Raw genomic sequence first — 71521 nt, forward strand, 5'->3', positions numbered from 1 at the left:
ATTGGCATCCTTTCACTTTGCAGCATTAAAAGGTGACAGTCCAGTGTTTAACAGTTAATGTCACTACACTCTCTACAAGTTTAACTTAGTTTAGCGTATCTGGTAGTGTCTGATTTGTAATGTCTTTATGATCTTAATAAGTAAAATTCTCATTCTCATTGCAGGCTATGAATGGAAGCACTCTGTAGGAGTACATCACTTAGTGTTTATGAGTCATAGGCAAAGGGTTGTATTTGAATTTAACAAAGACATAATTAGTAACACAAAACATAGAAAATAAATTGTGAATTGTAGATTAGATTTAAGAAATGCCAACAGTTTGTGTACATAAAGTCAAATTAGTTGTCTTATTTTGACCTTACTGCTGGTGGGTGGGTATAAAATTAAACTGAAAGTACGCAGCTAAAGCTAATTCCTAAACCCAGAATTTTGAAAGCACAACTGGGTTAACGTGCTAGTGCTGTCAGCCAACTAAAATGCCATTGCAGTTAGCAACTAAAGCTATTCGTGTGGCAGTCAAACAGGTTTTTCATTGTGTGCTGGAGTTTCTCCCTTCATAATAATTTTTACTCAAATAGAAAGTTTATTACAATCAACTTTGTTTTCTTTTATTTATAGGTACATTCATTCCGTGATGTGCCAAGTGTGTTCAGTTGGTGAACGGTGTAGACTGTATGCAGACCAGTTTAGCACCCAGACTCTTCAACTACAAACAATGATCAAATCACCTCAACTATACTTATCTAACTAACCTACTCTGAGTTAATGCTGATTTTGTTCTCATCTTTGGTAAGGAGAGGTCGGAGGAAGGATGACCACAACTGGATCAGAAGATGCACTTATCCCCATGTACTGTGTTGATTACAATCACAGAACAGGAAAGCAGCATCCCCTGGGCATTCAGTGAAAGTACAATGTAAATCTTTCTGAGTTAACCATCTAACATGGCAAAAATGAGCAGAGAGGACAATGAAAAACATGCAACCAATTTGCAGGTTCACAGGTCAGGCTGGGTCAGTCCGTCTAGTGTCTCTGCTGGAACTTTCAATGTCTTGAGTCCAAGCTTCAGAACTGCTGATTTCACAGAAGACAAACGGGAAGAGAAAGCTTTTTTCCACATACATGATTTAAAACAGAGTTTAAACCTTGAACTCTTCTCTTCCTTGAATCTTTCCCGTGGACCACTGGAACCCCTGGCTTTCCCCCCACCTATGTTCTGCACCTGGTGTTTTTGTGTAAATAAAAGAACTTTTAACTTGTGATTCTAGTCTGTGCCTGAGTCTGATCCACTTGCCGTAATAATTCAAGTAATAGACTGTATGTCATGGTTACATCATATCGTAAATATGTTAAAATAAATAAGAAGCCATACTGGCTCGGACGTCACCCGGATTAACAAGGTCCACGTCAGGTGTTGAGGAACCAAGGCACCCTGATCAGAAGTGGACTACTGGAACAAGATGGGGAAGAATTCCAGAAGACCTGGGACAACCAAACTGTCATGAAACACATCAAGGATAGCTTTGCTGAACCCATTCCAGAGGATGTCAAGCAAAATACTATTGTTTATTGATACTGTGTGTATTCGTGTAATGAGTGTTACAAAATGAAGAAGCGAAAGATATAAATCATTATTATTTAAAACATGAAATACACCAGTAGCGTTTTAAGATCTGTGATACACTGAACAGAAGAAGTCACGTTAAAGGTGACGACCCTGGCACAAGCAGTGATGAATAAAATGATACTGGCACCAAGTGGATTGCCAGGAGTGTTGGTAAAAGGTGAAGAGCAAAGCAAGGAAGTGATGGGAGCAGCATTTGTGATCAAGCCTACATGGCAAGAAGTGATTACATCCCTACCATGAGTGTTAATGATGAAGATTACTCTTCATATTTAACTCTAATGGCATCTCTTTCTGGCAGTTCTTCAGACGATAAGCATTTTAATCAAGCTATTATTGTGAGCTTGGAGAGTCACATGTGAGCAGCAAACCCACAGAATTTGAGTTTGATTATAGCTTTCCAGAAATGTCAAATCAACATAAAACTTTGGCTTTAAACCTCTGTGATGAGTATGACACATAAATTGCATTAACTGGTTATCCATGACCGGTTTCTCAAATTCTGTAACATGATTACGTGGCTGATGTATTTAATTTTGTGTTTTATTTTCCGTTTTTAGTGCAGAAAAAGTGCCAGTTCAACAGATACTGCTGGAGCAAAATTAGCAAAAAAACAGCAGTGCAAATTTAATATAAATCACTCTGCTGTGCAGAAGGAAGCCTTGCATGTCTCCAAAGGATATCTTATGATCACAACTTGATGATCTGTATACAATTCTCAGGTAAAATAGGCAAAAATGAGGAAGATGTTGATTTAGGTGGATGATCTTTTCATCTATCTCATCTAGCAACAGAAGAGCTGCTGAGCAAATGGTTGTTACCTTCTGGAGAGATTTTTTTCCAGGATGCAGAAAGTAATTGGCAATTTAGTTTACAATAAACACATTTCTGAAATTTTTATATTACATAACATACTTGTATAACAGTGACTACACAGCTTCCATTGCTCCTTAAGTATCCTCTCAGTTGTAATAACATTTTTACATAGTTCCTTGAGACTGTTGAAAGATGAAACGCACGAGTTACTAAAGTGAAAGGAAGAAGCAATTGTGTTGACGGGCATCTTTTGTAACTGGGAAGTTGAGGATCAGATGGCTTGAAGTTGCCTGCTACCACTAACGTTCTGAAGTTTCAATTGTCTTTATTTGCAAATCATTCACTATAAATAAACACAATGAACTTAGACATCGTGTCTGCATTTTGTGTCCATTCAGGAAAACAACTCAGACATGACACATTGGCAATTTATTTAGGCCAAGTGAGATAATATAAAGATACCTTAAAGCATATTGTTTTCATTTTCTGTTTTGCAGAATAAGAAGGACTTTCCAAATTACGGAAGATATTGGCCTTTGCAACAAGAGCAACTATGGTGCCACCTACTGACTTTTTCCCAGCACCCTCCATTGAGTTATTCATAGAGGAGATGACTGCTTTTCTACAGTAGTTTCCCTTTTGGTGACACGTTTGTTAACTGCATTAGGTTGCCAGCACTTTGTAACCTGAATACCCAGAGTGAACCTCTCATAAGTTATACTAAACGGGAGGTTTTGTAGCCAAGAGGAGTTACTCACACGTATAGGCATTAGTTCATTTTTATTCAAATTTATCCTATATCAAAAGAAGGATGGATTTTTCTTGACCATTCTCTCCAGACTGCAGTGATCCCTGATCCCTGTGACAGAAACTTTCTCAGAGTTTCTCTGCACACACAGTGTGTTGTACATCCTCCAAATTTTAGTTATTCTTTAAAGTAAAATACAAAGGAATGCTTTCAAATTCTGTCTTGCCAATGAACTGGAAAGGTGACCTTGAGTACAACAGAATCACTCATAATAACAAGTTCTGCCAGTAATATCTGACAGACAATTGATTTTCCCGATTTGAGGGACAGTATTCATGCACTTGGTATGCTTCATTCACTTTTCTTTGTCTATATAAGCAAGAAGCTTGCTTTACAGTTTTTGGTTACCAGGCTTGTCAGAGTGACCTGATAACTGATAACGCCTCTTACAAATCTGTGACAGATCAAATTTCCTGGTTTGAGATTTCTGTTATACTTTGCAAGTTGACACTCACACCAAGAGCACATTTCCAATTCTCACATTTATGTAAAATACAAGCAAAGGTGTGGAATTACAAAGCTGGTTGTAATTTAATCTTCTTTTTTACTCAGAAATTCTTTTCTTGACTTGTAAATTGATGGCTTGCTTTATTTCAAGATATGTGAAGAGGCAGTATGACAGTTCAGTCATACTGCTGCTTCACATTATGTTAAACCAAATACATCCTTGAATTGTTGTCTTTATTCAGTCACTTTTGACTTCTGTCCATACAAAGCTTTTATGGGCCAACTCTCACTTGTTGAATATTTGTCACAGAGAGACTGTGGGCTGTTCCATTCAGGATCTGGTTGCTAAAAAACTAAAAAGAGAGAAACATCTAAATATATACTTCAGTTTCAAAAGCAAGTTTAAATAATCCACAAAGAAAACAAATTTTAAATATATTATATGAATATAATAATATCATTTTATAGGCATACCTCTTCAATAAGTTTAATGATGGTTGCATTGCTGACCTCTCCGTAGGTAGTTATCCTCATCTTCATATGTGCCAGTGCTTGCAGGGCTTTAGAGTTTGAAAACATTGCATTTAGAAGTCAATAATAAAATAATATAAAGAATATACATTTTTTTAAATGCAATTCAGTCTCACTTTGTGACACACTTCTGGTTCTTTTAGGACAATATGATTAATTAATAACCTGAAAGTACTGATTTAATTTACAGCTAAAACCCATATATATTTTTGTATTTTAAGAAACAAATGTGTTGCCATTGGCAAAAGGACAATGTAAAGATAAAATATTTTTTGTAACAATTTCATTTTAAAAATCTCATTCAATCTGTTGCTGAAAACGGTAAAAACTTTATGTTACTTGCATAACCTCAGTTCTCAGAGTAGCATAAGTGAGACGTCTCACTATGGGATGCACCTCCCTGTGTTTTCCTCACAAACATTTGTCTCATTCCACCAATTCTAACTAGCTGGTGAGTGGAACGACCTTAGCAGAACAACACACCTTAAGTAGCTTGTGTACTGTAAGCCTGGTTACCAATATAACAGTAATACAACAGAAAAATAGACCTTGCAGAAAAAGAAGGTTGTCATCTCCAGTTCATGCAAATGCATATGTGCACTGGTGTTAATATCATCTTCACATAACAATGCAAATTATGGTGATTAAAAATATTTTAAATAAAGTTAAAATAGAAAAACAGCCCACTGGCTGAACTATTTTCCGTGTTTCTCTGTGACGTAAATATAGCGGATATTCTCCTTCTAACACCACTGAGCAGCTCAATGGCAACTGGAGTTTAACTTTATCTGCATACAGTCACTTTTTAACACCTGCTGCTGATTTTTTAAAAACACACCCATGTTACCTGGTGATATTCACAGTTTAATTGCCTGCTCAGTTATATGTATGATTTCCTCAGACAGCTGGCCTGCTTCTGTTTACCATAGAGCACTTGGAGATGATCAGTGACTTTAAATGGAGCTCCAGGTTGGGGAGGAGGGGGGGCAGCGGCTGCATTATAGTCACCAGTTTATTTCTTCAAAAGAAGAAAAAGGGGGCAGGGAGAATGCTTTTAAGGTAATAGATCAGATGATTCAAACACCTTAGGCACATAGGCTGGGTTGGGTTTTAGCAAAGTGAGTGCACAAGGGCATGATGTCAATTGATGACTATCAAGTTAATGATTTGTTTTTCACAGAAACCATCATTTGTAATTATTAGCAGGCAGCTACCTGTGCTAAACTGTGACTATCCTCCTGAGAGGATCTTTTCATGTATGTCCTCTGTGGTTGACACACAAATCACAAAAAATACCCCCCAAAAAGATACTTTTTTCCCTCCGTTCTCAGAAGTGTATCACCAGTTAATAATATAGGTGTGCTTTCTAAATTAGCAGCAGGTGTTAAACAGACAAAGTGACCAAGATGTATGCGGGAAAACCTTTACAGCTTTACCTGTTCGGTGTTGTTAGAAGAAAAAAAAGCCCGCTTGTTATTTATGTCACACAAATACGGGTATGAGTCCAGCCAGAGGGCTGTTTTACTATTTTAACTTTATTAAAAATATGTCTAATCAATATAATTTGCTATGTTTTCTGAATATAATATCAATACCTATGCAAGAATGAATATGCATGAACTGGAGATGGTGACAGTCTTTTTTGCAACGTCTTTCTTCTGGTCAAATCATGTGATATGCACACAGAAATTGATACATTTGGAACATGAAGACTGGAATATATGAGCAAAGCCAGTTAATGAATTAACCAGTTCAACTAGAACATCGTTTTCCTTTCTTTAAAGAGGCAGGAACTGTTTATTATTTTTCTTTGTCATAATTCTTTTGCTGTAAATGATTTGTTTTCTTCATGCTCTGTTGTGCAGCCCATGTTTTTTCATCAAAAGAGCTGTCTGCATGTCAGACAAGGCCTGGGCTAACCCCAGTGCTTTCTCTCTTTGAATGTGTGATGGCTGCAGATAACATTCACACACACAATATCGGATGGCAAGCCTGGCCCATCAGACTCAAACCGGAAGACTCTACAGCAACTGGATCAGGATCAGCAAACTGATATTGCTCATAAAAAGACACATAATCTATCTCTGATGGGTTTGATAGCAACACCATCATCCCCATAGATTTACCTATGGTTTGGACGGCACAGTGCTACGCATGGAGGCAAATATCAGTAAACTTGGTGATTTCTTCCCACAGATTCCAGTCAGGTTTGGATGCCATGTCCTTGGATAGCTCTGCTTGGTAAGCAGCGAACATGAAGTAAACACATTAATGCCCTTACCACTACAGCTGCCACTTCATAGTGACTTTCAGTTACGGCAGTCTGAAAGTGGTCTGCCTCTGACACGAGTGTGGTAGCTATAGATTGAGGTAGGCTGCAACTAACAGCTTTCTTTGGACATGTGAAGTAAGCAGTGCTTCTCCATGTTTCTCAGTCCCCCTCAAAATCCAGGGAAAAAGCTCCTTCTATTTGCCTACTGCCATAAGACTGTCCTTCCATGAGACCGTCACCTCTTAAAACAACTTCAGCAAAATTGGGATTAGCTGTTTTGCTGTCCTGGTGGCTTGGGGCATTTTTTTCCCCTCATAACATGATGTAGTGGATATGATGGCCCACAAAATATCAGTCTGGTTATTCTGAATATCCATTCTATGAGTAGGGGAGGCTACTTGATATGTTATCTCCACAAACGCACAGTCGAGAATCTCCATTTGCTATGTTGTGAGATAAGGTTGAATTTATATTCACTGACTGAAATGCTAACACTGAGAATAGTGTATGTTAATTGCATTGCTAACTACAGGGAGTGCAGAATTATTAGGCAAGTTGTATTTTTGAGGAATAATTTTATTATTGAACAACAACCATGTTCTCAATGAACCCAAAAAACTCATTAATATCAAAGCTGAATGTTTTTGGAAGTAGTTTTTAGTTTGTTTTTAGTTTTAGCTATTTTAGGGGGATATCTGTGTGTGCAGGTGACTATTACTGTGCACAATTATTAGGCAACTTAACAAAAAACAAATATATACCCATTTCAATTATTTATTTTTACCAGTGAAACCAATATAACATCTCCACATTCACAAATATACATTTCTGACATTCAAAAACAAAACAAAAACAAATCAGCGACCAATATAGCCACCTTTCTTTGCAAGGACACTCAAAAGCCTGCCATCCATGGATTCTGTCAGTGTTTTGATCTGTTCACCATCAACATTGCGTGCAGCAGCAACCACAGCCTCCCAGACACTGTTCAGAGAGGTGTACTGTTTTCCCTCCTTGTAAATCTCACATTTGATGATGGACCACAGGTTCTCAATGGGGTTCAGATCAGGTGAACAAGGTGGCCATGTCATTAGTTTTTCTTCTTTTATACCCTTTCTTGCCGGACGCGTGTGATGGAGCATTGTCCTGCATGAAAATCATGTTTTTCTTGAAGGATGCAGACTTCTTCCTGTACCACTGCTTGAAGAAGGTGTCTTCCAGAAACTGGCAGTAGGACTGGGAGTTGAGCTTGACTCCATCCTCAACCCGAAAAGGCCCCACAAGCTCATCTTTGATGATACCAGCCCAAACCAGTACTCCACCTCCACCTTGCTGGCGTCTGAGTCGGACTGGAGCTCTCTGCCCTTTACCAATCCAGCCACGGGCCCATCCATCTGGCCCATCAAGACTCACTCTCATTTCATCAGTCCATAAAACCTTAGAAAAATCAGTCTTGAGATATTTCTTGGCCCAGTCTTGACGTTTCAGCTTGTGTGTCTTGTTCAGTGGTGGTCGTCTTTCAGCCTTTCTTACCTTGGCCATGTCTCTGAGTATTACACACCTTGTGCTTTTGGGCACTCCAGTGATGTTGCAGCTCTGAAATATGGCCAAACTGGTGGCAAGTGGCATCTTGGCAGCTGCACGCTTGATTTTTCTCAGTTCATGGGCAGTTATTTTGTGCCTTGGTTTTTCCACACGCTTCTTGCGACCCTGTTGACTATTTTGAATGAAACGCTTGATTGTTCGATGATCACGCTTCAGAAGCTTTGCAATTTTGAGACTGCTGCATCCCTCTGCAAGATATCTCACTATTTTTGACTTTTCTGAGCCTGTCAAGTCCTTCTTTTGACCCATTTTGCCAAAGGAAAGGACGTTGCCTAATAATTATGCACACCTGATATAGGGTGTTGATGTCATTAGACCACACCCCTTCTCATTACAGAGATGCACATCACCTAATATGCTTAATTGGTAGTAGGCTTTCGAGCCTATACAGCTTGGAGTAAGACAACATGCATGAAGAGGATGATGTGGACAAAATACTCATTTGCCTAATAATTCTGCACTCCCTGTATACCCGAAAAGGACAACGTTGTTGGCTGGCCAGGGAGGCGCATCCCATTGTCATGTGCTGTGTGACGCAGGCAAAGTAAGGGCACAAAATGCAGACACACAGGAAAAAATAAACTTAAATGCAGCTTTATTGCTGAATTACCAAACATGTTAACCAAGGAATTCCCAAGGTAAATAAAGTTAGTGTTGAGATTTGAAATATATATTTTGAAGCTTATCTGCTGATTATATTGTTTTATATATAAGAGAGCTTTAAGTTTGTGTTAAAAGTACTGACAGGAAACTACATGCTTTTGCAAAACTAGGACCTGCAGCCAGAAAGTGAAACTAAGCAGAGTCTTTGATCAAAACTTAAAGTCAGACATCTAGAGGAAGTATATAAATGACTAAGCTTCCTGTTTTGCTTCAGACTTTGGCTGACGTGTCTGTGTGTCTGCTGTGTCTCCATATTCCGGAATATGTAAAATTAAAGATCATTTTTTGAGCTTTGACCACTTTGAGCCTTGTGTCTTTTTTGGCCGTAAAGAATACAAAGAACGGGATATAATATTAGCTATTCTGAGCTATACCGAGTTATACTAAGTAGATGGCAGATGTGCACACAGAACCGGCAGATGAGCTTAATTGTTTTACTTAGTGCACATCCTGAGATATCCACAGTTTATATTAAATAAAAGACTGTTTTCAAAACAGTTGGCTGTGAATAATAGCTCATAATAGATAATAGCGAAAATCAAGGTTTCTCAATCAAGAGACTGTTATTTAAAGTCCTTAGCATTTCAAATCATTGGGGAGAGTCTGCCTTCAAGTTATAAAACTGGTCTGCTTCAGACAGATGCCTTTTTTCTATAATGTGGAAGTCTTAAAAAAATACCCTAATCAAAAAGAAATGCTACTGTTACTAAAAAAAAAGAATTATCTGTGATGATGCTCCACTTGTCACACCAACTCTGTAAAATGTATTAAAAATTTGACCAAAACATTATGGATTGAAATTCTAATAATGATAATAATGTATACTTTATTGATCCCCGTGGGGAAATTCCTCTCTGCATTTAACCCATTCACTCTGTGTGGTATGTTAGACATTTATTTAACAAGCATGGTGTTAACACACTATAGGATCTATTCAGAAATATGGTATCTGTTTAAGTCTCGGTGTATTATCATATGCTATATAATTTTCCAAGAAATTAGACTCACCTTTCGCTGTTGTAATGGTGGGTGGTGGTGTTGTAGTGGTGGTTGGAGGTGCTGTTGTAGTGGTTGGTGGTGTTGTTGTAGTGGTGGTTGGAGGTGCTGTTGTAGTGGTTGGTTGTGTTGTTGTAGTGGTGGTTGGAGGTGCTGTTGTAGTGGTTAGTGTTGTCATCGTTGTGGTGGTTGGTGGTGGTGTTGTAGTGGTTGGAGGTGCTGTTGTAGTGGTGGTTGGAGGTGCTGTTGTAGTGGTTGGTGGTGTTGTTGTAGTGGTGGTTGGAGTTTCTGTTGTAGTAGTTGGTGATGGTGTTGTAGTTGTTGGTGGTGTTGTTGTAGTGGTGGTTGGTGGTGCTGTTGTAGTGGTTGGTGGTGTTGTTGTAATGGTTGGTGGTGTTGTTGTGGTGGTTGGAGGTGCTGTTGTAATGGTTGGTGGTGTTGTTGTGGTGGTTGGAGGTGCTGTTGTAGTGGTTGGTGGTGTTGTAGTGGTGGTTGGAATTTCTGTTGTAGTAGTTGGTGGTGTTGTTGTAGTGGTGGTTGGTGGTGTTGTTGTAGTGGTGGTTGGTGGTGTTGTTGTAGTGGTGGTTGGAGGTGCTGTTGTAGTGGTTGGTGGTTGTGTTGTAGTGGTTGGTGGTGGTGTTGTTGTAGTGGTGGTTGGAGGTGCTGTTGTAGTGGTTGGTGGTGGTGTTGTAGTGGTTGGTTGTGTTGTTGTAGTGGTGGTAGGAGGTGCTGTTGTAGTGGTTGGTGGTGGTGTTGTAGTTGGAGGTACTGTTGTAGTGGTTAGTGTTGTCGTCGTTGTGGTCGAAGGAGCTGTTGTAGTGGTTGGAGGTGCTGTTGTAGTGGTGGTCGAAGAAGCTGTTGTAGTGGTTGGTGTTGTTGTTGTAGTGGTGGTTGGAGGTGCTGTTGTAGTGGTTGGTGGTGGTGTTGTAGTGGTTAGTGTTGTCGTCGTTGTGGTCGAAGGAGCTGTTGTAGTGGTTGGTGGTGGTGTTGTAGTGGTTGGTGGTGTTGTTGTAGTGGTTGGTTGTGTTGTTGTAGTGGTGGTAGGAGGTGCTGTTGTAGTGGTTGGTGGTGGTGTTGTAGTTGGAGGTACTGTTGTAGTGGTTAGTGTTGTCGTCGTTGTGGTCGAAGGAGCTGTTGTAGTGGTTGGAGGTGCTGTTGTAGTGGTGGTCGAAGGAGCTGTTGTAGTGGTTGGTGGTGGTGTTGTAGTGGTTAGTGTTGTCGTCGTTGTGGTCGAAGGAGCTGTTGTAGTGGTTGGAGGTGCTGTTGTAGTGGTGGTCGAAGGAGCTGTTGTAGTGGTTGGTGGTGGTGTTGTAGTTGTTGGTGGTGGTGTTGTAGTGGTTGGTGGTGTTGTTGTAGTGGTGGTTGGAGGTGCTGTTGTAGTGGTTGGTGGTGGTGTTGTAGTGGTTGGAGGTGCTGTTGTAGTGGTGGTCGAAGGAGCTGTTGTAGTAGTTGGTGATGGTGTTGTAGTTGTTGTTGGTGGTGTTGTAGTGGTTGGTGGTGGTGTTGTAGTGGTCGGTGGTGTTGTAGTGGTTGGTGGTGTTGTTGTAGTGGTGGTTGGAGTTTCTGTTGTAGTAGTTGGTGATGGTGTTGTAGTTGTTGGTGCTGTTGTTGTAGTGGTGGTTGGTGGTGGTGGTGGTGGTGTTGTAGTGGTTGGTGGTGTTGTTGTAGTGGTGGTTGGAGGTACTGTTGTAGTGGTTAGTGTTGTCGTTGTTGTGGTCGAAGGAGCTGTTGTAGTGGTTGGTGTTGTTGTTGTAGTGGTCGAAGGAGCTGTTGTAGTGGTTGGTGTTGTTGTTGTAGTGGTGGTTGGAGGTGCTGTTGTAGTGGTTGGTGGTGGTGTTGTAGTGGTTGGTGTTGTCGTCGTTGTGGTTGAAGGAGCTGTTGTAGTGGTTGGTGGTGGTGTTGTAGTGGTTGGTGGTGGTGTTGTAGTGGTTGGAGGTGCTGTTGTAGTGGTGGTCGAAGGAGCTGTTGTAGCGGTTGGTGGTGGTGTTGTAGTGGTTGGTGGTGTTGTAGTGGTTGGTGGTGTTGTAGTGGTTGGTGCTGTTGTAGTGGTTGGTGGTGTTGTAGTGGTTGGTGGTGTTGTTGTGGTGGTGGTTGGAGTTGTTGTAGTGGTGGTTGGAGTTTCTGTTGTAGTAGTTGGTGATGGTGTTGTAGTGGTTGGTGGTGTTGTTGTAGTGGTGGTTGGAGGTGCTGTTGTAGTGGTTGGTGGTGGTGTTGTGGTTGGAGGTACTGTTGTAGTGGTTATTGTTGTCGTCGTTGTGGTCGAAGGAGCTGTTGTAGTGGTTGGTGGTGGTGTTGTAGTGGTTGGAGGTGCTGTTGTAGTGGTGGTTGGAGGTGTTGTTGTAGTGGTTATTGTTGTCGTCGTTGTGGTCGAAGGAGCTGTTGTAGTGGTTGGTGGTGGTGTTGTAGTGGTTGGAGGTGCTGTTGTAGTGGTGGTTGGAGGTGTTGTTGTAGTGGTGGGTGGTGGTGTTGTTGTGGTCGAAGGAGCTGTTGTAGTGGTTGGAGGTGCTGTTGTAGTGGTTGGTGGTGGTGTTGTAGTGGTTGGTGGTGTTGTTGTAGTGGTGGTTGGAGGTGCTGTTGTAGTGGTTGTTGGTGGTGCTGTTGTAGTGGTTGTTGGTGGTGTTGTAGTGGTTGGTGGTGGTGTTGTTGTGGTCGAAGGAGCTGTTGTAGTGGTCGAAGGAGCTGTTGTAGTGGTCGGAGGTGCTGTTGTAGTGGTTGGTGGTGGTGTTGTAGTGGTTGGTGGTGCTGTTGTAGTGGTTGGTGGTGCTGTTGTAGTGGTTGTTGGTGGTGTTGTTGTAGTGGTTTGTGGTGTTGTTGTAGTGATGGTTGGAGGTGCTGTTGTAGTGGTTGGTGGTGGTGTTGTAGTGGTTGGAGGTGGTGTTGTAGTGGTTGGTGGTGTTGTTGTAGTGCTTGGTTGTGTTGTTGTAGTGGTGGTAGGAGGTGCTGTTGTAGTGGTTGGTGGTGGTGTTGTGGTTGGTGGTGGTGTTGTAGTGGTTAGTGTTGTCGTCGTTGTGGTCGAAGGAGCTGTTGTAGTGGTTAGTGGTGGTGTTGTAGTGGTTGGAGGTGCTGTTGTAGTGGTGGTCGAAGGAGCTGTTGTAGTGGTTGGTGGTGGTGTTGTAGTGGTTGGTGGTGGTGTTGTTGTAGTGGTGGTTGGAGGTGCTGTTGTAGTGGTTGGTGGTGTTGTTGTAGTGGTGGTTGGAGTTTCTGTTGTAGTTGTTGTTGGTGTTGTTGTAGTGGTGGTTGGTGGTGGTGTTGTAGTGGTTGGTGGTGGTGTTGTAGTGGTGGTTGGAGGTGCTGTTGTAGTGGTTGATGGTGTTGTTGTAGTGGTGGTTGGAGTTTCTGTTGTAGTTGTTGTTGGTGTTGTTGTAGTGGTGGTTGGAGTTTCTGTTGTAGTTGTTGTTGGTGTTGTTGTAGTGGTGGTTGGTGGTGCTGTTGTAGTGGTTGGAGGTGCTGTTGTAGTGGTTGGTGGTGTTGTAGTGGTGGTTGGAGGTGCTGTTGTAGTTGTTGTTGGTGTTGTTGTAGTGGTGGTTGGTGGTTGTGTTGTAGTGGTTGGTGGTGGTGTTGTAGTGGTTGGTGGTGTTGTAGTGGTGCTTGGTTGTGTTGTTGTAGTGGTGGTAGGAGGTGCTGTTGTAGTGGTTGGTGGTGGTGTTGTGGTTGGTGGTGGTGTTGTAGTGGTTAGTGTTGTCGTCGTTGTGGTCGAAGGAGCTGTTGTAGTGGTTGGTGGTGGTGTTGTAGTGGTTGGAGGTGCTGTTGTAGTGGTGGTCGAAGGAGCTGTTGTAGTGGTTGGTGGTGGTGTTGTAGTGGTTGGTGGTGTTGTTGTAGTGGTGGTTGGAGGTGCTGTTGTAGTGGTTGGTGGTGTTGTTGTAGTGGTGGTTGGAGTTTCTGTTGTAGTTGTTGTTGGTGTTGTTGTAGTGGTGGTTGGTGGTGGTGTTGTAGTGGTTGGTGGTGGTGTTGTAGTGGTGGTTGGAGGTGCTGTTGTAGTGGTTGATGGTGTTGTTGTAGTGGTGGTTGGAGTTTCTGTTGTAGTTGTTGTTGGTGTTGTTGTAGTGGTGGTTGGTGGTGCTGTTGTAGTGGTTGGAGGTGCTGTTGTAGTGGTTGGTGGTGTTGTAGTGGTGGTTGGAGGTGCTGTTGTAGTTGTTGTTGGTGTTGTTGTAGTGGTGGTTGGTGGTTGTGTTGTAGTGGTTGGTTGTGGTGTTGTAGTGGTTGGTGGTGTTGTAGTGGTGGTTGGAGGTGCTGTTGTAGTGGTGGGTGGTGGTGTTGTAGTGGTTGGTGGTGGTGTTGTTGTGGTCGAAGGAGCTGTTGTAGTGGTTGGAGGTGCTGTTGTAGTGGTTGGTGGTGGTGTTGTAGTGGTTGGTGGTGTTGTTGTAGTGGTGGTTGGAGGTGCTGTTGTAGTGGTTGGTGCTGGTGTTGTGGTTGGAGGTACTGTTGTAGTGGTTATTGTTGTCGTTGTGGTCGGAGGTACTGTTGTAGTGGTTGGTGGTGGTGTTGTGGTTGGAGGTACTGTTGTAGTGGTTATTGTTGTCGTTGTGGTCGGAGGTACTGTTGTAGTGGTTATTGTTGTCGTCGTTGTGGTCGAAGGAGCTGTTGTAGTGGTTGGTGGTGGTGTTGTAGTGGTTGGAGGTGCTGTTGTAGTGGTGGTTGGAGGTGCTGTTGTAGTGGTTGGTGGTGTTGTAGTAGTGGTTGGTGGTGTTGTAGTGGCTGGTGGTGTTGTAGTGGTGGTTGGTGTTGTAGTGGTGGTTGGAGGTGCTGTTGTAGTGGTTGGTGGTGTTATTGTAGTGGTGGTTGGAGTTTCTGTTGTAGTAGTTGGTGATGGTGTTGTAGTTGTTGGTGGTGTTGTTGTAGTGGTGGTTGGTGGTGCTGTTGTAGTGGTTGGTGGTGCTGTTGTAGTGGTTGGTGGTGTTGTCGTTGTTGTGGTCGAAGGAGCTGTTGTAGTGGTTGGTGGTGTTGTTGTAGTGGTGGTTGGAGGAGCTGTTGCAGTGGTTGGTGGTGGTGTTGTAGTGGTTGGTGGTGTTGTTGTAGTGGTGGTTGGTGTTGTTGTAGTGGTGGTTGGAGGTGCTGTTGTAGTGGTGGTTGGAGTTGCTGTTGTAGTGGTCGGAGGTGCTGTTGTAGTGGTTGGTAGTTCTGTTGTCGTAGTTGGAGGTGTTGTTGTGGATGTTGGATGTCCACTTGCAGTTGTTGTTGGTGTCGTTGTGGTGGTTGCTGTCACCATGACTGTTGATGCAAAAGTTTATTCTTATGTTTTAAATAGTTTTGAAGAGCGCCATAAATTGGTTTGACTTCCCAGCCCTACCATAAACTTTTACTTCATCACTCTCAATTTTCCTACAGTTTTCATGTTGTGCTGTGCGTATTATAGTAGATTAAAGCAGTGGAACCGCTTTATTAATTAACCCTTTCATGCATGAATTCTGACAACCTCCGTATATGTATATTAAGGATTGTACACACATATAAAACATATTTTACTGTAAATCTGTGGTTGGAACCATACTGACTTTAACTAGATAAACATAAACACACACACACACACACACACACACACACACACACACACACACACACATATATATATATATATATATATATATATATATACATATATATATATATATATATATATATATATATATACACACACACACACATATTAGGGGTGCAACGATACTCGTATCGATATTGAACCGTTCGATACAGTGCTTTCGGTTCGGTACGCACATGTATCGAACAATACAAAATTTTTAATTTATTTTATCAACTTTCCTTCTGACGATGCTGTATGTGTTGAGCGCTCAGTGGATCTGCACTCGACAGTGCAGCCTAGTAGGAGTAGTCGAACACAGATTCACTGAGCGCAGGGCAAGCTAGTGAGACAGAAGTTAAGCTCTCCTTGCAACATGGCAAATTGAACCTCCCCCACCCTCATTCAGATGTGGCGTTTGGAACTATTTTGGTTTTCATGTGAAGCATGACCCTGATGGTAAGCGCGTCATGGACAAAAGTAAAACAGTATGTCGGATGTGCCACGCAATGCTCAATTACATTGGTGGGAACTAGTGCGTTAGCGCAGTTAGCTCGTTAACGTGTTGACGCCGTCCAGCCCCACGCACGGGGCGATCCGCGGTAACTCGTTAACGGAGATTTGCCGTGTTGTGGCGTTAACGACATTTCAACGAGATTAACGCTGACAGCACTAGTGGGAACACAACGAATATGACTGCACATTTACTCCGACATCATCCTAGTGCAAAGACAAGTGGAAGCAGACAAAAACAACAAGCACGCATGCTACAAACTTTACCCGAGTCATTTAGACAGCCGTTAGCACATGATTCTCCTTATGGGGACCTGATATGTTTAATATACTGCTGAGAATATACCCCAGAAGAAGCGTATAGTATAGCTTTTATTTTGGAAAGAGCCATTTCTCTGTAATAAACTCTTTTCCAAAGATGAGTGATTTCTCGATCAGATAGATTTTTTTTATTTTTTTTTTATTACTTTGTTGTTTTAGCAACATTAAATTTAAAAACTGTACTTTTGAGTTAAAATATATATTTATAATTTTGATATTTATAATTGAGTGATCTGTATATATTAATGCTATTTCTTAAATGTGTAAAATCTGTAACACAATGTATTGTTTAGAGTTTAGTCTGTTACTGTTACTACTTTTAGATTTTTTTCTTGGACCAACTGCAACCCACATAATTTCCTTAGGGATTAATAAAGTATTCTAAATATGATTCTGATTGTTTCAGGATACATGACCGGCCATTATCCAATGACACATCTGCTTTCTGGTATCTTATGCTCGTTTGTCCTCCTCTTCTTTTCTCTAAACTGAGCACCTGATGGCTTTGAACGTTTCTTGTTCATCTTCCATTGTTTTTAATTTTGCACTCCTGAACACCCATCCCCTAACATGGGTTCACCGCAACATTACCTAATAGACCTACACTTAGTTCACAGATTCGCTTTGTTTATTTCTGGGACTTCGCACAACCTAGGAACAAATCATGAATACATAATGGGCTTGGATTTACAACATTATGAATGAAATGTGCTCTATTTGGAAGAAGCCTGCCCCCCTCCTCTGTCGACAGGTTGTGTGTGAGACTTTAAATCAACAAACTGTAAATTATACATTTTAAATTTTTATTGATCCCCTTACCCCTAATCCTAAAGTGTATATTTATTTTCTTACTCTTCTTATATTTATTGTTTGTTTATGTAGCCGCTAAGACTGGTGGACCTAAAGCTTCACCTCCAAGTCCGTTCACATACAGAAGGAAGGGGAGTGAGTGGGTCAGCGCTCAGGGCAAAGAAACTAAGCTGGCTTTGAACACACACCATTTATTTCCATAAAAAAAACCACAGCCAGAATCACAAATACAAGTTAAAATCCCCCGTATATACAATAAAAAGAGTGTTCTCAATACGCTAAAAACCCTGCCGGCAGAAATAACTATACACTATTAAAACAAAGCTAAACAAATGTCTCCCATATGCTAAAATCCCCCCCACAGTCCCATAGTCCCACAGTCCAGCCACACGTGGGCAAATTTTCCTTATCTGAAACAGGAGAGGAATTTCTCTTCCGGGATGGAAACCACACCGGCCAGAAGACCAAGGAGGGGGCTCCTGTCGCAGCACAGTCACCGCACAGTCCCGCCTCACTCCACACCTGAACACGGCCTCCCTCGTAGCACCGCCAGATGCAGGCAGAGGGGCACCCCTGCCCTGCTGTGAATTGCGGCCATCGCCACCCACTGTTGCTGTTCCTGCCGTTGGGACTGTATCACCGAAGGCTCGTGGCACCCCATGGTCAGGCAGCAGTTCCTCCAACACATGTGTGGGCTTACACGCGTTTCTTTTTCTCCTGCTCACCTTTCGTGCGTCGTTCTTTTGTCTCTGCGCTCACTATCCCCTTTAACAGGTCAGCCTGGCGGCTGATAGGCCACCTCGGGGAACGCCCCCACCTCACAGGTGCCTACAGTTGTCTGCTTAGTCCACAGTGGATTAGAAGAATATTGTGCAACAACACTAAAATACATAATATAAATATGATGATAAAACCATGCAATATAAATATCAATAAACAAACATGCAATATAAATATCACAATCAAATCATGCAAATAAAATCAACACTACGTACCAATACACAGGTTGATAAAACATAAAAACACAAATTTCCACTGTGTGACATTTACTGGCACTGTTGTAACTGGAGCCTCGTCGTCTCGTCTCTCTTTATACTGTACTGTATATAGCGGAGATGACAATAAAGTTTACTTTGACTTCAGCACAGCAGCAAGCAGGCGCACCGAGGGCTCTCGCGCTCACTTTAAAGAATTTCGAAAAAACATCAGTAAGTCTGTATCATAATGTCTGGTGTTTTCGTGTTTGTTGGTTTGTTTTTATTTTGTTTTATTTTGCGAGTTGGTTATTAGATGCTGCTCCAGCCAGCCAGTAAATCCCCTGCCAACCCGCCCTCTCCTTCCTGTGCTGCAAGCAGCAGGCGCACCTCGCAAACAGAGGGCGCCCTTACTCCCAGCAAATAGACGGCAGGAAACCGATCGGTGCCTATGCCATCTCCAAAATGCGCTGGCTGATGTTGGGGCAGCATGAGTACGAGCAACTCTTTTGGTGGACATGCCCGTGATGCCGCCCCCACCACGATACCGCCCTGGGCAACCGCCCATGTCACCCTTATCAAAAACCGCTACTGGAGGTTGTCATAATTCATCCATGACAGGGTTAAATAACAATAATTGCAATGAAAATAACGTTGAAAGACCAGTGGGTGGCAGAGTATAGAGTGACACATGAGTGTCCAATGTAGTAGTTTATGTGCAAGTATACATTCAACACTGACACAAATACAAGGAAACAGTCTTTGAATAGCTGTTCACGGTAGTGACCACTATGCGCGAAAGGGTTAATAATACCCTCTATATTATAATTTGATCTGTTTGCTCCATGTATAATTTTAACTACTTCCTTTATTTTATTTTAATGTATAAATGCCACAAGAAATTGTCTACCAGTCATATTAAACAATGCTGATCAGTCTTTTTACCATTTTATTTATATGGAATCTTTTGGTTTTCTTTGCACTTCCCTTTCATCTCCATGGATATTGTCCAAAATGTATTATCCAGAATGCAATCTAGAGCATTCCATCTCCGACCCAATTTACTAAGGTACTGTATTATTTTATACATGTAACCTAAATGTGCTTTGGGTATGATACTTTCTTCTAGCTCTAGTGCATGTACTTACTCTGTCGTTACTCAGTACTTTGTAATGGCTAACAGCTAAACAACAATTCAGTCCAGGTTTGAACTTGTTTGTGGAAATATGGAATAAATATGGAAGTCGTCTGGACAGTTGACATTTTGTTTTTATGAGAATATTAATTATTTTTTGAGGATGCACTGAAAGCATGCAGCTATCCTGGGACATTTATTTACTTTAAAATGAATATAATTTAGTTCTTAGTATCCCACAAACAATGATACAGATATGACTTGTAATAACTACTTACTCTGGGCTGCATGAAAATGTCCAAGCAGTATTATCCAGCAAATAATTTTTCTTTCCATGATGGTTGTAGTTACTTCTCACTGCTCTCAGCACAGACTGTTTTTATGTCTGATTGTGCATTGTACTTAGATCATGAAATGCTCCTCCCTCCACTATTCAAAGGAATGTTTAAGGATTTGTGACAGAGACAACGTTCATAGAAACTGAAAAAAATAGGTATGTGCACGGGAAAATACATATCTGTGTAATGTAGGACAAATTCATTTTTACTTTTTAATTATTTATTAATATTATCACACACTTACACTATGGGCCTTACACTATGCAGCATCACAGGGTGACAGTCCAGTTTCAACAGTTAATGTCACTACAATCTCTACAAGTTTAACTTAGTTTGTCGTATCTGGTAGTGTCTGATTTGTGGCGTCTTCATGATCTTATTGAGTAAAATTCTCATTCTCATTGTAGGCTATGAATGGAAGCACTCTGTAGGAGTACATCACTTAGTGTTTATGAGTCATAAGCAAAGCATTTCATTTGATTTTAATAAAGAGACAATTAATAACACAAAACAACAAATATAAATTGTTAATTGTAGATTAGAATTGTTCTTGTTGTCCACTGCACATTTTTTAATACACTTAGCTGACATTTTTTTTCCTTTTAAGAAATATAAATAGCTCGTGTACATAAAGTGCCTTACATTGCATGTAGTAACTAAAACTTCATGAGGTAGGCAAACAGGTTTTTCATTATGTGTTGGACTTCCTCCTCAGAATGATTTTTACTGTGTGTGTGTGTGTGTGTGTGTGTGTGTGTGTGTGTGTAGTTGTTTTAGGGTTAGGGTTACAAGGTTATAGTTAGGTTTAAGGTAAGTATGAAGGTTAGGCAATAATTTCTGATGGTTATTGTTATTGTAAGGGGCTAGGGAAAGCATTATGCCCATTCAATGTCCTGACTAAGGTGTGAAAATGAGAGCTGGTATGTTTTTCCAATGTGGAGGTACGTAAAGACGACAGAAGAGGTCTCAGTGTCTCACTCCAACTTTATTACTGGATTCACCAGAACTCCACATCCAAAAAGCGCCCAAATCTGTGAGTTGAGTCACCTGGTGGTCCGCCACAATATATACTGGTCAAAAGTTTTAGAACACCCTAATCTTTCCAGTTATTTATTGCAATTTAAGTAATCCAAGTCCAATGAATAGCTTGAAATGGTACAAGGTTAAATAGTTAACTGCCAGAGATTAAAAAAATGTTAGGTTACCCAAAACTGAAAAATAATGTACATTTTAAAATTATACAAAAAGGCCTTTTCCAGGTAAAACAAAATGGGCTAACAATTTCAAGGTTTTATGCAGCAATGGAGGTTGAATAGTATTGTACTGCACAAAGTAGTGTGTCGCTACAAAAATGGTGGGAAAAGGGCAGTTAATAATGGAAGAGAGACAGACTATCATGACACTTAAAAATGTAGGTCTTTCCTACAGAGAAATTTCAAAGAAACTCAGGGTGTCAGTGAATACAGTTTCCTTCACCATCAAAAGGCACTCCGAAACTGGGGAAAACTCTGACAGGAAGAGGTCTGGAAGACCCAAAGCCACAACTGATTCGAGGACAATTTTCTGAGAGGTAACAGCTTGCATGATAGGCTGCTCACAGGACAACAGCTTCAGGCACAGCTTAATAGTGGTTGTAGTAAGCAAGTCTCAGTTTCAACTGTGAAGAGAGTGAAGACTTTGAGCTGCAGGTTTGATAGGGCGAGTTGCAGCAAGAAAGCCATTGCTAAGATGTCACAAGTAGTAATATACCTATACTTTTTTTGCCCCCTTTTTTTGTTAATTATGAAGCTCCACAGGCTTCTGTGCAAAGACCAGTTTTGTTTACATTATACGTGCTTTAGAAGGCATAGCATAGCATACATTTTCACTGCTATGCATATGATACCCACCTTTATTGGTTAAACTGCCGGGATGTCTTAGACACATAATGAGCTTTAATTTTCTGTTTCTAAGTTCAGATAGAACTGAGGTTATTGTAACGGGGCGTAAAAATCTTAGAAACACTGTGGCTAACAAGATCCTTACTCTGGATGGCATCGTCTTGAGCCGCCTGTTGTAGTGATTTGGTACATTATAAGTAAAATTGAAACATACAATCCCATAGCACAACATCAACATTTATTTATATACAAAAATAAAAATGCTTTTTCAGAAAAGAATTGTAACTTCACAATTCATCACCGATTACGTGGGTACATAGGGTAAGTCCTCATCATTATCCCATAGCGGTTCTGGTAATCTCTCAGGGTCTTGGAAGGGTGGCGATGCCCAGTCTACCTCATCAATGTCGGGAGAGTCGCCGAAATACAAAAAATCTTCCTCGTTGTCAGTGTCCATAGTCCACAGTTGTGGTGGTGAGGGGGGTGTGCTCCACTCTGACACTGGTGAATACGGTGCGTCTTCACTCCAATCTTCAAATGTAGGGTTCGTGGCTGGATCTTCTACCTCTGAGATGTAGAGATAAAAGAGCACGATGTAAGGAAGAAATGTGTAATCATTGAGTCTAACTGTTGCAGACTAGTAGATAATTATAAGACTAGTTGCATTAAAGCCGCATTGGGGTTGATACAGCGCTAGTGTGAGTATGTACTTTTAGAAGTATCACAGTTTATTTCTAAAGGGATACATGTTGTTTGCGGTGGTCTATTTAAAAACTATTAGCCTGTGAAACTTTTAGAAAAGTGAAATCTTCCTAAACTAGCTAAATTAAATGCTGTGTGGGAATACACTGCTTTTAGAAGTATCACTGTTTATTTCTAAAGGGATACCTGTTATTTGCGGCCCTCTGTTTGCTCCTAAATAGCACTGAAGAAAATGCAAAAGGCTCCTAACTAGTTAAAATACTCCTAAAGTAGTTAAATTAAATCATCTATGTCTAAATAACAGAACTCACTGACTGATGGGGGCTAACTGCAACCCCCTCTGTCTAACTGTTACAGAGTGTGGGAATTAACTGTTTGTGAAGAAACACCTTTGGGCTGGGATGCTCTTGATAAGGGAGCTTCTTTGTTGGGTCATACCTTTTTTACAGACTGTTGGGAGCCTAACTGCACCCCCTCTGTCTAACTGTTACAGAGTGTGACTATGTGTGAATATGTGTTTTTTAGAAGTATCACAGTTTATTTCTAAAAGAATACATGTTGTTTGTGGTGCTCTATTTAAAACTATTGGCCTGTGAAACTATTAGAAAAGTGAAATCTTCCTAAACTATCTAAATTAAATGCTGTGTGGGAATACACTGCTTTTAGAAGTATCACAGTTTATTTCTAAAGCGATACCTGTTATTTGATCTTCCTAAACTAGCTAAATTAAATGGTGTGTGGGAATACACGGTTTTTAGAAGTATCACTGTTTATTTCTAAAGGGATACCTGTTATTTGCGGCCCTCTGTTTGCTCCTAAATAGCACTGAAGAAAATGCAAAAGGCTCCTAACTAGTTAAAATACCCCTAAAGTAGTTAAATTAAATCATCTATGTCTAAATAACAGAACTCTGAGACCTATACAATCCTTTAAAAAGAGTTTAATTAAAACACATAATGGTTTCATTAAATAACACGCTATTAAACACATGTAAACTCATATGACCCCAGGACCCAGTATAGGTATATTACTACTGTCACAATAAGACAATGGCCATGAAACACCGCCACTGGACTACTGAAGGCTGGAAAAAGGTATTATGGATTGATGAATCAAAATTTGAAATTTTTGGTTCATCGTGCTGGATCTCTGTACGCCGCCAAGTAGGCGAAAGGATGATTCTACAATGTGTGGCATCAACTGTCAAACATAGAGGAGAGAGTGTGATGGTCTGTGGCTGTTTTGCTGGATCCAGGATCAGTTTACCAGTCACTGAGTACAGCTCAGTTTTCAATTTTACATTAGTCCATTTTAAATGACCTTTGAATGCAACAGAGAATGCATAGAATGCAGCAGCATTTCTGGATAATGTTAACCTGTTCTATTGTTTTGCACATGGTAGACATTTAACATACATTCACAGACATGGGGAACTGTGCTCACAGACAGGGATTTCTGAAAGTCTTTCATTCCTCAGGGGTCCTCTTATTCTCCAACATTCTGTTCAGCAATTCACAGCCCTACCTCTAAGACACCTCTGTTCCTATATATGTCATTGGGGAACACAGAAATTTTTCCATGCTGGGTATAGTTACTTTATTTATTTTGAAAACCCTGTATACACCAAACTCTTTAGAAGTGAAATTTAAAAAAATGGATTGGGCAATAAAATCAACCTTTGCTTGCTTGAGGTACACAAGGCTCACATTAAATCAGGGGTCAAATGAATTATTCTGCATAACAAATCAAAATGTCCATAAAAAAGAAAGCTGAATGTTCAAAGACTATTACAAATAGGGGCAAGATAAAATTTGCGTTAAGCGGTAAATATAAACACGAACTAAATAGCAGTTATCGCCATCGTTCCCATGTGGTTCTTGTTTCTCCCGACTGTTTCAGTGTGACACACACGGCGCATGCTCATTTGTCCACGACTCCTGGCTTACTAGTGAATTTTTTTTTCAGCATTAGCTAAACTTTGAATAGCTAAAACAACAATTTTCCTTGTGTTGCATGAACACCTTGTCCGTGTATGTGCAGTGCCGCAATATTGGGGCTTTTTATGAAGACAAACAAACTGCGGAAACAGTGTTAGTGCGGCTTTTTGCTGGTGGGTTTGCTAGCTAGCTAAACAACAGAGATTGGTTGTTATCTAACTTACATACATTAAAGTGGACTTCTCAGTCTTTTTTGCAAATAATTAAACGTTTTTTAAGTTTGGAAAAAATTGCAGTACTGTCTCAACCTCAAGGTAAGCTCTAAATTGTGCTGGCATGGGCATCGCTAAAAGAGTGCTCGGCCGCTTCGGTATTTTTTGACTCGTACAATAATGTGAGTTCAGTCCCGTAAAAGCAGAGAATGGACAGAGACTTGTTGAGGCAATGTCTGACGTATCATGGACAATCCCTGTTCAACACGCTGAAATGTGAGCAAACGGAAAATCCAGACTTCCAAGCGGTGGTGTCTGACCTCTGCAAAGCCACGTATGAAAGGTATGTCTGAGTTTATGAGCACCACGGCAGGCTGCTGCAGAATGCCAAAAGTCACAAGTACAGACAAAATGCTAGCGCATCATTATTTTCTCTTAAAGTGTTAGACAAAGATGATATTGCATATAGGTTGTGAATTAAACGCTCTGAAAACAAATTTGAGTGAATATCACAGTCTTATCGCCAGTATAATTTTACTGTTTAAATCTCCTATTGCTCGTCCAGCAGATTTTCAGTTCATAAGCTAACATCTGCCTAGAAATGGTGACGCTAATGAGGAATTTGCAACTTTTGCTTGAAAATTCTCTGAATTTAAAATGGCTTATAATTAAATTGCACAAGAAATATGCAGAAAAGGACTTCACCACACTTATCAGCTTTTGAATTGGGGTATTTTCAGTTCCATTGCCAGAGATGTCTAAAATCAAGCACCTAGACATGCAGTCTGACTTTACAGACATTTGTGAAAGAATGAGTCATTATAAGGAGCTCACTGAACACATGTGGGGTACTGCAAGACCATGCCACTCCTGCAGCAAATCAGTTTATAAAATGTCTTCACTCCCAGGTTAGGTAGGAAGCAGACCATATGAACTAGACAGGCAACAAACTTTGACAGGCAGCCATCGAGTCAAGTCACTTTGCAATTGCAATAAAAAACACACTATCAATATTTAGAACTATACATGCAATGTACACTAATAAAGAAATGCAGCCACAGATATAAAATTGCAAAAATACGTGCTATAAATGTAGCTGCACAAACTGATGAATGACCTCTTTTACATTTCAAATCAAAGTCTGACCTGCAGCAGCCCCTCCACTCTGTTTGCAGTTGTGCTGGGTACAGTGATTGATGCAGAAGAACTAAATTCATGTGAAACCATTAATTAAACTGGGCATGCAGTGCAGTAACACTTACCAGCGATGTGGAACTTTGTGGAAGTTTGTTAATAACAAATTGTATGACTTACTGAAACGTATATTTGAAGTATATCAGTATAATTCAGCTTAGGGGGCACAGGGACTTTACTGGATGAGCTGTGAGCCCCACACTACTCCTGAGTATTCTGTGATCAGCTGCTCATCAATTGCTGAGGCACACTGTGTCAAAAAAAAAAAAAAATCCCCAACACTCTGCTGACCTTATTACTGCAGGGTTCCAAGTCTCTGACATTAACATCAGTACATGAAAGGCACACCATGAGCTTCATGGCATGGGTTTCCATGGCCGAGCAACACCTGTAGGTGTAATGTGTCAGTGGCGCACTACTTTTGTCCATGTAAGCATATGTTGTTTCCACACGTTTCCCCCCCCCCCAATCATTTGTGAATGGTGTAGTTAAACTAAAATACCATTGTATGAAAAGAGATGCAAAAAGTACGCATCTGCTTGTGACTAGCTACTGCAGCTGTCATTGTACAATAAAAATCAGTAGTGTAATACAATAACTCTCAATGAAGGTCTGTGAACAAAGAGCAGGAGTGTGTATTAATTCAACCTTTTTCTGTTGCATTACTTCATTTTCCTTTGCACCATTATACAAGAATTAGTTTGTCATAGGTGAATTCAGTCCAGCTGATCTTACTGATCTTTCTTTTGTTGTTGTTCTGTGCAGTAGGTGTGAAGAGCAGAGCAACCCACTTGTGGAGCAGTTCATTGCCAGGAAGGCTGACATCCTGTTCAGTCCAGTATGGAGGACTGCTGGTCTTCGAGGAGAGGAACACGAGGAGGAGGAGGCTGTAGGTGTGTGTTGTTCATTCTTGTGCGTGTAAATGAAGATGAGTATGACTTGCACATAGGCCCTATCTGATGTTGAGAAAAGTGTCTGTATTTTGTGACACACTGCATCAGATCTGTCTTCGCTCTTCCAGAGCCCTATGCAGTCATGCCACCGATGGAGGTATTCATGGAGGTGTCGTATGAGGAGAGGCGATCCATGATTTACCGGGATTTGGAAAGAGGAGACATTGTGGTGGGGAGGATCAACAACATTAGAGAATACGGCTTCTTTCTCACTCTGTTTTGCACAGCAGGAGGTCTGAAAAGAGACATTGAGGACTTAGAGTTGTCGGTAGGTCAACAAGTTCAGCCTTTTGAATGTCATTGAGTTATGTCATAAATCATCACTGTAGAAGCTGAAAATTTGGGCCTGTTGGCCAGTTGTTGATGAAAAACCGGCTGTGTAGCTCTGGGAATACCCGAGTGATTGCCAGTTCTTTCTTTGCGTGGAGTTTACATAAGAATACAGTCATGCTTAAAATTCATGTTATGAGTCCATGTGATGATATCTGTGCTGTAATCGTCATTTAGTCTTGTGCTTTACGGGACGTACAGGAGTGGCAGTTCCAAAAGATTTCTGCTTTTCATCTTCGTGTCTGTTGTAAAAAAACACCTGCATATTTGTCATCAAGCCACCTCAACTGAGGTATTACAAGTGAAAAAATTCCTCAACAGAAAGCTTCTTGGAGAGTTTCTGTTGTCAGACTGTAAATGGTGCAGATGTTGTGTAATTAAATTTGCTGCTCTGTCCACCTGAACTAAATCTGCCATCCACCTTGCATTTTACTATTGTTTCATAAAGGCACATCTTTCTTCACCCTTCAGGCTCTGTGTCATGTCAGAGAAATTCCCTCCACTGGCAGCCATGATGATCCCCTGGCGTACTACCAGATTGGGGACTTCATCAGAGGTTTATGTCTAACACAACCAGAACACTGAGGTCCAGAATCATATACTGCAGTTCTTTTCAGGAGCCTTTAAAACATTTTCTAATAATAGATTTATTAGACAGACAAAACCTGCATAAAGTATATTAATCTAGCTGATACCTTCATTCCACGGAAAATTGGCCTATGATAGTGTCTTTTTCCATTTGAGGCTTTTTTGTGTCTCAACACAACCTATATCTTAAAGTTTTAGTCTTTTATCCTATTTTAATTTTCAGGTTTGCAGTGCAGTTATAATCATAGAAATGCTTGCTGCTTTTTGAATTCCATAGTGCTGCTTCGCAGTACTGTAATGGGATATGTAAAGAATGACGGTCTGATCTTTTCTTATTCTGTAGCTGGAGTGAAAGATATTGATCGCTACCAGGAGAAAATCACAGTGTCGCTCCATCAGGCCTGTCTTTCTTCGAGCTTGGAGCACATCAAACTTGGTGTCATTACCAAGGAGGAGCTGCCTGTTCATTACAGGTAAAGAAAAACAACACGGATTGCTGAAAGAAGAAAAACAAACCTGCTTAGCTAGTTCGAGTGAATACTGTTGCATAGCATTGCATTAAGAAATGTCACACAAGCATTTGAACTAGTGTTTCATATCAGGCTTCAGTTGATTGTAGCTGCAGCAGACCATCTGTATTCGCAGTCACTGCTCATGTAAAATGTAAAGTTTGGGGATTCAATTTTTCTTTTTTATATTCATGCTTTTTTCAAGAATATGATGTATTTTGTTACACAAATGAGTGGGCTGATATGTAGCCTGAGCTTTAATATAAAAGCTTAATCTGATATAAATATGTATTAATGCATTAACGTGTGGTTGCAGTGACTGCTCTCTCCTTAGTCGTAGTGTTCAGGCAGCCACTGACTCCAGTGAGACATATGAGCGTATACTGACAGGTTGCCATGGATACCACAACCCCTCTGTAGTGGACTACTTGCTGGAAAAGGTGGGAATTAGTGATACCCACCCACCGTCAATGATGCGAGGACTGCAGAGGTAAACTTTTAGTTGGTGCGATTACACAGTAATTCCCCTAATTTCATACAAATTTGCAAGCAGATTCATGCAATAATGGAAGTTTGGACATCTAGCAAGGCTGTTAAATAGTGTGGTGTCTATGGTTCTTTTCTCCACAGTAAACTTTTCCAAGCAGAGGATTTTGCTTCTGCAATCAGGAAGAAACAGTCTGCATCCTGGGCCTTAAAGTGGTAATGTACTAGCTATCAACTTTGACCACAGAAAATGGATGGGATGTTGCATCATTTTGTTTTTGGACCACTTATTCCCCCTGGCTTAGACTTCACAATAATACAAACCTGACTTGTATTTTGCTTGTGTGTTTTTCAAGTGTCCGTGCAGGGGTGGACCACTTCAAACATGGTCGCCATGTGGAAGCCATGAATGAATACAACAAAGCCTTGGAAATAGACATTAGTAATGTAGAAGCACTGGTGGCACGTGGAGCTCTGTGAGTCTGCTTTCAGTTCAAATGATGAGAACTGTTGTTGTATAACTCTGTCCTTGTTTGAGATATTCCCTCGTCTTTCATGACCCTGTAAACACCTAACTGGTTTAAATTACAAGAAATATATACAGTGTTTACAATAGTTTATTTATTGGATGCATCAAGACATTTTAAACGACTTTGGCAAGTTTCCTCATACCATTTCCCATACGAGAATGGAATGAGGAACAGTAATTAAGACACCACACCTGGTCCTGTACTACTGTCGTAGCTCTTTGGAATGAAAAGTTGCTTTTGGCTTAGTACCTCGTAAACACACATGACACTTGTTACCGAAACCTGGCATAGTCCTGAAAATGAGATCGATCTTATCGTCTTTTTTGTGCTTCTTTCACTTTGCACACAGGTATGCTAACAGGGGCAGCATCATGAAGGCAATAACAGATTTTGAACGAGCTCTGGAAAACTGTCCTGATCACCGCAACGCCAAGAAGTATCTGTGTCAGACACTAGTGGAGAGAGGAAAACAGTAAGCACTGCTTCACTTAGTAGGCAGATGTGAAATGAGAGCTTACAGTTCAGTAGTGATCTACTAGTTGAAAGACTCAGATCAGAGAGAAGTTTAAGAATGTTAATGAGAAGCTGCCAGCTCCACCACCTTTTTCTTGTTACAGTGCACAATGGGCCTGATATGTCAGTATGCAAATACTATTGATTTTAAATCCAGCTATGAAGAGCGATGTGCAAGGTAACTATAGACAGAACAACTTTGATTTTTCCCAAGGAGGAAACGAAGCTTTCTCTGGCCTGCTCCTTTTTCCCTGTTTAACCATTTCACAGCCTGATTATGGTGCACTGCTAGTGTTTATGAATAGAAGCTGCATAGAAGGACGAAGTTAGGAAAAGGTTCACAGGCTATTCTGAAATAGGTGAGCGAGCATCAGCTCAGCTGCTTTGTTCCCGTGAAAAAGGGAGTAACGTATAAATAACATGTATTATCATTTACTCAAAGGATGTTTGTTTGTGCTTGCAGGCTTGAGGAACAGGAAAAGCTAGTAACAGCTGAGGGATTGTACAGAAGAGCTCTAGCTTTAGATGGCTCAAACCCTGAGGCACAGGAAGCCCTGCACAAGATCACAGACACTATACAGGTGAGCGGACACAACACACACACACACACACGCATACACACACACACACGCACGCACGCGTGCCTGAGGGGTTCAAAAAAGTTGGCAGGTATGCAGTGTGTGTATTTTAGGCTTAACTATTAAAGCACATGCAGAAATAATGGTCCCATCAAAGTTTAATTTTAAAATGGTGTTATTTCTGTGTGACTTCAGAAAAATTAATAAAAAAGGTGGAAAAAATGAGCAGCTGCTTGTTGCTCTGACAACACAGAGAAAGGGATGGTATGAGGACAGATTAGTGTCTCGTAAAATTAGTTGACAAGTTCCCAGAACTGTATTTATGTGTGCTCTGCTTAAATATGTTTAACATGTTTTTTTAACAAATATGTGTGGCTCTGTGTACTGACCACGAGAAAACAGGCACACTAAAGTTAGCAGCTAACCGGTGACCACTGGGCACTAAGCAGCTACAGATCCAGATATTTCTGATAGCAGTAAGAATTTTTCCTTGCTCAAAAGAGGCCTTTTGGGGTGTTTACGCACATGATCACAGTAGAATTCAGTTAAAAAAAGAGTCAGTTTTAAGCCCTCGGTATACCTGCTGCTTTGGTTGCTTTGTCCTACGCTGGGAATGCCACTCACAGCCACATCCATTTCTGTTTGCTGTGGCAGTGCACGTAGCTGCTGTAGTATTAAACGATATCCTGAACAATAGGTGAAAAAACCTCTACATCCGCACTGACAAGGGAAGAGAAGAAGTGAAAACTGGAAGCAAAAGAATTGCTGAGGTTGTTTTTACACAAATAACTTTACATAAAAAAATGTGAGGGAAATCTGTTTGTTTTATGTAACTGAAAAAACAAAACTGTCCAATATACTAGATTTTTAAATCCCCAAATATTAGTCTGGAAAATCCTCTATCGGTTGGGCTGTGCTTTTCACTCCCATCAACTTTATGAAAATGTATTACATTCAAAGACTGAAGAAAGAACTGTGAATATTACAGCATTAGTGGAAACTTGACAGGTCAATTTGAAGTAGTTGATAAAAACGGGTGTTTGTAGTAATATTAATGAAGGCTGTGTTATATGCAGGTACTTCCCCTAATCATTGTTACTACCTGTGTCCTTGCTTTAGAATGGCTGCTGTGAAAAGACTGTTGTTGACAGATTATCATAAGATTGTCTTACATGAAGCAGTGGATTTTGTGGTTAATCTGAGGCTTGTTAATTAAACACTAAACATTTGCACAACTTTAGCAGCTCAATAAATAAGGAACACCTCCTGTACCAAGACAGTGTTAATTTTATACATGCAGGCCTTTGACACTCGTTCAATGTTGACCTCTGTAACTTTTAATATAGGACATGAATTTAAAAAGGTTTACTAGTTATTAACTTGATTATCAGCAGTTTTAACTTAAGCCTTTTGTATGTAAGGTGTAGTATGCCACAACACTGAAAGGGCTAAGGTAAGTCTTTGGTAAGAAATGCATTAATAAAGGTGATTTATTATAATAATAATAATAATGGATTGGATTTATATAGCGCTTTTCAAGGCACCCAAAGCGCTTTACAATGCCACTATTCATTCACTCTCGCATTCACACAGTGGAGGCAAGCTAGTGGAGGCGCCTCTGTCAGTCTGTCAGCCAGTGGAGGCGCCTCTGTCAGTCCACCAGCAGACTGACAGAGGCGAGGCTGCCATATCGCGCCATCGGCCCCTCTGGCCAACACCAGTAGGCGGTAGGGTAAAGTGTCTTGCCAAGGACACAACCAAGGACACAACGACCAGGACAGAGAGCCCGGGGATCGAACCGGTGACCTTCCGGTTACAGATACGCTTCCCAACCCCCTGAGCCATGGTCGCCCCAATAGATTGGGGCCCATAATAGATTGCCTTGTAAAATGTTTAACAGTGAAATGGCTCATTATAAAAGACTAACTTTTCAGTTTGTTGACAATCATAGCAAGTCATTTAATTTGCATAGCAAGACAATGCTATCAACTTTGATGGTAAAGGTAAAAATAACCTTAAATTTAGGGATAAAAATGAGGGTGAGGCATGTTGTGTGACTTTTGTTTTTTTTTTGTTTGGGGGGGGACTAAAGAATGGTAAATGGCCTGTATTTGTATAGCGCTTTACTTGGTCCTAAGGATCCCAAAGCGCTTTACACTAGGGGTGGGCGATATAAACCATATACGATAGATAAGATATAAATTTGGCCAACGATAGAGATTTTGACTATACCGCTCTATCGCGATAGCGTATGTTGATGACGTCATCAAGCTGCGCCTGTTTTGGTCGAAAGCATCACAGCGGCTACAACCATTATCATCTGCAAATTATGCTCGGCGACAGTCGTAGCAAAGAGATGAAGCACTCTTGAAATATGGGGAAAGCCAAAAACTGCGCTTCCTCCACTTCCGTAACATCGATTCATCAATGTTGAATTCTCTCGCAGCTGCTCTATTCCCATGTTGTTGCAGTATATTAATAACTAACCTTGTATATTGGATGAATAATCTCAGTTGTTCTCCTGACTGAAGTTTGGCCCGTGTATAGCATCCTGCTATGCGATTGCATTTGTCCCTAACCACCAGAAACCCTCACGTTAACTTTTATCGAGTGGAAAAAAGTTGGCGTTCATCCTCCAGCTTCACTGTGCTAATGTTATGCTAACATAGCTGTGTCGCTAGCAATCAGGTAGCACAACATTATATACCAGGTAGTCCAACTTCAGTAACCCTGCAAACGCCACTGCTGTTTAGTTTTCTGTCTTCATTTATGTTGGAAGTGGTAGCAGAGCTGTACGTTTTAATTAGTTTCAAAAATCTCTGTCAGAACATGGTATGTCATGTTTAGGTGGAGACTAGCGAGCTAACTTCCTGTTAACTTGTAACTCCGTTAAATTTAATAAATTCTGTTTTCATGGATGCCTGGATGTTAAACTTAATTGTTACACCTGGTAAAGCAGCAATGCTGATGATTTTATTAAAGATGAAAGAATTTAGACCGTTTTTAACTCTGAGCGTTCGTTTGACTTTGGGACCTGAAGCGGACGGAGTTTTGGACCCAGATTACTCCGCGAAGCTCCTAACTACGGCAGCCGTAATGCTCTGACAATCCATCAAGCAGTGCGGCTTACCAAAGTTGTACTAAAACATTTTTTTAGCAGATTTCTGCACACCAAAATCGGTTCGAGGTCAGTAAGCACAACCAGAATTCATACATAAGGCACACTGTCGATTTTTGAGAAAATTAAAGGATTTTAAGTGTGCCTTATAGTGTGGAAAATACGTTATACAGAAGAAAAGAATATATCGCGATATATATCATTACCGCACGTGCTTCAAATTATACCGCGATATGGATTTTAGGCCATATCGCCCAGCCCTACTTTACACTATACACAGTCATCCACCCATTCACACACACATTCGCACACAGAAGGAGAGAGTGAGACAGCAAAGAGTATAACAATAAACAGTAAATGTGTGTGGGTATGCCTGGGTGCTGAAGAAAGACATGAGCTGCTGTCCATGGTGTTGAAACCAGTTTGAGCACATTTCTAAAGTGCATATTATTCATGTAGGAATGTTTTCTTTAAAAACAAACAAACACTGTATTTAAAAAAGAAAAAATGCTTTTCTACTTTGCTCCGAGCACTGTGGTTTGTAATACTGATGAACTGTTTTGGTGTGTATGTGTGTGTTCGCAACCCTTGGACTCTGACCCTCTGCCCTCTGACCTTCTGACTGCTGCGTTCTTGTCACCTGCCTCGTGGGGGGGGGGAAATAATCTGCACAATGGCAACAATGACTCCTCTTCTCCTGGATACTTGTGTTCCGTGTCCCGGGTTCAAATACGGTAATGTTGAAACCTTCTCCACCTAATTCTGGGACAAATACCGTTTCTTTGCACATCTCTGCTTGCACCTCTGTCCTTCCATCAATCTAAAAAAATTTTTTAAATCTACCCCTGCTCTGGGATCATACCACATCATTCTCTATGGTAAATCTGTAACTCATCACACATTTCTCTTCCTGCGATCTGTTTGGTTTGTGACGTTATGTATGCTCTACAAACCTCTTGATTTTTTTCTTTCCCTCTCCATACATACTTGCTCTGATGTAAATGGCTGAATAAATGAATGAATGAATGATTGTTGTTTCGGGATTTTTGCGTGGTTTTGGGTCATGGCGTGTATGTCTTTGAATATGTTTCTGTGGACTTTTGGCTGCCTGCCATTGTCATGTCTCGTCTTGCCTCGCCTCACCCGGCGACTAAAGAAATCGATTCGCCTGCGAGAGGAAGCACTGGCTAAGGAACAGGTCAAAACTAAGAGTGGCCAGAGCAGTGCTGAAAAATTACGTAAGATCTTAAAAGAGGAGAAGAGGTAAGCTGACCGATTGATTTATTTACTTAAAGCTAAAAGAAAAGCCACTTCTGTTAAGGACAGCCTCATAATACCCCGTCTGTTTTACCATAAAAATATTATCAGTACATGTGTTCTATTTTTCAGGATGAAGAAAAAACGGAAGAGATCATCCTCCTCCTCATCCTCCACTTCTTCAAGTACATCCTCCTCCTCCACATCATCATCGTCCTCTCGCAGGCAGTCTAAAAAGAAGAAAAAGAAAAGGAGGAAATCAGAGCGTGGAAGCAAGCGCCATCGCAGGATCTCCTCAAAGGAGAGCAGGAGAAGCAACGAGGGTAAGAAAGATAGGAAGGAGAAAGAGGAGGATGATGAAGTGGAGTGGTATCCCGCACCTTCCAATACCTCAGCTACTTTTCTCAACCAGGTGGGGGGCCTGGGGTTTGGAGTGAGGGACGAGGAGCAGGTAGAAGGGAAGGATGCAGATGATAGAAAGAGTTTCAAGCTGTACTCGCTGTCAGCAGCTTCAGAAGAGGAAGAGTCTGACTCCTCACAGAGAGAAAGAAAGGGAAGAGACAGGGAGGAGAGCAGGACGAAGAAAACAAAGAGCAGCCTGAGCAGAAGCCCAGATAGAGAGAAGATTAGGAGCAGGAGTAGAGAAAGGAGGAATAGAAGTAGGGATGGTGACAGGAAGAAAGACAGAAGAAGCAGTGACTCCAAAAGGAGAAGTAGTTTAGATGAAAATTCCAAGCGGAAATTATCCTGCTCGTCAGGAGAGTTGGAGTATTCGGGTCGTAAATCTAGTTACCGACCTGAGCATTCAGGAAATTCCGCTTCCAAACACGCAGAGAACAGGAATGACTCATCATCCAGGAACCTCTTTGAAGAGAATAGAGGGAGGCTGGAAGTTCACGGAGCAGATCAGGTGAAAAGAGAGAAGGAAAGTCGAATGGAAGAAGGTACCATGCCAGATCAAGGACACAGTAAAAAAGGAAGTGCTGGAAATCAAAATGAACAGTGCAGCATGGGGGCCAAAAAGGACCTCCCTGCAAACCTGTTGGATATTTTTAACCAGATTGCTCAGTTTGAGAAGGAAAAAGGAGTGAAACCAAAAAAATAACAAGAGGGTATGATATCCATACAGGTGTTCGGAAAAGAGGTGAAAGTAACATTTGTACCATGAAACTACTCTCTGGACTGCATCAATACTCCTGATCTATGGCCAAATCTGTTGCTGATTGAATGTCACCAGCTATTTTTTTTTTTTTTTTTTTTTTTAAAGTTTGTCTTTTTGCAGAAAATGAGCCATTTTACTTTGAAAGGTTGTTATTCTCTATGTCAGACTGGAGTCCTATAATAATTTCCTAGTAACTGTTTGTCAAAATGTCCTGAAATGTTCACCTTGATGGGTTCAAACAGGTTTAACACTTTAAAATAATGCTACAGTAAATTCATATTTTTAAACTGGCAAACAGTACATGTCATATCTAAGCATGAGAATATCAGATTCAGTCCATATTATTACATTATCTTCAGAAGCATCGCCTTTAGAGAATAGTGAACATTTTGACAAGCTGTTGCATAACTTTGCTCTGTAAGCTTGATCATCTGTTCTGTGACGCTCTTTTTGCTGTCAAAGAAGTTGACTGCCTTATATTTACTGCTGTGTGCCATGTTGTACATTCTTTCTGTGGCTTGTTAAACCTCTGTCCAAACAATCCTTAAGACTATACTTAGTGCAGAAGTTCCAGCTGTATTCTGACTAATTGTTTCCTGTAATAAAACAAAGTCAGTTGAGTCAGTAAAGCATTTCAAATATCAAACCTGCAAGTCATTAAAGTCCTTTTTTTTTTTCTTCTTCTTTTTTTTTTATAGCTGTCATCCAATACACGTCTGCATGTTATCTACAGTGATGAGCACTGTGTTACAGAAATGAGATCAGGTGCAGATATAATCAATTAGATGCAGTGTTGTGGAAAAGTATTTGCCCCCTTCATGTTTTTTCCCTTCTACATTTATTGCACTGAAATGTTTCAGATCACCAAACAAATTTTAGTATTGGACAAAGATGACCCAGGCCCATTGAATTAAGAAATCACTCAAATAGAACCTCTGACATAGGCTTAAAAAAAATCTCAGAAAATGCAACACATCACACCACTATCTAAAGTCATTCAAGAGCATTTACGAATCAAAGTCACTGACATTTAAAGGATTGCAGACCATTGCTAAGACTTTGTTACTCAAGTGGTGAACAGTAGTGAATCTTTCCAGGAGTGGCCAGCCTACCAAAATTACCGAGCATCAACAGCCTACCCAGAGCAACATCTAAAGAGATGCAGATGTCACTTGCCTCAATTAAGGTCAGAGTTCATGATTAAACTATAAAAAAGAGCCTGGACAAAAGCCGAAGACTAAAATCACTGCTGAACAAACAGAGCACAAAGGTTGATCTCACATTTGCCAGAAGACATCAAGACCTATAGGAAAACATTCTGTGGACTGATGAGACAAAAGCTGAACCTTTTAGAAGGTCTGAGTCCCGTTACAGCTGGCTCGAAAAATATGTTGGTGGTAGTGTGATGGTCTGGGGTTGCTTTGCTTCTTCAGGGTCTGGATGACTTGCTGCAATTCTGCTCTCTACCAGAAAATCTTGAAGGAGAATCTCCTACCATGAGTATGTGCCCTGGGCCTCAGGCTCACTTGGGTTAAGCAGCTGGATAATGATCTGAAACACAACAGCAAGTCCAGCAATTTAAAAAAATAAGAAAAAATAGTCCTTCCAAAAAATTTGGCTTAGTCCAAGTTTAGTATGATTGATATGCTTTGTGACATTAAACAGCCCATTCATGCTGGAAAACCCTCCAGTGTCGCTGAATTAAAACAATTTCCAATTATCACAAACATTTGATTGCATTTCTTCCTGCCAGTGGCAGCACAACCAGTTTATTAGGTCTTGGAGGAATTAATTTTTTGCATAGGGTCAAATAGATTTGGAAAGAAAAATTTTGCGTTTGCTCAGGATATCTTTGTCTTATATTTTACTTTCATGATCTGAAACATCAGATCAACAAATAAGTGTGAAAAACAAAGGAAAAAAGTAAGAAATTCTGTAGGGGGAAATACTTTTTCAGAGCACTGTAAATGTATAAGCATCACCTGATCTCAAGGTGAACACATTGTTAGATGAAACCTTGAAAGGTCTCATCCTCACAGTGATGAGACATCATAGCTTGTGTCTGGGCTCTCAATGAGCAGCTAGGCCATCCTTCGTAGAGCCAAAGTAAACTATGCCAAACAAAAAAAAAAGTCAGTGACTTTCAAAATGTTCCACTGGGCTTTGTCTTCCACAGGACTCCCAAAACATTGAGAACTCATCAATTCAATACAATGATTTTAAATCGAGGACAAATCAGACTTGGGGAGGCTGTGTTTGGGGATAGATTTAAAAAGCCACTTTATAATCACACAGTCAAGGGTATCCATATCACTGTAATGTTAGAACTGTTGATATATTGAGAGTATCAAAGAGCTTATTAAAATCTGAATCAGCTTTATTGACCAGGTATGTATATACATACATTACTATTGCTTTGCTTTTTCTGCCTATTTTCATGATGTAAATGCAGCGGTGCAGAAAACCTTTAAACTTGGTGAAAATATTCAGCTGTGGGGTTCTTTCAAGTGAGTTGCACTTCTCTCTTCCACAGAGAGAAATACCACTGTATTTGCAGACACATTGCTAACCTCTCCTGGCTCCATAATATGTGTGGAAGAGGATTCATTTTCCACCAACGTATTGATCCTCTACATGCATGGAGGCTACTGTATATGGGCCTGTTTGAAGTTCTGGGAAAGTGTCAGCACTGCAGGCCTGTGTAGCTTTCCATCGACATTCGTGAAACCTCAACTTCATTCAAAAGAATCAGGATAAATCCAAAGGTTGGGAACACATGGCAACATCACAAGAAGCTGATTTAGGATAGAGTCAGAGGGTTTGTTCACCCAAAATCCAAGAGTACAAACTGACTTTATTCTTACAATCTTAGTAATATCAAAGACCTTCCTCATGGTCATAACACATTGTATTCATCGGCATTTAAAGTTTGTGCGTTAAACCAAAGTGATCAAAGTCATGGAAAGCTTCCTAATAAGTAATTAAGTGGGCCTTGAGTGGAGATTTATGTGGAATCACATTTTTAATGATTTGGGCAATGTTCATACTAAGCTAGAATACCATTGAAAGCATGATAAAGACATGCAAGATCTCAAATATTAAAACACTTTAACTTATAGGTTTTAAAACAGTAAGATGTTCCATGTAATATTTTACAGTTTTCATCAAGCATTAACAGTAAAGCAACAAATTTTTGGCTGGTTTTGGCTCCATAATTTTCCTCTGGTCATTGAGTGGATCAATAGCCCACACCTTGAGAACGACTAACATGTACTAAAACATCTGATGTGTTCTAGTTATTGTTGTTTGTTTTGTTTTTGTTTTTTTTACTTAACACATTATTACTTCTGTGGTTTTGTCATACAATCTTTAAATTGAGGCAACACTTCCCTAAAAGTCATGCCATGTAACTCACATGAGATTTCATCCTTGAACAAATTAAAGCCAAAGTGGCCTTGTGGCTTATTGGTGCTTTAAGCTACTTGGTGTCACATATTTGATTTAATAACTGGACACACACGCACACTCTTTGGTGGCTGTGGGACCAGCCGTGCGTCACCCCGTGCCAAAGTAGCTTACTTCGGGCTTAGCTGCCAGCCTCCTGCTTCCCTCCTCCATCATTACTGGTCCCATCATCAGTGATGCAGTGGAGAATGCTGTACACCCCAGTCTATCTTGTTAGGGCAGATTAGCCACTAATATACAGGCAGAAAAGAAGCCTCTTCATCTAATGCTGTTCACCACACACTCCTGATCCTGTCCTTCCTCCCCTCAGATGCCTGACATCTTAATATTATAAATACTGAATACGGGAGATCTTGCTAAGTGCTCACTCGGTGGGTCATTAGTCCCGTAAAGAGCCACTGGAGAGGAGTTTTTGGTCTCCGCCAAGACGCCTCACTGAACACATGGATTATTCCATCCTAAAAAATTGTGATAAATGGATTCTCTGGCAGATTATGCTCTTCACTTTCAAATATAACACTGAATGAGGGAGAGCAGATGTCTTTTCAGAACAGCAAAAACATTTAGATTATTTTATTTATTTATTTATTGTTTGGCCAATGAATCCCCTCAATCGTTTCCTTCATCTTGCACACCTTCACTTAATAACATGAATATTTAACACGAGCAAATGGGAAGAGAAAACCTTGTTTATCTTTAGTAAAGACACACTATGTACATGTCTTTCCTCTGCTTTTTACAGCATCAAGGGAAAAGAGTAAAACAGATGGTAAAATATTATTAAAATGTCTTTACTACCAGATAGAATGTGACCCTACTTTTCTCATTTTTTATTTATTTATTCTATTTATTTCAAGGATTCAAGGAGCTTTATTGTCATTCGCATCACATGTTAACATGAGGTGGAACGTAATTATGTACACACGGTCCCGGAGTGAAAAGAAACTAAATAATGAAGAAACAGAATTTTTAAAGTAATAAATAAATAGTTGTTTTTTTCTTTTTTGTTTGTTTGTTTTTTAACAAACAGGAATGACAAGTAATAAAAAATACAATAAATAATACTATAAGTAGAGTGCAACAACCTGAGTACCAGTATGGAGTATGGGTTTAGAGTGTAGGTATAAATATAGGTGTAAATACTTTAGCAGCAAAGGGCATGATGACCAGCACTGATAAAGTGACAGTGTCATTAAGTGTCAGTAGTTAAGGGGCTACAATAGCAGTTCTTGTCCATTTATGTATTGCGAGTCTCACAGCTTCTGGAATGAAGCTGTTTCTCAGTCTGGTGGTTTTGCATTTGATGTTCCCCAACCTCTTGCCTGAGGGGAGCGGGACAAAGAGTGGGTGTGCTGGGTGAGTGGGGCCCTTCATGATGCAGGTGGCCCTCTTCCTGCATCTGGAGGTGTATATGTCTGTGACGGTTGGGAGGCTGCCTCCGACAACTCTCTGTGCAGCCTTCACCACCCTCTGTAGAGCTTTCTCTCTGCCACAGTTATTTATTTTCAACATAAGTAAACAACATATTGCATGTCTTTAAAAAATTTTTCAACAATTCCTGGCTGGTTAATGCATCCTAAGATGGCAAATTATCCACCAGTCAAAATGCACATGAGATTACTTTCAATTATAATCTCAGTTCTTAATAAAAAATACTTAAAGAAGGCATCGACCTACTGATTCCTCCTGGAATGTCTCTCTTTTAAAAGGGGACTTGTTTTTTTTACTCTTTAACTCTTAAAGCCTACTTTGAGTAAAGACTGTGTGCATCAGAAGTTAGTGAGGGTGGTCTCTGCCTACGCAGCTACCCTCGGATAAGCCCAGAAACTATTTTAATGGTCTGATTATGTCGTTAATGGTATATACTAAGGTGTCAAAAGTCATTATTAAGAGTACCGGGATATCGTCTTTATGGTTAGTCATTAGATTTACATTTTGAATAGAAAAAAAAAGTTCTTAATTCATACTTTAAACATTAAACAGTTTAATTGCAGTTCTGCATGTTTCCACTGGAGGGCAGTGGAACACCGCATTTGTCCACACCAGAGGTCGAATTTTTGGAAAGTGCAGGCCGCTGAGCTCTCCATCCATACCGCTGGAAATGCCTGACTTTGTTTGAGTCAAGAATGGCATTTCAAGTAGGACGAATGTGATTTTTGTCTCTTGATGTGAGCAAACCTGAAACAAACATTTGCACTTTATAAACAATGTTTCACTTGTTTTTAAAAAACAAACAAACATGTTTTGATTGACATTCATGAATACCACAAAATATCTAGGTCTTTAAGACATATTTCAGTTGAGGTTTTCTGTTTATTTGAATTGTTCCTCTCTACTTAATTTGATTTTTATGAATTGTAATCCATTTTTAAGAACACTCGCATTAAATAGATAAATACATAGATTTCTGTTTAAAAGAAAACTTATTTTATTGTTATCTAAGGCTAAAAAAGAGTGAAAATTTGGTGTTTGTGAAGCCACAGAATGGCTCAGTTCAGGTATTTAGCAATAAAATGTCTCAATAATGTATTATTTGGTGCTCTGTTTAGGAAATGTGCTTTCCATCCATCCGACTCCATCATCCGTCAGCCATCAGTAAAGGGAACAGATTCACAGCTGATTCTGTGAGACAAACACATGGAGGTCTGCTGTGTTTCAGGCCCAGAGACACCACATCACTGTACTTTTTTTTTCCTTTTGCAGACCTGAAGGACTTTGTTTCTCCAGGTCATGTCCTGAGCCTGCAGTGTTGCAATAAGAGAAAAAGTGTGAAAGAAAAAGAATAGCAGTGGGAGGGGGAGAGAGAGGAAGGCTGCTAGAGGGAAAAGAAAAAGAAGACCTTTAGTCCTTGAAGGTGCGGGTCTCTCACTAGTTCGTGAGGTCAACGGCAGCAGCTGTCCTGCTTGACCGACTCTGATGAAGCTGCAGATTTCTCGCCTTCATGAATCATCCCACTCCCCATTCTCCTCCTCCTCTTCCTCCTGCTCTGCTCCCACCTGGACTTCTTTTCACAAAGAGGGGATTCCTCCTCTTAGGCCTCTTTCTTCAGCACTGAGGCAATCAGACTGTTGAACACGCGGAGGGAGATGAGACATTTTAAATTAGTGTTAGGAGAGGGGGAGACAGAGAGAGGGAGAAGAAGAAAATGACATTTTTCATTTTCTACAATAAAAGGTACTACATTGAATTCTCGGAGCATGACAATACAGAGGAGTAAGTAATGGAATAGGAGCAGACGTGGTGCCTGTGTGTTAGTGGATAATGAGGAATTTAAAGATGTATAGTCCTCTGCTGCCATTCAATCACACTCTCACCCCGCTGCTGTCACTGGCCCTCGTCTCAGTGCTGTCACAATACTCCACAGGGACTCAAACTTCTTCTGCTGGAAGACACATTTGTAAAATAATTTCTGGGGCCATTCAACACTGGTCTTTAGGGGGTTTGGGTTATCAGCTAATCAAGAAAATTGGACCCTTGTACTACACTTCTAATGTCCTCCAAGCACTGTATTTATCTGCAGTTTTGACTTTTACAGGAACCGCAGTGGCAGAGTAGACCAGTGCCCTGCAGCCTCCTAACGGGGAGGGTCCTTAAAGAAACTACAAATAAGGGTCATTAAAGGACTGCATGGAAATCAAAAACCACCACTGAAAATCTTTCTCACGGCTCCCCCGTGACAGAAGAGTGTTTGAATGAGACAGATGATGAGGACTTGGTTCTCCTGTTAGTGATAATATCTTGTGGAATCTTGGAGAAAAGATACAGAAGTATTTTACCATCAAAGAAAGTAGTGAAAGGGGGCAGTCCTTTACTTGGGATTCTCCAAAAACATTATGCAAAATATATCAAGTTGGGACTGTCTATCTCTTGAGTTATTGCTGCCTAAGACAAAATAGCCAGCTGACATGATAAATATAATCCCCTTTTAAGTAATCAGTGATCTAAAATCAAACAAAATGTCTTTCAGAGGCACGTAATATATGACTTCATGATTCAAAGTGCTTCACAGATATGCATGAAAATAGATAGTAAGCAAACCAACCATATTTTCTTTCATTTACATATATGCAATTTAAATGGAAACTCTTTTAGGGAAGAGGTTTAAGAGTATTTCATCAAGTCCAGGTCTGTTAAAGTGTAACCAAGGTATTAAAAAATAAATATTAAGATACAAAACTCTCAAGTTATCCTCAAAAAATATGAAGGAAAAGCATAAACCTCGTTATTTTTGATTGGATTGGTGCAAAAACAGACAGATGTTCTGCTTGGCTAAATTGATAGTATATTATTTTTAAGTGTAAAACAGTTTAAAGTTCACTTCTCTTTTCATATAGAATATATTACATTATTTCTATACCATACACATCATAACCAGGCGATAAGGCAAATAGTGGCCACACATTGGCCCATTACAGACTATAATATACATATGTTTGATTGTTTGTTTGATTGTTTGTTTGATTGTTTGTTGGTTTGTTTTTGTGCCCTTTTTTGTCCACTTGAATCCAGCTTCTTTGCTATTTATCATTCTTATTGTTTTTCATTTGTAGTGTACGTAACACATTCAGTTAATATAAATTTCAAATCAGCTTTTTTTTCCCACACAGAGCTACACATCTCAAGGAACTAAAACATGATTAAGAAAAGAATGTGCCGTACAGTATTGTCATACTAAGTGAACACTTGGTTATATTTTGCCAACTTGCAGGAAATTTTTGCACAGTTTGTACCATTTTTGCATTAATGCACTTGAACACTTTATATTAACACTTGTGTTTTTATGGTATTTTACCGTAATTTTTGTGACTGCAAAGTTGTTTTCATATTTCCAGCGGTTGTGTAATCCAGAACTGTGTTAGGGTTTTGGCTAGCAAAGGGCTTCCATTGTGATCCATGTATTTAAGAGGCACAAAGCCACTGTTCATCTGTAGGGGAATTTATAAAAAACTGTGAATATGTTTTAAAAGTTGTCATTCAAAGAATAGAGGAAATGCAAGAAAGCGAGCAGGAGCAAGGACATGCAGTTATATTTTGGAGTAATAAACTCTTCTTGGAGATAACAGTATAACCAAGAGCTAAGAATAATATTGTGTCGTGTATTCTTTACAGCACTGCAACACTTTGTTTATTTTTTACAGTAGATTACAGCTGTAAAAAAAAGCAGCTTAATCTAGCTGTCAGTACTTTAGTGTGATGCAAGAGGGGAAAAAATCTTGGTGTACACCCCAAATTTGAATTTTGTAACCCTTTAATATTATTTCCAAGAGCTGGTGTGACCCTTCACCTTCCCCCACCCTACTACTCTCTCCACCCTCGCCCTCCTTAAAAACATATATTTAGTGTTTGCGGTCAAAAGAAAGACTTTCCACAAATTTGATCCAGCTGTGATGCTTTTGCTTGCTGTAGAGCAAAATACAGCCCTTAGCACAACACTGCGCACGATAATTACATTATAACAACATTATTTATATTCTTAAATAACGTGTTGCAGACATCACATGCTCAAGTGTGTCAACACAATCACGTGCATTCAGGCTTTCACTTTCTGTGCTCACACTGACAATAATAACCATAGCATTTGCAAACTATAGGTTAGCGCATTATAAAGTGACATAACCACACAGTAATTTCAACTTCAGAAATCCTGTCAAGAACCAAAGGGCCCGTCTACAGAGGGCAGAAAAATTCTTTACTGTTACAACCATAAACACTGTTTTGACATAATTGCTGCCCTGAGAGTGCATGAAGTGGAGAGTGAACCTCATTTATTAGATTCTTAACGTCCCCAAGGGGCTGTTTTCCCTCACAGCGAGCAGTCATTAGAAAGCTCATACACACAGCAGGAAGCCTCAAGACAAAATGCAAACATGTTAGCGCATCATTATTCTGTGTACCTTTCAAGTTGTCCCTAATGGCACATTGTTTCCTTTATTTCCTCCTTTGCATTTTGGCAGAGATATTAATGTTCAACTATTTTTTGCTCTGTAGATACAGTACAAACTTCTTTTTTAAAAAATATAAAATGCACAAAGCTTGTTACATTCTTCTTGTTATCCAGTTTTAGCAGCTCTGTTGTCAAACAATGTTAGGATGTAACCTTCAAATGTTCAGTTCACTTCCAATTTGGATTTTTTTCACCTAATGAGTTTGTGTGTTGTTTTTCTTTTCTTTTTTTCACCCTCTAGCTGATTATTGAATCACAGCCACAAAGAAGGCAAAGGGTTCAGAGTAGAGAGAGGCTGTGCAGCCAGTCATCAGAACATCCTTCAACTCATGTGGATGAAAAGGATGAATGTTCTGGAAGTGTTCAAGGCCAAAGTGAGAGATGAGAGGAATGTGTTGATTTGCTAATGGAGCAGAGGTGACAGAGAGCATACAGCAACCTTTGAACAAAAACACTTCCGCCATGACCTCTTTTTTCCTTTTTTTTAATAGAAGATTTTTCTTACACTTTGCTTCTGTTCCCTCTTGCCTTTCCCAATTGTCATCTTTCCATCTGCATTCCTCCATGCATACATAAATATTTGAGTCACCACTTATGGCTGATATTTTCTAAGTCTTCAGCATTCTATTGTTATAGCCTCAGTTACTCTGAAGATGCAGGGACGAGCACATTGTGCACCCAAAGGAAATTTCCTTCCAACAACAAAATTACATTCGGATACAAAAACAGGCGTGCAAGCCCAAGAGTACAAATGTACGCTCTAACACACACACAAACTCTCCCATCGGTATATAAGTGCATATTAGCATGCACGCAGACAGACACTTGTGAAAATAGATGTTCTCACAAAGCTTGCAAAATTCCATTACACTGAAAAACTCCCGACTCAAAAAAATAAAAAAGGGATTTGGGTTAATTTAGTAAATACAGGGTCAGAGCTTGCCACAAGAGCTGAGAGGAGGTGAGGTGCATCTGCTCGGGCTCCTGTGTTTGCACATGTGTGTGCGTGTGGAAGAATCGCTGACTGTGTGAAGCAGGGAGTCCTGGCGGCAGCAGCTACCAGCAGCGGCAGTCTAAAACCCAGCCACGCTCTCCAGAGATAGCGCTTCTTTCTCATTTGCTCTGGCCCTATTTTAATAATAGCTGTGCATAAGTAATTTCTAAGAGGCCAGGCAGGCACATGGGCACGAGTGGAGGGGAGGAGGGGGGGAAATTAAACTCATTTTATCTGTGAGCAGGTGGATTCCTATTTATCATTAACATGCATAGAATTTGCACAATGTTATTTCTTGCTGCTTCCACTGATGGCACGTCATCCAAATAATGTCAGAGGAGGGTCTGCCCCCCCCCTTTTTTTTTCTTTTTTTTTTTTTTTTGCTTATGCTGGAGTGAAATTCATAGATAAAGGTACTAGGGAGCTTTTTTTTCTTGCAATTTTCTGCAAACGGAAACTAATTCTGGGAAGCTTCTTATTACAGTGCAGGCTCATTTGGTTTGCATTAAAAGAGGGACAGGAGTGACATTAGGATTTCTGCCAGATTTCCAGGAGATGCTCCAACATTCACTCTTATATCATTAGTAACGCTCCTCCCCCCTGCCTTTTTTTTTTTTAAACAGAAGCCCCCTTTCCACTTTTAACTGGCATTAAACAATCTCAAGTCATTATTGAGCCAATAATAAAACTGGAATATATTTGACTTCCTGATTTAGATCCTATCAAAATATTGGAATGTAAATGTGTAATTCTGAACGCATGATATGAAGGTTAATAATTGCTGTATATTCTCAGGGTGCTTTAAGCATAATTCAGCAGCAGGATTATTTGTCATTTATTTAAAATTAGCATTGGTCTTTCTTCATCTGTTTGCATTATTGATCTTTTTTTTCTTTTTCTTTTTCTTTGTTTTTTTTTTTTTTTTTTTGCACCACATCCAGAGCTATTTCTAGTTTATCTAAATTTAACGTGCTGCCCTTCAGATGCAATGAGGGCTTTGTCAATGAGTCAACATGTTCAGATTGACAGATTCTGCCCAATCGTTAAGCTTACCAAACATTTATGATGCAGGAAACAGACGATTGATGATCAAAACAACTTAAACGGTCAACTGATTATTATTATTTTTTTATTCTTTAATTTTGTAATTTTAAGCATCAAACTTCATGTTTCAGTTTCATGTTCCCCCAAAGACTTTGTAAATCAATCAAATCAATATCTAAAAAATAAAAAAACAAACATGAAACTTCAGATCAAAGCGCATTTATAACTGAGCCCTCTTCAATCACCCTTCCTGTCACCTCAGCATCCCATGCTGTTGTCATGTAGAGGAACAACATCACGCGCCCACTTTGCCGAGGGGGATCATGGGAGACGCATCTGCAGGCGGGATTATACTCTCTGTGACCAGTCATTCACACCAGTGTTTACGGCGATGAGTAGCGAGATGATGATGTGTGTCTCTGTCTCCTTTTCTCTTTCCCCCCCCTGACAAATAACAGCATGGCAGCTCATGGCAGCTTCCAGGGCTCCTCCTGACAGCCAGCCAAGCAGCCAAGCAGGCAGGCAGTCAGCCATTGTTTTGTAATGTGTTTCACTCTGCCAGCGCTGATCCTTGCTAAGGTACTTACCACGCCATTGTTGTCTAAGTATGCTATTTTCTGGCTGGGCACCTCCACTATAGAATAGGGCGCTTTCTCCCCCTTTTTTCTTTCTTTCTTTCTTTCTTTTTTTTTTTTCAAAAGAGAGGTTTGTTACAGTCACCGTCATACTAATCCCGGTGTGTGATATGTATATGTGTCAACACAGAGAAAGGGAGCGAGAGGGAGAGAGGGGAGTCTTAACCCATGAGAGAAGTGGTGTGAATGGCAGAGAGGCAAATAGACAGACAAGTCCCATTCAATCCTTACTGTCCTCCATGACATCAAATTACTGTTTATCAAAATAAGACGAGCAGTATAATAAGGATACTTTAGGAGTGTATCGACTAATGCGTCTCAAACGTGTACGGGCCTTATGGTATTTTCTGCAGAAACATTCACCAGCAGATTAAAGGAGCAGGGTCAGGGGAGGGCTATGAGCTGCCGCAGGGATTGATTATTAATTTGTGAGGTAAAGAGTCTTGTTAAAGCAGCTACGGCTACATCGTCTAATCCTAGAACTTTTAATTAGACATTATGCTAAGTGTTTATTTGCTTTCTTACTGGGAACTGGATGAGAAAGTTGATGTCAACCTTCCAGTGAAATATGAACTTAGCTTAGCGTAGCTAACCCAAAAAAGTAGAAGTGAAAGGGAAGAAGCTGGCATGACCCAAGCTGGACGTCGCTTCTAAATCAATTCTAAACAAGAGTCACTAACCATGAACTATTTTCTGATTCGCCATAGCTTTCTATTTTAGATTACATAGGACATATGAGAACAGGAAATCATCTGACCACATAGGTTCAAAGCTGAGTAGGAACCATTAGGTATAACCTTCCTAGCAAATATACATCAACTTTTTAGCAATTTTTCATTTCTCCAAATAAACATCCAAAACAATTGAGAATAATAGCTCCCACAAGGCCCTAAATTCTCAGAGACAATCCTTAAGATACACCTAATGTTTGCGAATGTAGCACCATAAGCTACATTTTAAGAATGGCATTTCTCTCGGCCGTGTGACAAATTAATGCACAATCTCCACTTTGATTAATCACCACTCAGGGGGACTTTTTATTTTCCCATTTCTGGTTAACTGTGCATATTTCACTCTGCCATTCTGATAGTGGAACAGGAAATCTGTGAGGAGCATTAATAAGCTTAATATAGAAACATATTTGAACCCTGGTCTTCCACTAAGTAGATTATAAACATTTATTATTGCATGTTATCATAATATCCTGCACAGCATATTGCAAAACTTCTGTGGGCCAGTTTTCCTCCCGGTGCAGTGGAAGATCATAGTTAATTCAGCAGCGTTATGGTAATGTAGAGGTCCCTATCGGTCCCGGCATCGCACATACTAACAAGCTTAGGATAAGCCCAGCCTGGAATGGTATGAGGTTTGAATTTCTGGAACCAACGCGGTCTCTGCAGCCAAATCTCGCTTCAGCAGAAACCAGTGGGGTGATTCCTCTGCTTAAAAAAATTAGTGCTAGTGCATATATTTTTTTTTGCAAGGAAAGGAGGTTTGATACCTTGCGAGGGGGGAAAAATGCACTGTATGTAAAAAAAAAAAAAAAAAAAATTTAAGGATGGCAAAAATCGTCTTGAGAGGGCTAATCAGCTGGCAACTCTGAAAAGCCTGTAAGGTGCATTAAGAGATTTATACACAGCGCAGGGGTAAAGCCTCACAACATTGTTGACTCATTTAAAGATGCCAACATCTCAACTTTGTGCACCGCTAACAAATGCACACATGTTAAGTTGGTGTACTCTGCACTTCTCCTGTCTCTGTAAATCGCAGTGTATCTGCCATAAGCATGTTATGCCCCGGGGCTCATCAGAACCATGTGATCCAGTGGCAGAGCTGCCACTATGAGACAACATGCTAAATCCTGTTTGTGAGACTTGACTGCTCTCAGCTCTTAGACTAATCTAACCACCCTCAACCTCCAACACCGGAGAGGAGCGTCTGTCGATCTGAGCGGAGGTGGGGGGAAGCCGGAGTGGAAAAAAGGTGCTGAGGAGTTGGGAAAAGGATACATTTGGGGGGGGGGGGGGGTCCTTCCATCAGTTAAGGGGAAATGAAGAGTGCAGAGGAAGTTCCTATGAACTTCCTGTTCATAAAAGACTATTAATGAAACTGATTATGCCTAGCACAAAACTAAAAGGGACTTCAATTCATAGCAATTCATATTATTTAAGTAGCAAAACTTGCTTCACCCTGCAGCCAGTTTTACAATGTCAGAATCGTAAATTTGTCAAACTGGACGCGATGTATGCCCATCACTGAAGCTACGATGCATTTCTATTCATACAATGCTATCAAACTATAACAAATTACCAGTGAAAAAGTGCAATCTTACAACAAGGCACAGGAAGAATTCCTGTGGCCGCAGTTTGACTTTACAGTGAATCATCAAAACCATAAGGTAGCTGTAATTTTGCTCCTCGCTCTATAGGTTCCCTGTCCTCCACAAAGTGTGCATTTTAAAACAAAACCATACATCAGCTGTCTGATCAAGCCTGACATGTCGTCAATGGCAGATGAATAAAGTTAGTATTTGACTCGCTTTGATTCTTCCTCGCTGTTTTCAGTTAACTGTCTTCTTCTGTGCCCGTCTCTCCGTCCGCATCTGTCTGTCTTCCATTTCTCTCTAAATGATAATTCAGAGCATCACAGATTTGGCACTTGTAGCAGGTCTCGCAGAAAAATTAATTAATGCAAACTCCAAGTGCTATCAAAATTATACATTTGGAGCGAGCGCAGATACAGAGAAAGAGAGCGAGGGGGAGAGAGAGAGAGAGATGTGAGGACGTTCTGGTCTCATTAAGAGAGCAGGCAGAGTGGAATTAGTCTGAATATAATGACAGGCCACACTATCTCATGTAAAAACAGCCCTGTTTTCCTCTCTCATTCATTGGCACTAGTAATTAGTTTTGGCCCTAAAACTGTCACCCTTTACTCTAGAAAAGGCAGATGTGATTTGAGGTGCAATTTAATCTTGCTTTAATGAAGAACTAATGGACGCATTGCAAATTACTTTTTCTCCCCCCTTCTCTTCCAACCCTCTGTGTGATTGAAGGGGGGGGGGGAGTGAAAAAAATCTATTTCCTGCTTTTGAAAAGATCAAGAGTATCTTTGATAATGGTGAGAGCGTCACCGGCAGCTTCATTGCATCGAGCCAACAAGCTCTTTTAGCCGAATCACAATTCAGTGGAGAGGAGGCCACAATTAGTGACAAAGCACAGAGAGCGCTGTGGGGCCCGGGCAAGCAGAAAGCCTCCCGGTGCTCCAGGCTCCTTGTTAGAAACAGGCCCTGGAGGTGTCACACAGGAACAATGAGGCCTGATAAATTACCCCTCAAAAAAAAAAAAAAAAAAAGATGTACTGCTAATTTTCAATTACACCTATAATGCATTCCCAATTGGAAAGCGAAATTGGACATGTGTGGAGGAGAACAAACAGCCATAGGCTCAACACTCGTCCCTCTGTTTGTGACACTGTCGCTCACTAAGGGCTTATGACATCCAGAGTCTATTAGCAATAAATGACACAGTGTTTAATGTGGCAGCTCGTTGGTGATTTGGCTCCACAGATACAGAAAGAGAAACATAGACAGAAGGGAGCAAATATTGGTCCCCAATAATATCTTGTCAATACATTAGATTTTTGTCAAAGGATAATCATTGGCAAAAGAGACAAAATTGCATTCTTATCTAATTTAGCCCAATTTCTAAAATGATGATGTTGTTTGGAAAATGAACATTTGTACATGCCTCTTTCAGAAGAGAGAAAAGAGAGGAGGAGATGTGTGTGTGTGTGTGAGAGAGAGAACTGCCTGTCTGCAGCTCTCTAAACCACTTAAGGGCCACTGTGTTTCAAACTGGCATCGCTAACGGATGATGTTGTAGAGAATATATCAAGGCCAAATAATAGTCCTTGAAATGGGTGAAAAGGGGATGTGAGAACTGAGGAGGGTCAGACATGTGGAACATGTGTATCTGTCTTTTTGTATGTGTGTGTGTGTCTGTGTGTTCGTGTATTTGACTACAGCCAGAGCTAGAAGGCAGAAAGCCTAATGGGAGTGGGCTTAACTCCTGCACACAGCCTCACTACATATCTGATTACTGGGACCAGTAATTTTCTTTCCTTAAATAAGGAAGAAATTGGATAGGATGAATGAAATTTGGCTGTCATATTGCAATGATGGTGCAGCAGGGAGATTATGTGTTTCACATAATCGTTCATCATTTCCCAACCAGTGTTCGGGCTTAGCATAATGGAATTGGTAAACTGGTTTAAATCAGAACGTGAGGACAGACTATCAGGCAGACTGTGAGGGTCTGTGGTAATGTCTTCAGACCAAACAGAATATTTTCACCACAGAGCTGCACGCGAGCTGAATTACACACAGTGCGAATACTACAGGAACACGGCGTTTTCATCTCCGCCTCATCACAGCGACAGAACACGTCGAAAGATACCTCAGCACATCCTGAAAGATGTACCTTTTTATTTTTTGCTATGTAAGAAAAATAAATAAATATTTAGATTCATGCACCTGGTTTTACATTTTTTTATACATGCATTTAAAGCTAAACAGTGTACATCATTAGTCATTTCACCTAATACCAAAGTGTACTGTCTTATTCTGAAAGAATTTATCCTTGGATCAAAGCTCACTAGAACAAAACATAAAACTGCAATTAAGAAAAAAACAGATTATTATAAATCCTTATGGGGTGTATTGATTTAAATTCAGCCTGTGATTATTATGTTCCACATAACACATTAAACCACTGTGCTTTTAGGGTAAATCCATATACTGTATGTTTATTTTTTACGACTTCACATTATTCTTTATTGAATTGTATTTGGACACAGTGGACGTTTTGAAGAAATAAATGTCATAATTAATTCAATTATATTATTTTTTGTTTTGTTTTGTTTTTGTTTTTCAGGCATGTGTTGACATAGCCCTTTGAAAGGTCATTTTGGAAAAAAGACCATTTCAAATAAATCTTTGGTGTTTAAAGTGTAGTGAATTATATGATGAAATAATTGCTGTCTGATAAATAAATACTGTGATTTTAATATTAAACTTAACCTTAAGATTTAAAAAATATACATTGTCAGCACCTGTTGAAGTGTTAAGCAACACTTACATGGTTCCGAGTACATTTCTGTGTCTACAGTCAGTATATCTTTACATAATTCACACACAGTTACACACAATGATATAAGAAGACAAATGTTCACTTTCTATGTGTTTCAGTTCTTTCTTCTTAAAAAAAAAAAAAGATCATTGTCATATGCGTCATTCTGTGAATTTTTACTGAAATTCTGTTCATCTGGGAGTAAAAAAATCTTTCCAGGTATTTTAGTTGAATTTTGATGTTGGGGCTTTCCTCTTTATTTGCAACCGTGCAAACAGATATGACCACCAATTTGTTGCAAGTGATCCTTTGGGGTTTTTAATAACTAAACAAATATCCAACTGACATTTCCGAACTGACACAAAATGAATCTGTTCTCCATCCAACTTGACGTGTATCGATGAACAAAAATACTAGCTTGCAAATATCAGTGTACACTGTGTACACACTGATGTTATATTGCTGAGGATGATTTATAGTTTATCTCTGGTGCAGTCTGATGGTCTTATCAGAAATAATACAGAATCTGCTGCACAGTGATAGCAGACCTCAAGAGAATAACTAATCGCCACTAGGTGTCACAGTGGCTGTTTGTAAAAGATGAGCCAGCACCTGCTCTCTGTTTGTCTGTCTGCCACATTCAGTGTAGAGTCTTATGTGTTACATGTTCCTCTAACAAATCTACAGAGTAACCCTGCCAGGGAGCTTTTAGAAAACTATACCTAGATAAATAAATGATCAAAAGATACACTCAAATTAGGCGTATTTTTCCTGTGAAAACGGGGATAAAATAACATTGGATTCAAGCACCATTAGCTGGAAGCAAATGTCACCTGCACTGGATGTGAAGGTATTCTCAGTACTTGAGATATTTTGACAATTCTGAACATTTTTTGGTCAGCTGTTTTGTATTACACGGCTTTTATACACTTTTCTCTGTGCAGGAGAAATGAAGATCTCTTAAAAGGTAATGTGAACTTGGCTACCTGTGATAAATCATTATACAAATGAGCCAAACTTACTAATGTGAACACAAGGAAATAGGCCATTGCATCGGAAAAAGAATAATGAATACTGCATTACTCCTCAGAATGCACACTAGGGGAGAGATGTGCTAAAGAGTTCTCTTCTTCCCATATCTTTTTAGCACAACAAAATGATAAAAATACAGAAACTCTGAATTTTAGAGAACTGTAGCTTTTGCTGTTAATACAGCAGTTTACTGATTACTCATTATGTTGTACTACACACCAATGTATGTCAGTTGGCTGATAACAGAAACACTGAAAATAAGTTTGTCAGTAAGGCATTGCACCACAGGTTTCTGGAACACTATGCAAAATAAACCCCATCTGTTGTGTTTTCCAAAATATTTTGGTAATATTATAATTAACATTACAAAACCTGTGCATGTGCCCGGTGGCTAGAATATCTATTTGGGGTCTTTTTTTTTGGAAGCGCACCAATTATTTTAGTAACTACTGTCATCATTCTGGAAGAATGAACTTTCATCAGGACCATAAATGCTTCACTGTAGGACAAATGTCATCACTCTGTATGACTTTGAAGTGACTTGTGCGTACAATGGCAATGCAGGGATTGAAAAGGGAATCACTGGACCAAATCCCCACCTGTAAAAAAAGAGGCGAACAGTCAGAACTCTTTGCAAAAATGAGGTGAGGTCCCTGTATTCTTCTTTTTTTCCCTTCTTCCAAGGCACCACAAGTTTGCCTTTTCAGAGCTATTCATCATACTGTTTAATTTTTCCCTGCTGCTCAGTACACTGCTACATTTTGTTATACCTGAGAAGATGTAGTTTCATAGGCAAGTAAAGCTGGATTTTTTTAAATGGGTTTAAACACTGGAAATTAAAAAACTAAAAACTGGAGCATGTATCTCTTAAGTTTGAATCTCGCACCACAGAGATATGCACAGCAAATGTCTTTTTTTTTTTTTATCATAGTCTAACCACAGGTGAACAAAGCATTTGACCCTTTTTCTACAACTCTCATTACTAATAATGTTTACTATTAGAGCAGCGTTTCAAGCTGTATCCCAAAAAAAGAGACCTACATTTATATTCTGATAGTGCACTTTTTAATTTTTTTTTTTACAATTTCATACAAATTTAGAACTGTTGACAGTAGAGTCCAGGAAAGCAATTCTGAAGTAGCAGCAGATAGTTGCCCTTCCTTAAGGCGGGTACTTCCTGTTAAGATGGTGTTTTTCTGTTCCACCCTCACCTAGTGCCTGCTCAAAGGGATACGTTTGATTGTTGGGCTTTTCATTCTAGTGCTTTAAGCTCTTTACCTTGCAGGGTGAAGTGCCGTGAGGTAACATTTGCTATGATTTGGCAGTATGTAAATAAAATGAACCTTAATTGAATTCCATCAGAAATTGACTGTCTAAGTTTGTGTTTTTTGGTTTTTTTTTTCGGTACTCCACTACATTTCCAGAGTAAATATTGCTCCTAAATATTACATAATCAGACCAAACGTTTTGTGTTACAATCCTTCCACCGTAGTTCTGCAAGGAAACACTGCTCCGGAAACTGAAATGGGGATTTACTTTTTACTACAAGTATTGCAACTGGGTCAGCTATCGTGACTAGGTCAGTTTGGTTGTCTGTGTTATTGCAAAGAATGGAATAACATGTACTGAAAGTGATTTAGTAGGTGTCTTCTAATGGTCATTACAACAGCAAGAGTAGATACAGCAAATAGTAACTATAGCAACAAGCTCTGAATGTATGTTAGCAATAAAATGGGACTGAAACTACAAAACATAAATAAAAGGGCATTCATCTTTTGTAGTTTCATTTTTGGTTTGTCAGGTAAGCTACATTAGAATAACAAGTTATATTTTCATTTTAATTCAGTTTTGAATGTGCAAATTTTACATGTACTTGGTTGTTATACATTTTACTGGTGCTAAGATGTCAAGTCCTCCTGACGCTTGAAGGAGCACCTGTCGTCCCAACATCCTTTGCGTTTCCAATATGGAAGAACTGGCGGTGGAGGTCCGTGGCTCCAACGGGGCTTATTACAAGGTAAATACCGGCTTATCAATGCAGTTTCAAACATAAAAGTTGTTCATACGGTACAGTATTCTAGTTTAAGTCTCGTGGATTGTGGCAACATGATCCGACTTCCTCTGTACGTACCCGAGAGTTCGATATTAGCTTGTACTAGCAATGCTAGCCATAATTAGCAAGCTAAGCTAGCGTCACTCCCATGTCCTCGCCAGCTGACACTTTTGAGGACCTTTCTTCAAAGCCAGTTTGGAAGAACCGCAGTCTTGCATGGGATAACTTGAATACGTAACACAGGGCAGGTGTTATTAATTTTATTGGACTTCTTGTGCCGCTTTCTTGAGCTGAAAGTTAGCTAACTTGATAGTTGCCTAGCTGTTGACGTCGAAAGATGTTGCTGAAGTAAGTAGTATCTGCATGTGTCATCATTGGCTATTGAGCTGATATCAGAAACACGGAGGACCAGCCCATTATACCTTGACGCAGTTTATTAAAGTGTGTCGTGTTGTGAAGGCACCAAGGTTGGTGGTGTGAGAGTTTTTGAAGTCTCTCTGCACAGACTTCACGACTGACTGTCGCTGTCTATTATTTGATACTCCATCATGCCGAAGCTATTTTTCGGTATGTGTGAGCCAGCTGTTCCTTGTCAATCCCGACCAGCTGGCATGTCGAGTGGGTCACTGATACCATCGACTTTAAAGCTATTTCTAGACGTGCTGCCCACAGCAACACCCTCGCCTCTTCTCCCCCTGTGTCTCCTCTCTCTTCTCATTTTTCTCCAGACTTCCAAGTTTTTCTTTCTTGTCTCACCTTCACAGCCCATGACTTCTTTTGTACTACTGCATTTTCACACTGTTCTCATTGCTTTTCCTTATTTAACACACCCCTTTTTTCCTGGGCGATTCTGTCCACTCTGCCACCCTGTGTCTTAAACTCTTTAGACATACGTGTTTGTGCTTTCTTTGAATGTAATCAACACCGTCCTTCACGCAAGCGAGACACATGGCTTAAATAAGTGTCTGAACGCATTGAACCTGGGGTTCAGTACTTCCAAGTCTGGTGTGTAGTGTTGGGTACCTCACGTTTGACACTAGCACAGGCGTTGTGCCAAAAAACGATCCACTGCCAAAACTGATTTCTGATGTTTCTGTGTGTGCGTGTGTGTTTTCTTTTTGTTGGTGCTTTTTTAATGATATCTTTACTTATGTTGTTAAATAGACTGTAGTCATTAGGATTTATGTAGGAGTTATACGTTAAGTAAGGAAATTACTAGTTTTACAGTGTTTTTATGTCTCTCTGTTATTGTGCCTGTGTATGAAAGAACTGTGATGATATATTTGTTGCGTTTTCCACTGCCCTCTTGGCCAGATCTCTCTTGAAAAAGGCTTTTGTAATGTCAATAACACTTTCTGGATAAATAAAGGATATATAAAAGTAATTTTGCAGCTTCTACCCTGTGATAGGAATGTTGTTTCTAGCATCAAAATGACCTGATACCTTTCATAAGAGATATATTTGCCATATGTTTGACAGATTATAGCCTATCAAGTAATTTTACAACAGATTAAATACAGGCGATGATTTTTTTTGTCAAATGCTGGAAAGCAGTTCAAACTTAAACTTGCAAAACAAGTCCATACTTATCAAATATATCATTTTTTTTATTTATTTAGATATTTTACACACTAAACTATCTGTGTTGGTCGCTATCTGTTACCATCAGTGGTGCTGATGTCATTGTCACAGTGTTAGCATACCACAGTATTAAATAGTAGTGCTAGACTATTATCGGTTGTGGTTGCGTACTAAGGTTTCAGACATGCTATCTCACATAGTGTAAGAAAGTATGATTGTTTACTGCAGATAATACTCTAATATGCTAATGAATGCAGTGTTAAACATGTTAAAACATAAACTAAGACAGTGACAACAAAGCTCTCTTTCTCTGATAGTAATTGATCTAACTGCCGAATTACCTAAAGAAGCTCATGAAGCTGTCAGTGTCTCACTAAAATACTTTTCTTCAGTTCACTGCCACTGCCATTGTCCTTTGTTTTTGTTGTTCTTTTGTTTGTTTTTTGGTACGTTTTCTGGAAAGTTGCTGGTTTCACTGCCTGCAAGTTTGGCTTTGATTCAAAGACAGGAGGCCGAGCTGGAGGTGGCAGAAGTGAAGATGTTTAGATTTTCAGTAGAAAATGTAATGTAAGAACAAGATTAGAAATGAGTACATCAGAGCAACAGCTCAGGTTGAGCATATTGGAGACAAAGTTAGAGAGGCAAGGCTGAGATGGATGAAAAGGATGTTGAAGATGGAGCTGCCAGGCAGGAAGAAATGAGGAGGACATCACTGATGGTTTATGGATGTAATGATGGAGGACATGCAGACTGTTGGTGTGACAAAGAAGAATGCTAGGGATAGGGTGACATGGAAGCAGATGGTCTGCTGTGGCAACCCCTGAAGGAACCAGCTGAAAGAAGTCTTTGTTTATGGCTTTCAGATTTTACTAGTCCAGTTTTAAGACCTCTGCTGCTGAGATTTAACAACAGTGTGGTAGTTATTATATTTTTTCATCCATATGAAAAATTAAAGCCATCGACGATCAGTTTACTAATAGATAAATGCCTTGCTCTTATTTTGAAAGTTTTGCTGCTATTACTCATTGAGTGTTGTGGCAGTCATCAGTATCAGTCAGCTGCAATTGACAACCAACATCCTGAAAGTTGGAGTGAAGCTGTGGGAGGCTATGCTACTTGGTTATTAAATTATTTGCAGGGGAGAAAAGTATTTAAAAATCAGATAATATAAACACATTATGTAATTGTTCTTTTAAGAAAGCCAGTGTGTGCCTTCTATACACAAAAGCTCAAGATCACTTATCTGCGTGCACATGCCCACCTCCTCCACCAACAAATTGAATCTAAATCTGTGGGAAACATAGTTATGTTCACATTCAGTTTTACACTTTGTGCTGTCACACTGTATCCTAGTGTTTAACAAACGTGTTCAATTCGCTTCTTTTCATGCAGGGTTTTTAAGTATTTTAAATTCATTATTGTGCACATCCTTTTATACATCCTAGCACTTTTCTTCAAAATTGTTTGCTTGTGCTGTGCATATCTTAGCATGTTACTGTCAGTTGTATACAGATGAGACAGTGGCAAACAATCAGCAGGAGTGTGCATCTTGTCAACAATGCGTATATACTTTGTGTGCATGCACAAAATAAAAAAAAATGGGTTCCCATACCCAAAATGTCCCTTTCTCTGCTAGACATAAAAAACTCTTCTTTTAAAGCAGGAACTATATTTAACCGCTGATCTGTGTTTCTGTCCCTCCTGCAGGGCTTTGTCAAAGATATCCACGATGACTCTCTCACCATTGCCTTTGAGAACAAGTGAGTCTTTACTTCTTCTGCATTTGACCAGTTTTCATAAAACATGTAAATTTAATATTTTATCATAGATCCAGAACCACCATGTTTTAGGTAAAATAAAAAAATTGGGTCTTTTTTTTGTCAGTTGGCAGCCAGAACGCCAGGTGCCCTTCAGTGATGTCAGGATGCCCCCACCTGCTGATGTCAAGAAGGAGATTGGAGAGGGTGACGAGGTGGAGGTAAGGACACAGATATAAGTTCTCTCCTTTTTTATTTCCTCTTGTCCTCACCTGCTTCTTTCTATATGTGCCTTATCCTGCTTGTGTTTTCATCTCCTGGCAGATCTTTTCTAGAGCCACTGAACTTGAGCCGTGTGGTTGGTGGTTGGCTAAAGTCCGCATGATGAAGGGAGATGTGAGTAAAACCTTTTTTGTACATGTGACTATAGGCACTATGAAGAGTATCCTACTTATTCATTTTTTTTGTTGAACCTTTCCATATTTCCAGTTCTATGTGATTGAGTATGCAGCCTGTGACGCGACTTACAACGAAATAGTGACCTTTGAACGTCTGCGTCCGGTCAACACCAACAAGGCCATCACCAAGAACTCCTTTCACAAGTGCTTTGTCCCAGTTCCTCAGGATCTACAAGAAGCGTATGTGCAGCACCTTTACAGCAACAAAATTAGAGACAGACAGATTCTAACTAAATTCACAGGCTTGTTTAGTTCATTAGCAGTGAGAGTGTGTATATGCAGTAGAGCCTTTATTGTACCTCTTATATATGGTCTGTCTCGTTTTTTCAGTAGTTGTGAACTGTTTGTTTAAGGATTGGAAGGTAATATGTTTTTTTGTTTTTTGTGGACAGGTGCCAGAATGAAAATGCTCATAAAGACTTCAAGAAAGCCGTGGGAGCCTCTCACATCTCATACTGCCCTGAGACCAGCCAGCTAGTGATTGTGGTAACTGGCTTTCTGTGATTCTGTGGTGACATGTGGATATGTACAGTAGCACCAAGGCTAATGCACGATGTGCTACACCTTTTTCCTGCCCTGCATGTTTGTCTAATACATGACTCAGCTGTTCATTTCTTTTAGTGATTATGAGCAGAGGAGTATCCCCACATATTTGCATAAGTCTTTTTATTTCCTGTGTGTGTGTGTGTGTTTTAGTCCACCAACGAGACGACAGTGAAGCGTGTGTCTTTGCTGAGTGACATGCACCTGCGCAGCCTCAGGACCAAGCTACTTCTAATGTCACGCAACCAGGAAGCCACAAAACACCTTGAGGTAGGGTGATGGCAAGAAAAAGACCTGTTACTGAGATGTTCTGGGGTTACTGTATGCACTGTAGTTGCCTTGGAACAATCTAAGTTGGTAGTTCAGGCCATTTATTATGGTAAATGGCAAAATACAATCCTACTGCTTAAAGTAAGTTAAAACAATAGCCAAATTATACTTTTTAGTTGAGCAAGTGTCGTTTTGCTTATAGCTTTTTATTGTGCCATTTAGTATTGGGCAATGATCTCCAGAGACTGATTGTTGTATAATACCATAGTATAATACAATATAATACAATAATTGAGGTGGGAGAGTGGGGTTAACATAGTGCGGTGCACCTAATGCAAGCTGTGTGGCTGAAACTTAAAAATAAGAGAAAGAAAGAAAGAAGTAGGTAAGCAAGTTTATTTTCTACTTCCAGTTCAAAAAGAACTAACGTGTGCTGTTCCAGCAGGGTGGCCTTCATATACAGCAGGGATGGGGGAACTCCAGACCTCAAGGGCTGGTGTCCTGCGGGTCCTTGATCCAACACAGCTGATTTAAATGGCTAAATTACCCTCTCAACATGCCTTGAAGTTCTCCAGAGGCTGGTAATTAAGTAATCATCTGATTCAATGTGTGCTGACCCAGGGTGATATCTAACATCTGCAAGACACCGACATTTCAGGCCTGGAGTTCCCCACCCCTGATATAAAGTGATGGATGATTTAGCCTATCATTGGGTGATTGTAAGTAGGCGGATGATAGCTGAACAGCAAAAACTGTATAAAGTTATAACATTTGACAGACTTTTTTCTTTAACTAAACTTTTTTTCAACAAACTTGTTCAGTCTGTTTTGATTGTTTTGTTTTTTTAATTTCATTTTCTTTTTGAAGTAGCTCACCTGTCTCTGCTCAGCCCTGCATCATGTGCTCCTCAAACATTTTAATCTTTTAATCTAAAGAAGTTAAGGAAAGAAGACAAAGTAGCATCTTTCCAAATACTTTAAAGTCACATCTACAGACAGGAATCCTCTTCTTCTTTGACCTCTACTTTTGTGATGGTGGATCAGTGTAGCCGTTTCTTACAGAGTTTGAAGTTGCATCTGTGTCACAAGTGTCAGTAATATGTAGAAATACTGAAATGAAGATATAGTGAAGCTGATAAAGTTAATGACTCATGGATCTGATAAGTGTAATGTAATGCATGGAAAAACAAGACAAAAAAATGTCTTGATTGGCAAGCCACTAGCAGTTACTCTGATCATTGTCAGTCCATGAGCTCAGCATCCTTGGACACAACCATATTACCAAAGATATTTCAATAATCTTAACCTCTGTAAGGTCGAGCATTTAGTTTTTGAGTTTAAATTAACAGTACGCTTAAATTTGTTATTGTTCAGTTTTTGTACAGGATGAAAGCTTCAGGCAGAGCTGACTGAGTTCATTGATTGTGACTATGTCTTGTGTTTTTCGTAGAACTCCAGGCACTTGGTGTCTTCCTTCCAGGAGGAGTTTACAGTGAGACTGGATCTAATGGGCCTGGCCATTGGCAGCCATGGTAGCAACATCCAGCAAGCCCGGAAGGTTCCAGGTGTAACTGCCATTGAGCTGGATGAGGAGTCAGGCAATTTCAGGATTTATGGGGAGGTAGGTTGGTAATACAGGGGGTAGTAGGATTACTGGATTGTACACCGGGTAAAATAACTATTAAACACGTCACAAATGATCTAAGTCACTTTTTAAAGATGCTATTGACATAAAATTCTCACCAGATGTCGGCCAATCCATACATGCAAAGAAATCAAACCATAGATGTCCATAAATTATGTGTAATAATGAGAAATGTCTCAGTTACTGAAGTTCATTCAATACTTTGTACAAAAGCCTTTGTTGGTGACGAGAGCTTCAAGGCGCCTCCTGTATGGAAAAGTAGTTGTAATGTGGGATTTATGTGATTCTTCCACATAACTAGTCTTTAAATCCTAAAGGGCTCTTCTATGAACTCTGAGTTTTAGTTCTTTCTCTAAAAATTTTATAAAGGATTCAGGTCAGGTGATTGGCTGGGCCATTCTAGCAGCTTTTTCTTCCTCTGAAACCAGTTGAGAGTTCACTTGGCTGTATGTTTTTGATCACTGTCTTGCTGAAACATTCACCCTCATTTTATCTTCATCATCCTGGTGAACGGCAGCCAATTTTTATCAAGAATGTCATGGCACATTTTCCCCGTTCATCCTTACTTCAATAATATGAAGCGTGCCAGTGCTGTATGCTGAAAAACAGCCCCACACCATGATGTTCCCACCTACAAACATCACCGTTGGTATGGTGTTTGTGGGGTGATGCAGTGCAGTGCCTTATGGCATCCAAAGGGTTCATTTTGGTCTCATCTGACCAGACTGTTTCCTCTGAGTATTTCACAGGCTTGTCTAAATGTTGTTCAGCAAACCTTAAACACGCTTCAACATGCTTTTTCTTCAGCAATGGAGTCTTGCATGGTGAGTACAATTGTACTAAAACAATTGTACCTGCTGATTCCAGGTCTTTCTGTTGCTGGGCTCTTGAACAACTGTTTTGATAATTCTTTTCACTCCGCTGTCTGAAATCTTATAGGGAGGTCGTTTTATGTTGAAAAATTTGCAGCAATAAGGTTGTGAAGGTCTTGCGAGAGCTCATTGGTTTTACCCATCTTGTGTGTTTCTTGTGAGACATCTTAGTAATGGGACAGCTTTTTATAGGCCATCAGTTGGGACTGAATCAGCTGATAATGAATTTGCACTAAGTGGGAGGATTGCTTTCTAGTTACTGATAGCTAGTGTCATGATTTTCCATGCCTTTTTTCACATTTTTCATGGGTTGTTACCAATGTCTGGTGATAATTTGATGTCAAAAGCACCTTTAGAAACATATTTACTTAGAGAATTGGTGACCCGTTCAATACATATTTTACCCTCTGTATATAAAAGCAAAGTAAAAGTAATTTGCACATCAAAATCAGTAAATATTTAGTATTTTATCTAGCTTAAATTGGCTAAATTGTCTTTCAGTATATATTGAATTATCAGCAGGGCTTTATTATTCTATACAACAACATGGTTGTTACTCACGTCTTAGCTCCTGCCAGTGAGGATGTGAGAAAGAGAAGTGACGACGAGGGTGACATGGTGTTTAACATGTGCACTTAAACTGGTAAACGGTATAGATGCTTTCTCTAATGGTGAACAAGAAGAGAAGTAATAACATATCTTTCTTATGAAATTGTTGCTTTTAGTTGACGAGATTCCTACAAAGAAATGAACACCATTTAAAGAATCCATAATTATTCCTGTATGGCAGGTTATGTGTGAAGTAATATGAAAATGCTGACATGAAATTGGATTTGCTAAGTCTCTTTTTTTAATGGTCTCACATAGAGAATGTTATTTATAAGAGAAATAGCGTGGGACTCTTTAGACGTGCTCTTTGTGTAAATACTGTACATGTTGTACAGTGGTAACTGGGTTGTGTATATGTTTTAGCTGAGTGTGTAATATATGTAAGCGACCCTGTGTCTTCCTTTAGACAGCAGAGGCAGTAAAGAAAGCCAGAAGCTTCTTGGAATTTTTAGAGGATTCGGTCCAGGTGCCAAGAAACCTTGTTGGTAAGTAGATTCAACTATTTTAAGAAGGGTATAAAGAAGTTGGTATTTAGTAACAGCAATGAGTAATTAGTAACAAGTCATTCATTCATTCAGTACATTATTTGCTCAACTTCTCAGCAACATGAATCACATTTTTAAACAAAAACTTTCATATACTGTGCTTATATATCCTCAGTTTACTAGTGTCTCATCTTTTTGACCTAAGCTGCGATGTCCCACCTTTTGATCTTTTTCTCTTTTCTTTGTCTTTAGGCAAAGTGATTGGTAAAAATGGTAAGGTCATCCAGGAGATAGTGGACAAGTCCGGTGTGGTGCGTGTCAGGATAGAAGGAGACAACGATACCAAGCAGCCCAGACAAGAAGTAAGCCTGCTACTGCGATGTGTTTACCCCCAACTGATAAAGCACTGATCACTATGACAGATGTTTAAAAGTCTATAGGAGTCAGAGAGTACAAACAGTGTCATTTAGTTGGACAGTCCCATATTAACATCTGTGTTGTGTTTTTTTGTTTTGTTGACACAGGGAATGGTCCCATTCACATTTGTCGGCACTAAGGAGAGCATTGGCAACGTTCAGGTCTTGTTGGAGTACCACATCTCTTACCTAAATGTACGAGCACCTTTGTGTGTGAGTGTGCACGTGTGTCTGCGTGTTGCGTTTGCTAACCTTTTTCAAATGCTGCAATGTGAATTCCCAGCTATCTCAAGCTGCTTTTAATGTCCACTCTGGCACAAGACTAATGACACTGCCTGGCTTTTAGCATGGAAACAGCACACAATAAACATTGCTCAAGCAGGATTGCTTTTTGTATGTGCTTTGCAGATAGTGTTCTCAGATGTGTTATTATAATTTCTTATATTTAAATTGATTTGAATATTAAGTGCAGAAGGATGGATAATATGTTTGTATGCAGTAAATAGAAATAATATTAAAATAATTGACAATATTGTCAAAATATTTCATATTGGAGGCCGTTACTTTAGTTACAATGAAGCCTTCGTTTCCATATTGATGAGCTGGATTTTAATTTACCACCAATTCAGTCTTTAGCAAGTAATCTTATATAAAAACGTAGTGCAGGATTCATAGATATGTGAAATTTGCTCTTCTGCAGTCTGTATTTTGCTGTGTATCCATTTTGCACCATGTGTATGTGTGTGTCCTGTGCTGTTTGCATGTTTTGTGCTGCGTTGGTGCTTCGTGTGTGCTTTGTTTTGCACCGTTTGTGTGTGTATGACATGGTGGAGCTACTTGCAGAGGGCGCGCAGCTAGCGGAAGAGCTGAGGCAGATTGTGGATTATACACAGGGAGGCAGCCTAGCAAGATTAAGAATAAACAACACAAGGCGAATTGGATGTGATGTAGATGTGTGTATGGTCATTATGCATGTGTGTGCCGTGATGACTATTTTAAAACAAAGCTCTCAGATTTTCATTTTTTATTTATTTAGTTTAGAACGTACTGCTTTTTTGTGTTATTTATCGTCTTCCTTTGCTCTAGGAGGTGGAGCAGCTTCGTCTGGAACGGATGCAGATTGACGAACAGTTGCGTCAGATTACCCAGGGCCACCGACCAGTTGACAGGGACAGGGGAGAGAGGGGGGAGAGAGGAGGCGGGTATAATACAGAAAACAATGCCAATGCCTCCTCTACGTCCGTGCATGGCAGTCGCTCTTACAACAGCCGAGGGCGTGGACGCAGGGGCCACAACTACAGCACTGGATATGGTAGGCATCTCTAAAAATCAAACGCTATATGTGCAAAAAAATCACATATACAGTAAAATCATGCAGGAGGTCAAATGTTTGGATTGTTCGCACCTATAACAAGGTGTATAACTATCTCCTTCTTTCTCCCTCTTTGTTCTATCCTTTTTATGTGGGTAATTCTTTCTTTCTTTCTTTTTTTTTTGTCTTCTCACGCGTGTTTGGTTGCACTCAGGCAACACCTCAGAGCAGTCCAACGCCTCTGAGACAGATTCTGAGCGCAAAGATGAGCTGAGTGACTGGTCTCTGGCTGGAGAAGATCATGAAAGGTGAGCTTACTATAATCCATATATTGCATTATCTCACCAGTTTTTGACTAAACTGCTGGTTGCTGTTCTGTGTGATCTATTTCATTTGGTTTGGTGGACTTGCAGGGAGCGGGAGAGAGGCCCACGGCCACAGAGAGATGGCCGCAGAAGGCCAGGACCCGGCCGAGGAAGGGGAAGGGGACGTGGAGGAAGAGGAAGTTACAGCAACAGCTCTGGTAAAATTGATAATTCAAGGAAAGTAGGGACACTCTAATTTGTCTAGGGAGCTTGGAAAGAAAAGCGTCTGGACTTCTTTAAGTTTGCTTGAAGACGTTTCATCCAAGAAGCTTCTTCAGTTCTGGACTGAAGCTTTAAGTTTCCTTGAAACGTCTTTCAGGAAACTTAAAGAAGGCCAGAAGCTTTTCTTTCCAAGTTCCTTAGACTACGACCTGGATGATTGGGAACCTTCACAGACATATTGACACTCTAAGTTATCATTTTCTTCTGTTAAAGTTCTGTTTGAAAGTTTTTGCCTATTAATCCGATCCTGTATGTGTAGCAGGGCCTCGAGACCATGAGGATAACCATCACTATGGAGCCTTGGAGGTAAACACAGAGACCGATCAGACAGCTGATACAGATGCTAGCGACTCCAACTTGCCTGCTAACCGCCGCAGAAGATCTCGGCGACGCAGAACAGACGAGGATACCACTCTGATTGATGGCATGAGCGAGTCAGACAACGCCTCTATGAGTGAAAATGGAACAGGTATGAACGTTACTAGATGTTTGTTGTTGTTGTTGTTGTTGTCTCACACAGTGTATTCAGGTTATACCGACTGCTGTTCTGAGCTGTCAGGACTGTGCAGCAGTGCATCATTTCTATTTTGAAACATAAAGGGCGTCAGTGCAGCTCAAAGTAGATCACAATTGTAGATCACGATGTAAGTCCCTCCACCCCAATCCCTCTGTTTGTGATGACCTGACACCTTTAGATGACCAGGAAGCTAAACCTCAACGTCGTAATCGTAGCCGACGTCGCAGAAACCGTCTGCCTGAAGAGAGGCAGCCAGGTAACCAGGCAACTGGATCACCTAGTGTGCCCTCCTCCAGTGAGCACTCTGAATGACTTGACTAAAAAAACCTTGTGTTTGTTTGTGTTCCACCAACACCATGCTAAACACAAACTATGGAAAACTTGGCTTTTGCTATTTGATTCAATATGGCTGATCAATACTGTAATATAGCATTTTCTAACAAGGTTTGGTACGTAGAAATATAAATATGCATCTCTTTTTTAGCATAAAACCTTTTTTTACTAATAACTTGGTCACAACTTGCTTTTGCTTTGTCATGCTGACATTAACAGCAATTAATAGTCTTGTTTGTGTGGTGTGTCATTGTAAATTGTTCTAACATATTTTGGTGTAATCTTGAATCTAAAATGCATAATTAGTAAAAAGTTATTCTCAGACTGTGAGAAAGGGCACTTTTTCTTTAACTGTGTACACAGGTTTAATTAATAGTAATTCACTTCACACTGCAAATGCTGCTGTTGTGTGTGTTTCACTAATCTACAAGAACTGTGACTAAAGACGATACAATCCTGATGAAGTTTGGAATATCTGAAACAGATTTGTGCAGCATTCCTCTGCTCTGATATGAAGGAGTCAGTCTTCATGTGCTTTCATAGTTTATTTTCTCTGTTGTTGTATTTGTGCAGTTACTGTGGCTGACTACATATCCAGGGCTGAGTCTCAGAGCAGACAGATGATTGAGAAGGACTCCCAGAAAAACAAGGATGTGGTCAGTACCTAGTTTACAATATCCTCACTTCTCGCTGCTTTAAATGCCTGGCAGTCACTGGTGATTTAGTGTGAATCCATTCATTCGTCATTCTCTCTCACCCATCACGCACTGTTTGTCCCACCTTTCTGTTTAGGGTCAGGTGGATGTCATCGCTGAACACAGCCCAAACTCTGCCGTGGCAACCACTAATGGTTCTAACGGTGCAGCCGATGGCGACGGCAACAATGGCACAAGAGCTCCCAGGTCTTCCACTGAGAAGTCCACTAAAGTCTCCTACAAGGAGGAATCTAACCCACAAGCTGTTGTTAATGGACTCTCCTAGTCAGGGCAAGGAAAATGGTTTCAAATATTTGAACTTCTAGAGCTGCACTTGATTGAATCTCCATGACTGGAGCAGCTTCAGAAGTGAACCATAACATTTAAAGCACTGTTTTCTCTCTCTCTCTTTTTTATTTTAGATTTTCCAAATATTTGTGACCTGTTCCGCTGTGCAAATTTCAGAGGTCAGAACCTGAACCTCCCTTTTTACACCTGTTTTATCCAACTATTCATTTCACTTTTTTTTTTTTTTTTTTTTTACAATAGTTCTTCCTGTATGAGCTTGCCAAAGATAGTCAAACACACATAAACTTACAGATGTGTACATGAACTGTGCTTTTCAGTCCTGTCTTCACTGAGAGCTCTGGGAGAGGCTGCACTGAGTACAGCGTTTATTAAATCAGACAGGGATTCCACTCAAACCCATACTGTGGTATGAATGCAGCAGTCCTTTTTCTATTCGTAGAAACATCACAGCAGGGTTTTAAAAAGCCTTTTCCTAGTTGGATCCAGAAAAATGCTTCCATAAACTTATTTCAGGATGTAAATTAACTGATCTGCATGGGCAGTAGCACAGTGCAGATTGGCTTGTTGGAAACCCCAAGTATGTTTAACATACACGTGATTAGCTGTCGTGCCTTGAGAGTAGATTCAACATGTTGTTGCCTGGCTCTTCATGCCATCTGAAATCCTTTCACCTGTTTCTGTGTTAGCCTTCATCTGCCACAACGGAACCAGACACGGCGTCTCCATGTGCTAAATGTTTCTTATGGTACTGCGGGAGGTGAAGGCAACCACTAAAACACCCCAAAAGGATTTTAGGGGCATCTTTTTAAAGTCAGGAGTGTTTGTTCTCGTTGTGGGGAGGGTGGGGATGAATCCAGTTATCCTTTTTATATATATATATATATATATATATATATATATATATATCTCTGTTGAAGAATTTCACATTAGCTGCTTCCTGTTTTTCCAATATGCAACCACTTGGGTCACAGAAGAAATGCTTTTACATCGTGTCTGGAAAAGAAACTGTAGAAGAGTTGTTTTCTTTGCACTGAAACATAACCTTTCTTCTGTTTAAAACGTGATTGTAGTTGAGTCTGAAAACTGGCTTGTTACCGTTTAGTGCTGGACAGATATGTACCATCAGTGCTCGGTCACCTGGAAACATCTCATTCCTAAACATTGTTTCATTACGTACATCACGAGTAATGCTTGATGCTGATTAATTTTTTCCCTCACTAGGAATTCAATAAAGTCACTTGAGTTTCTTTTAGGGTATTGTCCACTTTTATCTGCCCACTGTTGGGGAAAACAGAGCCCTGTAAAAACCGACCGAGATGTTTCCAGAAAACCTTGCCCAGGTGACGATGTCATTTTCATGGTTCTTCCACACTGGCTGGCTGGAAACTGGTCATGACTGTTCCACTAAGGAAGGAGATATATTTGGTTTATTTATTTTTAAGAAAATGTACAGTATTTAAAAAAACAAACAAAAACAATCTCTTCTGTTTTCTTGACACTAAGATGCGACGCTTAGAGGTTTTCTTTTGGGACAAATTTGGACTACTGAGAGTTGTGACATCCCAAGTGTTTTTGTTGGGTCAACTACAGTAAAGTTTTTTTTGTTGTTTTTTTAAGGATCGTCTGGTTGGTTGATGTGCAATATGTTTTGTATGCAGGTGGTTCTTAAATAAACTTGATCTTTCGTGTAGATCTAAAACCCATCTCTGTGTCTTGCTTGTGACTGTTAGCTGTACACATACTTTTCAGGAATGCTGCGTCGCTGCATTGTGTGGAGATTCTGATTTGGATAGTGAATGTGACAATAACCTGTGTTTACTGATGTGTAAAGTATACTGGTGCAGTTCGAGTTTATTAAACAAGGTTTGTCTTTTTCAAAAACTGAGACATGACCCACATCATCTAACTCTTGACCAAGTTTATTGAAAAGTGTCTTGTTAGTTTTTGTATTATCCTGCAGCCAGAAAGATTATTAAATGTATGAATACAATGTAGGCATCCTTTACTAGCCATGATTTGTATATGATAGCTGTGGTGTCTCTTTTACAAGTTAAAAACTTATGAAATGAGAAATAGGAAAAGTTGTCTTTGGCTGAATGTAATGAAGTGTTTTCACCACAGATGGGATCCTGCCAACACACCCTCTTGGCTTCTGTGGAGTCACAGGCAGTTTCATGTTGCTAGGTTCACAGACTTAGAAGCTGTTGATTTGGTCACCACTCATGTTTCAGTATCCATCAGACAGAATTTCTTTTTCAGCATACAACCGGCTTCTTTTCACTGGCGAAGCTTCAAAACATTTCCATATGCAAATGCAAAATGTTTCACCTGCTTAAGTTGATTTAAACCACAAATCTGCTTTTGAGTGAATTAACCAGTTACGTTGGAACATCGCATAAGTGTCAGTAAGCACAGAAACTTTTTTGAAGTTTCTGCTAATGCTACAGTGTTCAAACCAACTAACATTTTACCACATTAACAACAGCGTGCTGTCTGCTGTCGCTAAAAAAAGACATTGTCAAGTTAATGCAACATAATATTCACGTCCAAATGTATCTAGTAAAATCACAAGTAGAAAAACTGTCTTTGTTCTCTCACAAAATGCATAATACTCAATGACTCCATTAAGTTTAGTAACTGCTTATGAGACATCTGTAGGTTGGACTAAGAAACACACTTCATGTGTGATCTTAAAAAACGCAAAACAACAATTTGAAGTTCTGTCAAATGGAAACCTCCTTATAGAATTTCACAAAGTCAATATAAACTGAGCAGTAATAATGACAGGATTCTGGTCTGCACTTGTACAGTGTGATTTTATTTTTAGAACAATCAGTTAGAAAAACTTTCAAGTCAGTCAGTGCATGAATAAGCATCTCCACTTTTATTTCTTGGCCTGCCCGTCCATCAGATCCTTTGCTTCGTTTATCTTTGCTGCTAAGTAGGGAGATCCACCTGCAACACACACACACACACACACACACACACATAATCACACTTCACGTTGAACAACAAAACAGTTTCTTTTACTATGCAGGATGTTGACAATACACCTAAGACCTGTTAACAGACTTGCCACTCATGCTTAACAGCTCAGGACTACATTCTGAAGTTAAATGTTATGTAAACTTTATTTATACAGCACCGTTCACAGGTCAAAACCTACAAAGTGGGTAAATAAAAACAATAAAAACAGGCATATAAAAACACAGAAGATAAAACGATAAAACAGCATACATATGACATCATACAGCCTAAAACTAGTTAAAAGCCAGTCTGAATAAGCGAGTCTCCAGCTGCTTGATTTTTTTGCATGATCAGCTTTTCATTGTAAATAAAGTGCAATTGTGAAACGTGGTCACCGATTTTTACGAAGGTTCTCGAGCCAGTGCAGTGTTTTCCAGAACAGAGCTGTGTTGGTTTTTCTGCAGTGATGCCTCAGACTTGTGTGCACAAATACCAGGAGGGTTGAAAGCTTTTAAAGTCTGAGAAGAACTTTATTCCTTGATTTTATTTTTTTGTT

The 71521-nt window shown here is 40.0% G+C and overlaps 3 protein-coding genes across 11 annotated transcripts in view; 2 read left to right on the forward strand and 1 right to left on the reverse strand.

Moving 5' to 3' along the window:
- Window positions 1-23848: 23848 nt before the first annotated feature.
- On the forward strand, window positions 23849-35963 carry ttc14 (tetratricopeptide repeat domain 14). Its single transcript, XM_084910026.1, has 12 exons — window positions 23849-24442; window positions 26059-26186; window positions 26315-26514; window positions 27048-27132; window positions 27508-27637; window positions 28008-28163; window positions 28304-28375; window positions 28516-28635; window positions 29039-29161; window positions 29666-29783; window positions 34055-34161; window positions 34288-35963. Exons 1-12 carry the CDS (start codon window positions 24309-24311, stop codon window positions 35258-35260), a joined length of 2346 nt encoding a protein of 781 aa, XP_084766152.1. The 5' UTR covers window positions 23849-24308; the 3' UTR covers window positions 35261-35963.
- Window positions 35964-55463: 19500 nt separating this feature from the next.
- Window positions 55464-69701, forward strand: fxr1 (FMR1 autosomal homolog 1). Of its 9 annotated transcripts, XM_084910077.1 has the most exons (19): window positions 55488-55574; window positions 58899-58951; window positions 59076-59169; window positions 59273-59344; window positions 59438-59586; window positions 59799-59892; window positions 60103-60219; window positions 61669-61839; window positions 63751-63829; window positions 64082-64191; window positions 64354-64442; window positions 65069-65198; window positions 65335-65557; window positions 65772-65865; window positions 65971-66080; window positions 66407-66613; window positions 66840-66917; window positions 67568-67650; window positions 67787-69701. In XM_084910077.1, the coding sequence occupies exons 1-19, from the start codon at window positions 55524-55526 to the stop codon at window positions 67973-67975; spliced, it is 2193 nt and encodes a 730-aa protein (XP_084766203.1). In that variant the 5' UTR covers window positions 55488-55523; the 3' UTR covers window positions 67976-69701. The 9 variants fall into 9 exon arrangements, with proteins under 9 accessions (XP_084766197.1, XP_084766199.1, XP_084766198.1 ...); XM_084910071.1 differs by lacking the exon at window positions 65069-65198 and having other exon boundaries at window positions 55464-55574; window positions 64345-64440; window positions 65332-65557; window positions 66404-66613; window positions 66840-66956; XM_084910073.1 differs by lacking the exon at window positions 65069-65198 and having other exon boundaries at window positions 55464-55574; window positions 64345-64440; window positions 66404-66613; window positions 66840-66956.
- A 1094-nt stretch (window positions 69702-70795) lies between these two features.
- dnajc19 (DnaJ (Hsp40) homolog, subfamily C, member 19) overlaps window positions 70796-71521 on the reverse strand; it is a 4551-nt gene continuing 3825 nt past the window's right edge. The window contains exon 6 of the mRNA XM_084910081.1: window positions 70796-70953. Within this exon, the coding sequence (XP_084766207.1) occupies window positions 70883-70953 (71 nt within the window). The 3' untranslated portion in view covers window positions 70796-70882. The remainder of the gene's footprint in view (window positions 70954-71521) is intronic.

Source organism: Perissodus microlepis, chromosome 17 (genome assembly GCF_051167445.1).
Source record: "Perissodus microlepis isolate ML-2025 ecotype Zambia chromosome 17, ASM5116744v1, whole genome shotgun sequence".
NCBI classification, from domain to species: Eukaryota; Metazoa; Chordata; class Actinopteri; order Cichliformes; family Cichlidae; genus Perissodus; species Perissodus microlepis.

What these genes read in the sequence shown, in the direction of transcription:
- ttc14 (XM_084910026.1), top strand. Translation starts at nt 24,309, where the DNA reads ATGGACAGAGACTTGTTGAGGCAATGTCTGACGTATCATGGACAATCC. An exon ending in GAGCTGCCTGTTCATTACAG is followed by an intron (nt 27,638 to 28,007) that starts GTAAAGAAAAAC and finishes CTCTCTCCTTAG; the next exon opens with TCGTAGTGTTCAGGCAGCCA. An exon ending in ATGATGCGAGGACTGCAGAG is followed by an intron (nt 28,164 to 28,303) that starts GTAAACTTTTAG and finishes TTTTCTCCACAG; the next exon opens with TAAACTTTTCCAAGCAGAGG.
- fxr1 (XM_084910077.1), top strand. Translation starts at nt 55,524, where the DNA reads ATGGAAGAACTGGCGGTGGAGGTCCGTGGCTCCAACGGGGCTTATTAC. An exon ending in GAGAGGGTGACGAGGTGGAG is followed by an intron (nt 59,170 to 59,272) that starts GTAAGGACACAG and finishes ATCTCCTGGCAG; the next exon opens with ATCTTTTCTAGAGCCACTGA. An exon ending in CCTCAGGATCTACAAGAAGC is followed by an intron (nt 59,587 to 59,798) that starts GTATGTGCAGCA and finishes TTTTGTGGACAG; the next exon opens with GTGCCAGAATGAAAATGCTC.